Here is a 72089-nt window from a genome sequence, read left to right as displayed (position 1 = left end):
ACCTGCCTGAGGCTGTCATCACCACCTGCCTGAGGTTGTCATCACCAGTCATCACCACCTGTCTGAGGTTGTCATCACCACCTGCCTGAGGTTGTCATCACCACCTGCCTGAGGTTGTCATCACAACCTGCCTGAGGTTGTCATCACCACCTGCCTGAGGTTGTCATCACCACCTGCCTGAGGTTGTCATCACCACCTGCCTGAGGTTGTCATCACCACCTGCCTGAGGTTGTCATCACCACCTGCCTGAGGTTGTCATCACCACCTGCCTGAGGTTGTCATCACCACCTGCCTGAGGTTGTCATCACCACCTGCCTGAGGTTGTCATCACCACCTGCCTGAGGTTGTCATCACCAGTCATCACCACCTGCCTGAGGCTGTCATCACCACCTGCCTGAGGTTGTCATCACCAGTCATCACCACCTGTCTGAGGTTGTCATCACCACCTGCCTGAGGTTGTCATCACCACCTGCCTGAGGTTGTCATCACCACCTGCCTGAGGTTGTCATCACCACCTGCCTGAGGTTGTCATCACCACCTGCCTGAGGTTGTCATCACCACCTGCCTGAGGTTGTCATCACCAGTCATCACCACCTGCCTGAGGCTGTCATCACCACCTGCCTGAGGTTGTCATCACCACCTGCCTGAGGTTGTCATCACCACCTGCCTGAGGTTGTCATCATCAGTCATCACCACCTGCCTGAGGTTGTCATCACCACCTGCCTGAGGTTGTCATCACCAGTCATCACCACCTGCCTGAGGCTGTCATCACCACCTGCCTGAGGTTGTCATCACCACCTTCCTGAGGTTGTCATCGCCAGTCATCACCACCTGCCTGAGGTTGTCATCACCAGTCATCACTACCTGCCTGAGGTTGTCATCACCAGTCATCACCACCTGTCTGAGGTTGTCATCATCAGTCATTACTACCTGCCTGAGGTTGTCATCGCCAGTCATCACCACCTGCCTGAGGTTGTCATCACCACCTGCCTGAGGTTGTCATCACCAGTCATCACCACCTGCCTGAGGTTGTCATCACCAGTCATCACCACCTGCCTGAGGTTGTCATCACCAGTCATCACCACCTGCCTGAGGTTGTCATCACCAGTCATCATCACCTGCCTGAGGTTGTCATCACCAGTCATCACCACCTGCCTGAGGTTGTCATCACCAGTCATCACCACCTGCCTGAGGTTGTCATCACCAGTCATCACCACCTGCCTGAGGTTGTCATCACCAGTCTTCACCACCTGCCTGAGGTTGTCATCACCAGTCATCACCACCTGCCTGAGGTTGTCATCACCAGTCATCATCACCTGCCTGAGGTTGTCATCACCAGTCATCACCACCTGCCTGAGGTTGTCATCGTCAGTCATCACCACCTGCTTGAGGTTGTCATCACCACCTGCCTGAGGTTGTCATCATCAGTCATCACCACCTGCCTGAGGTTGTCATCACCACCTGCCTGAGGTTGTCATCACCAGTCATCACCACCTGCCTGAGGCTGTCATCACCACCTGCCTGAGGTTGTCATCACCAGTCATCACCACCTGTCTGAGGTTGTCATCACCACCTGCCTGAGGTTGTCATCACCACCTGCCTGAGGTTGTCATCACCACCTGCCTGAGGTTGTCATCACCACCTGCCTGAGGTTGTCATCACCACCTGCCTGAGGTTGTCATCACCACCTGCCTGAGGTTGTCATCACCAGTCATCACCACCTGCCTGAGGCTGTCATCACCACCTGCCTGAGGTTGTCATCACCACCTGCCTGAGGTTGTCATCACCACCTGCCTGAGGTTGTCATCATCAGTCATCACCACCTGCCTGAGGTTGTCATCACCACCTGCCTGAGGTTGTCATCACCAGTCATCACCACCTGCCTGAGGCTGTCATCACCACCTGCCTGAGGTTGTCATCACCACCTTCCTGAGGTTGTCATCGCCAGTCATCACCACCTGCCTGAGGTTGTCATCACCAGTCATCACTACCTGCCTGAGGTTGTCATCACCAGTCATCACCACCTGTCTGAGGTTGTCATCATCAGTCATTACTACCTGCCTGAGGTTGTCATCGCCAGTCATCACCACCTGCCTGAGGTTGTCATCACCACCTGCCTGAGGTTGTCATCACCAGTCATCACCACCTGCCTGAGGTTGTCATCACCAGTCATCACCACCTGCCTGAGGTTGTCATCACCAGTCATCACCACCTGCCTGAGGTTGTCATCACCAGTCATCACCACCTGCCTGAGGTTGTCATCACCAGTCATCACCACCTGCCTGAGGTTGTCATCACCAGTCATCACCACCTGCCTGAGGTTGTCATCACCAGTCATCACCACCTGCCTGAGGTTGTCATCACCAGTCTTCACCACCTGCCTGAGGTTGTCATCACCAGTCATCACCACATGCCTGAGGTTGTCATCACCAGTCATCATCACCTGCCTGAGGTTGTCATCACCAGTCATCACCACCTGCCTGAGGTTGTCATCGTCAGTCATCACCACCTGCTTGAGGTTGTCATCACCACCTGCCTGAGGTTGTCATCATCAGTCATCACCACCTGCCTGAGGTTGTCATCACCAACTGCCTGAGGTTGTCATCACCAGTCATCACCACCTGCCTGAGGTTGTCATCACCACCTGCCTGAGGTTGTCATCACCACTCATCACAACCTGCCTGAGGTTGTCATCGCCAGTCATCACCACCTGCCTGAGGTTGTCATCACCAGTCATCACCACCTGCCTGAGGTTGTCATCACCACCTGCCTGAGGTTGTCATCGCCAGTCATCACCACCTGCCTGAGGTTGTCATCACCAGCCATCACCACCTGCCTGAGGCTGTCATCGCCAGTCATCACCACCTGCCTGAGGCTGTCATCGCCAGTCATCACCACCTGCCTGAGGCTGTCATCGCCAGTCATCACCACCTGCCTGAGGCTGTCATCGCCAGTCATCACCACCTGCCTGAGGTTGTCATCACCAGTCATCACTACCTGCCTGAGGTTGTCATCACCAGTCATCACTACCTGCCTGAGGTTGTCATCACCAGTCATCACTACCTGCCTGAGGTTGTCATCACCAGTCATCACTACCTGCCTGAGGTTGTCATCACCAGTCATCACCACCTGCCTGAGGTTGTCATCACCAGTCATCACTACCTGCCTGAGGCTGTCATCACCAGTCATCACTACCTGCCTGAGGTTGTCATCACCAGTCATCACTACCTGCCTGAGGTTGTCATCACCAGTCATCACTACCTGCCTGAGGTTGTCATCACCAGTCATCACCACCTGCCTGAGGTTGCCATCACCAGTCATCACCACCTGCCTGTGGTTGTCGTCACCAGTCATCACTATCTGCCTGAGGTTGTCATCACCAGTCATCACCACCTGCCTGAGGTTGCCATCACCAGTCATCACCACCTGCCTGAGGTTGTCATCACCAGTCATCACCACCTGCCTGAGGTTGTCGTCACCAGTAATCACTATCTGCCTGAGGTTGTCATCACCAGTCATCACTACCTGCCTGAGGTTGTCATCACCAGTCATCACTACCTGCCTGAGGTTGTCATCACCAGTCATCACTACCTGCCTGAGGTTGCCATCACCAGTCATCACTACCTGCCTGAGGTTGTCATCACCAGCCATCACCACCTGCCTGAGGTTGTCATCACCAGTCATCACCACCTGCCTGAGGGTGTCATCACCACCTGCCTGAGGTTGTCATCACCAGTCATCACCACCTGCCTGAGGTTATCATCACCACCTGCCTGAGGTTGTCATCACCAATCATCATCACCTGCCTGAGGTTGTCATCATCAATCATCATCACCTGCCTGAGGTTGTCATCACCAGTCATCACCACCCGCCTGAGGTTGTCATCACCAGTCATCACCACCTGCCTGAGGTTGTCATCACCATTCATCACCACCTGCCTGAGGGTGTCATCACCACCTGCCTGAGGTTGTCATCACCAGTCATCACCACCTGCCTGAGGTTATCATCACCACCTGCCTGAGGTTGTCATCACCAATCATCATCACCTGCCTGAGGTTGTCATCACTAGTCATCACCGCCTGCCTGAGGTTGTCATTACCAGTCATCACCACCTGCCTGAGGTTGTCATCACCACCTGCCTGAGGTTGTCATCACCAGTCATCAGCCCCTGCCTGAGGTTGTCATCACTAGTCATCACCACCTGCCTGAGGTTGTCATCACCAGTCATTACCACCTGCCTGAGGTTGTCATCACCAGTCATCACCACCTGCCTGAGGTTGTCATCACCAGTCATCACCACCTGCCTGAGGTTGTTATCACCTGCCTGAGGTTGTCATCACCAGTCATCACCACCTGCCTGAGGTTGTTATCACCTGCCTGAGGTTGTCATCACTAATCGTCATCACCTGCCTGAGGCTGTCATGACCAGTCATCACCACCTGCCTGAGGTTGTTATCACCTGCCTGAGGTTGTCATTACCAGTCCAGCCATCAGCACCTGCCTGAGGTTGTCATCACCAGTCATCACCACCTGCCTGAGGTTGTCATCACTGGTCATCACCACCTGCCTGAGGTTATCATCACCACCTTCCTGAGGTTATCATCACCAGTCATCACCACCTGCCTGAGGTTGTCATCACCAGTCATCACCACCTGCCTTAGGTTGTCGTCACCAATCATCATCACCTGCCTGAGGTTGTCATCACCAGTCATCACCGCCTGCTTGAGGTTGTCATCACCTGCCTGAGGTTGTCATCACCGTTCATCACCGCCTTCCTGAGGTTGTCATTACCAGTACAGTCATCACTACCTGCCTGAGGTTGTCATCACCAGTCATCACACGTGCCTGAGGTTGTCATCACCAGTCATTTTCACCTGCCTGAGGTTCTCATCACCAGTCATCACCATCTGTCTGAGGTTGTCATCACCAGTCATCACCACCTGCCTGAGGTTGTCATCACCAGCCATCACCACCTGCCTGAGGTTGTCATCACCAGTCATCACCACTTGCCTGAGGTTGTCATCACCAGTCATCACCACCTGCCTGAGGTTGTCATCACCAGTCATCACCACCTGCCTGAGGTTGTCATCACCAGTCATCACCACCTGCCACACAAGGTGGGGTTGTCTGCACAGGTAAAAATAGGTGACCCACGATATATACTCTCACTACACCAGGTGAACCACGATATATACTCTCACTACACCAGGTGACCCACGATATATACTCTCACTACACCAGGTGATCCACGATATATACTCTCACTACACCAGGTGACCCACGATATATACTCTCACTACACCAGGTGATCCACGATATATACTCTCACTACACCAGGTGACCCACGATATATACTCTCACTACACCAGGTGACCCACGATATATACTCTCACTACACCAGGTGACCCACGATATATACTCTCACTACACCAGGTGACCCACGATATATACTCTCACTACACCAGGTGACCCACGATATATACTCTCACTACACCAGGTGACCCACGATACTGTATTGGTAGCATGCAGTGGGGAAACTACACTCTAGCTCTTGGTCCTAACATATTATAACAGCGCTACCCGAGGACAGCGGCAGAGGCGAGATGACGCAGCCCTAACGATGGTGACGCAATGCAAGCCAGAGGATGACGCAACACAAGCCAGCGTGTATCACTTGAGTCAACCATTGCGTCAGAAGCACACGTCCTCTAGATAAATTGGATTTCCAGTTTGTTACACTACGTCGGTTTCCGCACGATTAAAGCCGCTGCCAAAACTAAATATTAATTAACCTAGGTTAATCTAGATTAATCTAGGTTAATCTAGGTTAGGTATGATTATTTAAACTGTATTTAATCCATGTTTACGTCTAGTTTTTAGGCACCAACGAGATTTCGGAAAATAGGGGAGAAATGAGAACATAAGAACGAGTGCTGCAGCAGGTCTACTGGTCCATGTTAGTCATGTCCAAGTTACACCCACTCAAGAAGGAAGCAACACTGCAGCAGGGCTACTGGCCCGACGCTTCAGACGTTGGAAACCATACATTCTTAATGACGCTGGTTGGTCCCGGTTGTTTTCCTAGCCCCGAGACGAGTCTGACCAGATTAACCTCTAAATCTCAATCGTTGCATAACAGCATAATGGCTCGCTTCCGGGCGCTGTTGGACCTGACTTTGGCAGCAACAACTAACACCTGTTAGTGTTGCTGACCAACAACGTATGAGATTTGCTAAATACGTCTGGTATTTATACCATTATTGGTGTTCGAAAGGATAGTGAACGCATGGCGCCCCGAGATGTTAGGTCGTGGCTGGAGTAACAGCAAGTGCTGCGTCAGTAACAACAAGTGCTACCTCAGTAACAGCAAGTGCTACCTCAGTAACAGCAAGTGCTACCTCAGTAACAGCAGGTGCTACCTCAGTAACAGAAGGTGCTACCTCAGTAACAGAAGGTGCTACCTCAGTAACAGCAGGTGCTACCTCAGTAACAGAAGGTGCTACCTCAGTAACAGCAAGTGCTACCTCAGTAACAGCAAGTGCTACCTCAGTAACAGAAGGTGCTACCTCAGTAACAGCAAGTGCTACCTCAGTAACAGCAAGTGCTACCTCAGTAACAGCAAGTGCTACCTCAGTAACAGCAGGTGCTACCTCAGTAACAGCAAGTGCTACCTCAGTAACAGCAAGTGCTACCTCAGTAACAGGAGGTGCTACCTCAGTAACAGAAGGTGCTACCTCAGTAACAGCAAGTGCTGCGTCAGTAACAGCAGGCGCTGCCTCAGTAACAGCAAGTGCTACCTCAGTAACAGCAAGTGCTACCTCAGTAACAGCAGGTGCTACCTCAGTAACAGCAAGTGCTGCCTCAGTAACAACAAGTGCTACCTCAGTAACAGCAGGTGCTACCTCAGTAACAGCAAGTGCTACCTCAGTAACAGAAGGTGCTACCTCAGTAACAGCAAGTGCTACCTCAGAAACAGCAGGCGCTGCCTCAGTAACAGCAAGTGCTACCTCAGTAACAGCAAGTGCTACCTCAGTAACAGCAAGTGCTACCTCATTAACAGCAAGTGCTACCTCAGTAACAACAAGTGCTGCCTCAGTAACAGCAGGTGCTACCTCAGTAACAGCAAGTGCTACCTCAGTAACAGCAGGCGCTACCTCAGTAAGAGCAGGTGCTACCTCAGTAACAAGTGCTACCTCAGTAACAACAAGTGCTGCATCAGTAACAGCAAGTGCTACTTCATTAACAGCAAGTGCTACCTCAGTAACAACAAGTGCTGCCTCAGTAACAGCAGGTGCTACCTCAGTAACAGCAAGTGCTACCTCATTAACAGCAAGTGCTACCTCAGTAACAACAAGTGCTACCTCAGTAACAGCAAGTGCTACCTCAGTAACAGCAGGCGCTACCTCAGTAAGAGCAGGTGCTACCTCAGTAACAAGTGCTACCTCAGTAACAACAAGTGCTGCATCAGTAACAACAAGTGCTGCGTCAGTAACAACAAGTGCTGCGTCAGTAACAACAAGTGCTACCTCAGTAACAGCAAGTGCTACCTCAGTAACAGCAGGTGCTACCTCAGTAAGAGCAGGTGCTACCTCAGTAACAAGTGCTACCTCAGTAACAACAAGTGCTGCATCAGTAACAACAAGTGCTGCGTCAGTAACAACAAGTGCTGCGTCAGTAACAACAAGTGCTGCGTCAGTAACAACAAGTGCTGCATCAGTAACAACAAGTGATGCGTCAGTAACAACAAGTGCTCCGTCAGTAATAGCAAGTGCTACCTCAGTAACAGCAAGTGCTGCATCAGTAACAACAAGTGCTGCGTCAGTAACAACAAATGCTACCTCAGTAACAGCAAGTGCTACCTCAGTAACAGCAAGTGCTACCTCAGTAATAGCAGGTGCTACCTCAGAAACAACAAGTGCTACCTCAGTAACAACAAGTGCTGCGTCAGTAACAACAAGTGCTGCGTCAGTAACAACAAGTGCTGCGTCAGTAATAGCAAGTGCTGCGTCAGTAACAACAAGTGCTGCGTCAGTAACAACAAGTGCTGCGTCAGTAACAACAAGTGCTGCGTCAGTAACAGAAAGTGCTGCGTCAGTAACAACAAGTGCTGCGTCAGTAACAACAAGTGCTGCGTCAGTAACAACAAGTGCTGCGTCAGTAACAACAAGTGCTACCCCAGTAACAGCAAGTGCTACCTCAGTAAGAGCAGGTGCTACCTCAGAAACAACAAGTGCTGCGTCAGTAACAACAAGTGCTGCGTCAGTAACAACAAGTGTTGCGTCAGTAACAACAAGTGTTGCGTCAGTAACAGCAAGTGCTGCGTCATTAACAACAAGTGCTGCGTCAGTAACAAGTCCTACCTCAGTAAGAGCAAGTGCTACCTCAGAAACAACAAGTGCTGCGTCAGTAACAACAAGTGCTGCGTCAGAAACAACAAGTGCTGCGTCAGTAACAACAAGTGCTGCGTCAGAAACAACAAGTGCTGCGTCAGAAACAACAAGTGCTGCGTCAGAAACAACAAGTGCTGCGTCAGTAACACATGAGAATGACGATGGAAAATGTGGCTGAATTTTATACTCATCAAGACACACCACATTACAAACACCACATTACAAACACCACATTACAAACACCACATTACAAACACCACATTACAAACACCACATAACAAACACCACATTACAAACACCACATAACAAACACCACATAACAAACACCACATTACAAACACCACATAACTAACACCACATTACAAACACCACATAACAAACACCACATAACAAACACCATATAAAAACACCACATAAACACCACATAACAAACACCACATAGCAAACACCATATAGCAAACACCACATAACAAACATTACATAAACGCCACATAACAAACACCATATAAAAACACCAAATAACAAACACCACATAACAAACATAACATAACAAACACCACATAACAAACACCACATAAACACCACATAAAACACCACATAATAAACACCACATAACAAACACCACATAACAAACACCACATAACAAACACTACATAACAAACACCACATAACAAACACCACATAGCAACCATCACATAACAAATACCACATAACAAACACCACATAACAAACACCACATAACAAACACAATATAATAAACTCCTCATAACAAACACCACATAACAAACACCACTTAGCAAACTCCACATAACAGGCACCACTTAACACCACATAACAGGCACCACATAACAAACACCACATAACAAACAACACATAACAAACACCGCATACTAAACATCCCATAACAAATACCACATAAACACCACATAGCAAACACCACATAACAAATACCGCATAATAAACACCACTTAACAAATACCACATAACAAACACCACATAACAAACACCACATAACAAACACACATAATAAACACCACATAACAAACTCCACATAACAAACACCACATAACAAACACCACATAATAAACACCACATAAACACCACATAACAAACATCACATAACAAATACCACATAAGAAACACCACATAACACACACCACATAAGCACTACATAAACACCACATAACAAACACCACATAAACACCACATAACAAACACCACATAACAAACACCACTTAACAAAAACCACATAACAAACACCACATAACAAACACCACATAACAAACACCACTTAACAAACACCACATAACAAACACCACATAACAAACACTGTATAACAAACACTACATAACAAACACCACATAACAAACACTACATAACAAACAACACATAACAAAAACCACATAACAAACACCACATAACAAACACCACATAACAAGCTCCACATAACAAACACCACATAACAAACACCACATAACAAACACCATATAACAAACACCATATAACAAACATCACTTAACAAACACCACATAACAAACACCACATAAGAAACACTACATAACAAACACTACATAACAAACACCACATAACAAACACTACATAACAAACACCACATAACAAAAACCACATAACAAATACCACATAACAAACACCACATAACAAGCACCACATAAGAAGCACCACATAACAAACACCACATAATAAACACCACATAATAAACACCACAAAACAAACACCACATAACAAACACCATATAACAAACACCACATAAACTCCTCACAACAAACACCACATAACAAACACCACTTAAACACCAGATAACAGGCACCACTTAACACCACATAACAGGCACCACATAACAAACACCACATAAAAAACAAAACATAACAAACACCACATAACAAACACCAAAGAACAAGCACCACATAACAAACATCACATAACAAATACCACATAACAAACACCACATAACAAATACCGAAGAACAAGCACCACATAACAAACACCACATAACAAACACCACATAAACACCACATAACAAACACCACATAAGCACTACAAAAACACCACATAACAAACACCACTTAAACACCACATAACAAACACCACTTAACAAAAACCACATAACAAACACCACATAACAAACACCACACAAACACCACATAACAAACACCACACGAACACCACATAACAAACGCCACATAACAAACACCACAAAACAAACACCATATAACAAACACCACTTAACAAACACCACATAACAAACACCACATAATAAACATCACATAACAAACTCCACATAACAAACATCACATAACAAACACCACATAATAAACACAACATAAACACCACATCAAACACCACATAAAAACACCACATAAACACCACATAACAAACACAACATAACAAACACCACATAAGCAATACATAAACACCACATAACAAACACCACATAACAAACACCAGATAAACACCACATAACAAACACCATATAACAAACACCACATAACAAACACCACTTAATAAAAACCACATAACAAACACCACATAACAAACACCACACGAACACCACATAAACACCACATAACAAACATCATATAACAAACACCACTTAACAAACACCACATAAAAACACCACATAACAAACACTACATAACAAACACCACATAACAAACACCACATAAACACCACATAACAAACACCACATAACAAACACCACTTAACAAACACCACATAACAAACACCACATAATAAACACCACATAACAGGCACCACATAACAAACACCACATAACAAACATCACATAACAAACACCGCATAACAAACACCACATAACAAATACCATATAACAAACACCACATAACAAACACCAAATAACAAACACCACGAAACAAGTACCACATAACAAACACCATATAACAAATACCACATAACAAACACCACATAATAAACACCACATAAGAAACTCCACATACTAAACACCACATAACAAGCTCCACATAACAAACACCACATAACAAACACCACATAACAAACACCATATAAGCACTATATAAACACCTCATAAACACCACATAACAAACACCACATAACAAGCACCACATAACAAACACCACATAAACACATAATAAACACCACATAATAAACACGATATAACAAACACCACATAATAAACCCCACATAATAAACACGACATAACAAACATCACATAACAAACACCATATAACAAACACCACATAACAAATTCCACACAACAAACACCACATAACAAACACCACTTAACAAACACCACATAAGAAACACCACATAAGAAACACCAAATAACAAACACCACATAACAATTACCACATAACAAACACCACATAACAAATACCACATAACAAACGCCATACAACAAACACCACATAACAAACACCACATAAAAACACCACATAACAAACACCATATAAAAACACCACATAAACACCACATAACAAACACCATATAGCAAACACCATATAACAAACACCATATAGCGAACACCACATAACAAACACCTCACAAACACCACATAACAAACACCATATAAAGAACACCAAATAACAAACACCACATAACAAACACAACATAACAAACACCACATAACAAACACCACATAAACACCACATAATAAACACCACATAATAAACACCACATAACAAACACCACATAACAAACACCACATAACAAACACCACATAACAAACACCACATAGCAAACATCACATAACAAACACCCCATAACAAACACCACATAACAAACACCACATAACAAACACAGTATAATAAACTCCTCATATCAAACACCACGTAACAAACACCACTTAACAAACACCACATAACAGGCACCACTTACCACCACATAACAGGCACCACATAACAAACACCACATAACAAACAACACATAACAAACACCGCATACTAAACATCCCATAACAAATACCACATAAACACCACATAGCAAACACCACATAACAAACACCACATAATGAACACCACATAACAAACTCCACATAACAAACACCACATAACAAACACCGCATAATGAACACCTCTTAACAAATACCACATAACAAACACCACATAACAAACACCACATAACAAGCACCACATAATAAACACCACATAACAAACTCCACATAACAAACACCACATAACAAACAGCACATAATAAACACCACATAACCAACACCACATAACAAACATCACATAACAAACACCACATAACAAACACCACATAACACACACCACATAAGCTCTACATAAACACCACATAACATACACCACATAACAAACACCACATAACAAACACCACTTAACAAAAACCAAATAACAAACACCACATAACAAACACCATATAACAAACACCACTTAACAAACACCACATAACAAACACCACATAACAAACACTACATAACAAACACTACATAACAAACACCACATAACAAACACTACATAACAAACAACACATAACAAAAACCACATAACAAACACCACATAACAAACACCACATAACAAGCTCCACATAACAAACACCACATAACAAACACCACATAACAAACACCACATAACAAACACCATATAACAAACACCACTTAACAAACACCACATAACAAACACCACATAAGAAACACTACATAACAAACACTACATAACAAACACCACATAACAAACACTACATAACAAACACCACATAACAAAAACCACATAACAAACACCACATAACAAACACCACATAACAAGCACCAAATAAGAAGCACCACATAACAAACACCACATAATAAACACCACATAATAAACACCACAAAACAAACACCACATAACAAACACCATATAACAAACACCACATAACAAACTCCTCACAACAAACACCACATAACAAACACCACTTAAACACCATATAACAGGCACCACTTAACACCACATAACAGGCACCACATAACAAACACCACATAACAAGTACAACATAACAAACACCACATAGCAAACACCACTTACGAAACACCACATAAACACCACATAACAAACTTCACATAACAAACACCACATAACAAACACCACATATTAAACACCACATAACAGGCTGCACATAACAAACACCACATAACAAACACCACATAAATACCACATAACAAACACCACATAACAAACACCACATAACAAACACCACATAACAAACACCTCTTAAGCACTACATAAACACCCCATAAACACCACATAACAAGCACCACATAACAAACATCACATAAGCACTACATAAGCACCACATAACAAACACCACATAAACACCACATAACAAACACCACATAAACACCACTTAACAAAAATCACATAACGAACACCACATAACAACACCACATGAACACCACATAAACGCCACATAGCAAACACCACATAACAAACACCACATAAACACCACATAAGAAACACCACATAAGAAACACCACTTAATAGAAACAACATAACAAACACCACATAAACACCACACGAGCACCACATAACACACACCACATAAACACCAAATAACAAACACCACATAATAAGTACCACATAACAAGCACCACATAACAAACACCACATAACTAACACCACATAATAAACACCACATAACAAACTCCAAATAACAATCACCACATAACAAACACCACATAATAAACACCACATAACAAGCTCCACATAACAAACACCTCATAACAAACACCACATAACAAACACCACATAAGCACTACATACATACCACATAACAAATACCACATAACAAACAGCACATAACAAATGCCACATAACAAACACCACATAACAAACACCACATGAACACCACATAACAAACACCACATAACAAACACCACATAACAAACACCATATAACAAACACCACTTAAACACCACATAACAAACACCACATAAGAAACACCACATAACAAGCAGCACATAACAAACACCACATAAACACCACATAACAAACACCAAATAGCAAGCACCACTTTACAAAACACCACATAACAAACATCACTTAACAAACACCACATAACAGGCACCACATAGTAAACACCATATAACAAGCACCACATAAATACCACATAACAAACACCACATATCAAACTCCGCACAACAAACACCGCATAACAAACACTATACAACAAACACCACACAACAGATACTACACAACAAACATCATACAACACACAAAAAACTACACACATAACAAACATACATCACACAGCGAACCCCAGACAAACACCGCAGAACAAACACACTACACAAAATACACAGAGCTAAGGGGAATGTCCTATGAAGAAAGATTAAGGGAAATCGGCCTGACGACACTGGAGGACAGGAGGGTCAGGGGAGACATGATAACGACATATAAAATACTGCGTGGAATAGACAAGGTGGACAAAGACAGGATGTTCCAGGGAGGGGACACAGAAACAAGAGGCCACAATTGGAAGTTGAAGACACAAATGAGTCAGAGAGATATTAGGAAGTATTTCTTCAGTCATAGAGTTGTAAGGCAGTGGAATAGCCTAGAAAATGACGTAGTGGAGGCAGGAACCATACACAGTTTTAAGACGAGGTTTGATAAAGCTCATGGAGCGGGGAGAGAGAGGGCCCAGTAGCAACCGGTGAAGAGGCGGGGCCAGGAGCTAAGACTCGACCCTTGCAACCACAAATAGGTGAGTACACAACAAACCACACAAACACACAACACACACCTAACACCACAAAGCTAGCACCACACAACAAACAGTGCACAACAAACACCACACAACAAACACCACACATACATCACACAGCGAACCGCAGAACAAACACCGCAGAACAAACACACTACACAAAATTCACACACTACTACAAATCAGTCACTTGCAGCACACCAATCGACCTACAGAGACGTGTGGAGTATCTTAATCACCTGGGGGGTGGGGTGGGGTTCCAGATTTTCCCATTATTCTCCAGTTTACCCTTTAACCGTTGTGTTACCTTACCCTTCCTCTCCTCCCGCCCCCCGGTCCATCATTCTTCACTTCCTTGTCCTTCTCTCCTTCTACCATACATAAAATACCTCACATTCCTCCCTATCCTTGTGCCCTATTTTAGTTCGACTCCTCTCTCCCTTCCAACCTACTATTGAGACCACTAGGTCCTTGCTATCCCTACTTACATACTAGCACGCCCGTCCCTCCTTTCTCTTTCACCTAACCTTCCCGTGGTCACCCTTCCTGTCAAGTGCATGGTCAGTTTATAACGGCGCTGACACCTTTCTGCTGGTACAGTAGTACGATACCTCAGCTCAGCACAGATCAACCGGTTATCCATCCGCAGCTCTGGGTCGCTTGTGCAACACATCAACACAAAGCCACTGGTACTCTATCACTGGTAGTGAGTCAATACTACAGCACTACACCACAGAGTCACCAGTATGTTTCACATTGGCGTCGTGTCACCGGCTTGATATATCGATCCTCAATTAGTGGTACGTCATTATGAACTATGAAAGCTTCTTACGCTAGTAATTAAAAGTAATTAAGTTTTTAAACTCCCTAAAACAATAATATTCTACATATTGAATTTCACACACACACACACACACACACACACACACACACACACACACACACACACACACACACACACACACACACACACACACACGCTCACATGTGCATATTTATTTTTTATCAACACATCGGCCGTTTTCCACCAAGGCAGGGTGGCCCGAAAAAGAAAAACTTTCATCATCACTCATTCCATCACTGTTTTGCCCGAGGCATACCTACACTAAAGTTATAAAACTGCAACATTAACACCCCTCCTTCAGAGTGCAGGCACTGTACTTCCCATCTCCAGGACTCAAGTCCAGCCTACCGGTTTCCCTGAATCCCTTCATAAATGTTACCTTCCTGACTCCAACAGCACATTAAGTCCTAGAAAACAACTGTCTCCATTCGTTCCTAACACGCTCACACATGGATGCTGGAAGTCCAAGCCCCTCACACACCAAACCTCCTTTACTTCCTCCTTCCAACCTTTCCTAGGCCGACCCCTACCCTGCCTTCCATCCACTACAGATTTATGTACTCAATAACCCCTCCTCAGCCTTCTGGATAATAGTTTTGGTAATCCCACACCTCCTCCTAATCTCCAAACTATGGATTCTATGCATTATATTCACACCACACATTGCCCTCAGACGTGACATCTTCACTGCCTCCAGCCTTCTCCTTGTTGCAACATTCAAAACCCATGCCTCACACCCATACAAGAGCGTTGGTATAACTATACTCTCATACATTCCCCTCTTTGCTTTCATGGATGAAGTTCTTTGTCTCCATAGATTCCTCAGTGCACCACTCACCTTTTTCCCCTCGTCAGTTCTATGATTCACCTCATCCTTTATAGACCCATCTGCTGACACATCCACTCCCAAATATCTGAACACATTCACCTCCTCCATACTCTCTCCCTCCAATCTGATCTCCAATCTTCCGTTACCTATTTTTTTGTTATCCTCATCACCTTACTCTTTCCTATATTCACTTTTAATTTCCTTCTTTTACATTGCCCTACCAAACTCATCAATCAACCTCTGCAACTTTTCTTCAGAATCCCCCAAAAGCACAGTGTCATCAGTGGACTCCTTATCTTTTAATCCCACACCTCTTGTCAACACCCGAGAATTCACTTCTCTTACAGCTCCATCTATAAATATATTGAACAACCATTGTGACATCACACATCCCTGTCTAAGGCCTACTTTTACTGGGAAATAATCTCCCTCTCTCTTACATACACTAACCTGAGCCTCACTATTTTCACCGCTTTCAATAACCTACCTCCTATTCCATACATTGGCAACATCTGCCACATTGATTCCCTATCCGCCTTATCATATGCCTTTTCCAAATCCATAAATGCCACAAATACCTCTTTACCCTTATCTAAATGCTGTTCACCTATATGTTTCATTGCAAACACTTGGTCTACACACCCCCTACCTTCCCTAAAGCCTCCGTGTTCATCTGCTATCCTGCTCTCTGTCTTACTCTTAATTCTTTAAATAATAACTCTAACATACACTTTACCAGGTATACTAAACAGAATTATTCCCCTATAATTTTTAGACTTTCTTTGGTCCCCTTTGCCTTTATACAAAGGAACTATGCATGCTCTTTGCCAATCCCTAGGTACCTTACCTTCTTCCATACATTTATTAAATTAAAACACTAACCACTCCAAAACTATATCCCACCTGCCTTTTAAGATTTCTATCTTTATCCCATCAATCCCAGCTGCTTTACCTCCTTTCATTCTACTCACTGCCTCACGCACCTCCCCCACACTGACAACTGGTTCTTTCTCAGTCCTATAAGATGTTATTCCTCCTTGTCCTTTACACGAAATCACAGCTTCCCTATCTTCATCATCATTTAACAATTTCTCAAAATATTCCCTCCATCTTCCCGATACCTCTAACACTCCATTCAGTAACTCCTCTCATTCTTCCCCCAGGCTTTCTCAACTTATTAATCTCACTACAGAACTTTTTCTTATTTTCTACAAAATTTGTTGATAACATCTCACCAGCTCTCTCATTTGCTCTCTTTTTACATTGCTTCACCACTCTCTTAACCTCTCTTTTTCTCTCCATATACTCCTCCCTCCTTGCATCGCTTCTACTTTGTAAAAACCTCTCATATGCTAACTTTTTCTCTCTTACTACTCTCTTTACATCATCATTCCACCAATCGCTCTTCTTCCCTCCCACACCCACTTTCCCGAAACCACAAACTTCTGCTGAACACTCTAACACTATACATGTATTCTTAAACTTACTCCATGCATCTTCTGTCCCATTGCCTATACTCTCACTAGCCCATAACAGTTGTTTATATCTTACCCTAACTACCTCCCTATTTAGTTTATAAAGCTTTACCTCTCTCTTACTTGCTGCTTCCATTTTCCTTGTATCCCACCTACCTTTTACTCTCACTCTAGCTACAACTAAAAAGTGATCTGATATATCTGTGGCCCCTCTACAAACATGTACATCCTGAAGTCTACCCAACAGTCTTCTATCTACCAATACGTAGTCCAACAAACTGCTGTCATATCGCCCTACATCATGTCTTGTATACTTATTTATCCTTGTTTTCTTATTATTTGTGTTACCTATAACCAAACCCCTTTCTATACAAAGTTCAATCAAATGCTCCCCATTATTATTTACACCTGGCACCACAAACTTACCTACCACACCCTCTCTAAATCCTTCTCCTACTTTAGCATTTAGGTCCCCTACTACAATTACTCTCTCACTCGGCTCAAAAGTTCCTACACACTCGCTTAATATCTCCCAAAATATCTCTCTCTCCTCTACACTTCTCTCTTCTCCAGGTGCATACACACTTATTATGACCCACTTTTCACATCCGACCCTTATTTCAATCCAAATAATCATTGAATTAATACATTTATATTCCCTCTTCTCTCTCCATAATTGATCCTTCAACATTATTGCTACCTCTTCCTTAGCTCTAACTCTCTCATTTACTCCTGACTTAATCCCATTTATTTCTCCCCACTGAAACTCCCCTACCCCCATTCAACTTTATTTCGCTTAGGGCCAGGTCATCCAACTTCTTTTCATTCATAACATCAGCAATCATCTTTTTCCTATCATCCGCACTACATCAGCCCACATACAAACATCCCAATTTTATGAAGTTTTTCTTTTACTTGTTTTTGATAATTTATACAGGAGAATGGGTTACTAGCCTATTGCTTCCGGCATTTAGTCGCCTCTTACGACACACATAGCTTACGGAGGAAGAATTCTGTTCCACTTCCCCATGGAGATAAGCAGAAATAAATAAGAACAAGAACCAGGAAGAAAATAGAAGAAAACCCAGAGAGGTTAGTATATACATATATATGCTTGTATATGCATGTATAGTGTGACCTAAGTTTAAGTAGGAGTAGCATAACATACCTGAACCTTGCATCATTATGAGACAGAAAAAGAGATCAGCAATTCTACCATCATGCAAAACAATTATACTCATTTGGTAGGACGGTAGTACCTCCCTGGGTGGTTGCTCTCACTCTCTCTCACTTACATATATATATATATATATATATATATATATATATATATATATATATATATATATATATATATATATATATATATATATATACATACATATATATATATATATATATATATATATATATATATATATATATATATATATATATATATATATATATATATAAGAGAGAGAGAGAGAGAGAGAGAGAGAGAGAGAGAGAGAGAGAGAGAGAGAGAGAGAGAGAGAGAGAGAGAGAGAGAGAGAGAGAGAGAGGTACGTAGTAGGGTGGTAGGCAACCACCACCCAGGGAGGTACTACCGTCTTACCAAATGATAAATTAACAGACGCTGGAAGAGTGAACAAACACGTCAATAATATATCGTAGCCAAGTGAGCTACGATATATTATTGACGTGTTTGTTCACTCTTCCAGCGTCTGTTAATTTATCATGGTTTTAGATCATTTTAATTCATCTAAGCTGCATGTGAAGGAAAAAGCCGACTGTAGAAGTGTTAGAAATACTCCTGATTGTCGAGTACACAGAAACCAAAACATTCTGATAGCCGTGCTCCCTTTCTTCTCGCACTCCACAATGAGAGACATTATTCCGGGTTTATCAACAATGTGATTTACAATTCTTCGAGCAGGAGACTGAGCATATTTGCAACACATTTTCTTAGATTATATTAAGTATTTTATATGCTCTGCTCATTTCTCGGTCAAAGATAATTTTGTTTTGGTCGATCTGAAGGAAGGTTAAATTATGAAGATGGAAATTCATTGTTCTTCCTTGTTGGCACGAATTTAAATTTGGAAATAAAAGTCTCTCCTATAATGATGTAAACATTGCCATCAGCTGTTTGAAAACCAGAGACACATTTGTAAAAAGAAAGTTATCGGAAGACACCCAGAACAACACTTACAGGCCGCCATACACCGATAATGATAAGTGTTACACTAGGGAAATAACTGAGTTTAAAAGTTGACTTGATCAACATAGATACTCTGCACTCACTGGGGACAATAATTATGCTATGCTTCATCACATAACTACGAAAATCATAAAGTTAATTTCAGTAGTATTAAAGTAGTGGCCACGTATAACAACACAGCAGAAGATTATGAAAGTGGTGATAATAAACACTGTTCCTTATGGAAAAATTAACACAAATGCAGTATAATGCGATCCTTTATTGACTACGTTTCGCCCACACAGTGGGCTAATGGTGGTCAATAAAGGATCACAATATACTGCATTTGTATTTATCTTTCCATCGTTTTCTTTTTAAACTTGGCAAGGATAAGTGAGTAACAAAAAGTAGATCTGAGGCCATCGTAAATGTTATGTTAAATCGCCTGTCCTCGTAATATGATTTACTTGTTTAAATAAGCTGGACAATTATGTGAGAGAGATGGGGTGATATCATTACTTAATTATATACAGTACTGCCAAGATAATGAATAAAATATATGAGCTACACTTGTATATCTGGTTTACTGAGGAGTTTCCATTACGTAAGAAGCTTCTACAGTCGAATATAGAAGCGACTTTCATACTGGAGACAATGAAACAAGTAGGAAAGTAATTTTAAGGTGTTTAGTACTTTAGCAATGACTGAAGGCTAAAAGATTAAATTTATTAACAATATATATGTATATATGTATATATAACAACATATATGTATATATGAAAAGGTGCTTGCCAACATGCTCAGGGCTGTAACATCAGACAGGGAGACCGCCCGTCTCCAGGCTGTGAGCGCACATTACTCTGGGGACTTCCTCCATACAGTTCCCATGTCGGCAATGGGAATGCGCCTCGACCCTAAGACCCTCCATATTGCAGTGGCTCTACGCCTTGCTGCCCCAATTTACACGGAATATACGTGTATTTGCGGCGAAGCGCAACCCAACCAATATGATCTACATGGTCTTAACTGTTCCAAAACCAAGGGCTGGCATGCAAGACACAATGAGGTCAACGACATCATAAAGAGAACCCTTGCTACAGCTGGATGCCCAGACGAGAGGGAGCCCCGATCACTAAGCAGCCAACAATACCCACAACCCAGCAAACCGCCCCGACGGGATCACCATCTATACTTGGAAGAATGGCAAGCTCTTAGCATGGGACTATACCTGTGTGTCCACACTGGCTGACACCTATATCCATCACAGTGTGGGGCGACAGGGAGGAGCTGCTGACCACAGGGAGGAGTACAAGATCAGCAAGTACAGGGACATAAGCCAACAGTATCAATTTGTCCCAGTGGGATCAGAGACCTTGGGATCATGGGGAAAACATGCCACACGTTTCCTTAAAGAATTGGGTTCCAGACTCATCGACACCACCAGGGACTCAAGGGCAGCCACTTTCATGTTCCAGCGCCTCAGCGTGGCCATCCAAAGGGGAAATGCTTGTTGCATACTTTTCTCGCGTCCGGCTTCGGAGAAGCTGGAGGAAATTCATAATCTTTAACATATTGAACCAATGTATTCATGTTTGTGTTTTCTGTAAATGTATTCTGTCTATTAATAATTTTTTCCCTAGAATATAAAATATAGGGGGTGGTAGGAAAAGAAAATACTCAAATAGGTCCGGGGAGAACCTTGAGTTTTTCCTGAGGTACTTTTATTGTCTTCTCTAAGGATGAGGGTCCCCAGTAAAGTTCTAGAGGTGGTACCTTTGAATATATATATATATATATATATATATATATATATATATATATATATATATATATATATATATATATATATATATATATATATATATATATATATATATATATATATATATATATATATATATATATATATATATATATATATATATATATATATATATATATATATATATATATATATATATATATATATATATATATATATATATATATATATATATATATATATATATATATATATATATATATATGTTGCTTTACTTTCTATTGTATTTTTGTGAATGTTTTGTCAATGTATTTTGTCTTTAAATAAAATATATATTAAATATAAGGGGTGGTAGGAGAAAATACTCAAACAGCTTCAGACCTCTCTCTCTATATATATATATATATATATATATATATATATATATATATATATATATATATATATATATATATATATATATATATATATATATATATATATATATATATAAATTCATCAATTTCCACATTTTTTCCATTTGTTGTTTGTGACGCTTTTCTGTCTTCAGAGATAGCAGTAAATATGAAAATCTTGTTAGAGTTAAGATAGTGGTTGAGAGTGAAGATAGTGGTTGAGAGTGAAGATAGTGGTTGAGAGTGAAGATAGTGGTTGAGAGTGAAGATAGTGGTTGAAGAGGGTGTTAACAGTGGTAGAGGGTGGTGAGAGTGGCAGAAGGTGAAGATGATGGTACAGGGAAGAGATGAGTGTGAAGAATGGTAGCGGCAAATTAGACGAAAACAAGAGCAGTGCTTTGTTTTAAGAAGCATGTGACTAGTCACATGCTTCTTAAAAAAACCCGTCTCCAGCCTCGGCTATCTCAGGAGACTAGAGAAAAACCAGAAATCTAGAAAAAATTAATGGTGGGGTAGGAGGAGCCAGCAAAAGTTGGCCTTGTAGCTAGTGTGTGTACGTGTGTATGTACGTTTATCGTGTGTGTACGAGCGTATGTACGTTCGTGTGAGAGAGGTGAGGGCGAAAGAAGCCAACTCAGGTATCGTCAGTTCAACACCAGCCGTCAGTACAACAAGACGTGCTGGGCCCCGCTCCCCGTGGCCACCTCGCCTAGCGACTCCAGTCCCTAGACTCAGCCTCCAGACTGAAGCTTCAACATAGCCGATATCTGCCGTTTGAAAGAACGTCTTTTGCTGTTATTTCCCTGCTGTAAGGAAGACTTTATCGTCTACCGACAGCTCTGCAGGAGAAGCGAGAGATCTCTCGTGTTCCTACACCAGGAGAAGCTACAGATCTGTGCGAGTCATCTCAGCTCTTAAGGAGTGACATTGTCAAGTCCGAGGAGAGACATCAGGGAAGAGATGGAGTCTTTTGGAGAGTTGTTCAGCACTACTGAGGAGCGGGTAGACCCTGTTCCTGCCAAGCTAAAAGGTGAGTCTACCCCCTCTACTTTCCCCTCTCTCATCTACTTCGCCTTCCCCTCATATCTAGCCCCCTCGCTCTAGTATCTGTCCCGACTTTCCTTCTCCCTTTCATCCCTCTCTCGCATTTCCGTCTCATGTATATCTTCTCTGTCTTCTCTCATCTTCACCTTTTCCTTACTTCACGTTTTGTTTTAAACCTTCCATGCTCCTGAAATCATTATAAATGTCTTTATAAATTAAGCTTGTGTAGCGAAGTGCTTATTTGTATGCATATCAAAAGCAAATATAAATTATATACATAATATATATATATGTTGTGTGTATGTATGTTGTAGAATCAGACTTGGGAGTAGAGAGGAAACAAGAGATAACATCAGTAGGGTGAAGGCTAAATGGGGTTGACTCGTTAACGGTGCTCTTCTGGGAGGTTTCCTGGAACCTTCGCCTTTTATAATATACAAAAAAAAAAAAAAAAGAAAAATGACATTAGACAACGCGGCAACATAAATGCACACAGACAATAATAAGACGCAATGCAAATTTAAGGTAGAACAAGTGAGATACAGGAAGAGAGTAATAAGTTCCAAGTTTGACAATAGAGTAATGCGGTGCGCTGCAGACACTTGATATGAAAGCTGTGAAGAATTTATGGGTTAAGGTAACAGAGGAGAGTAGCGTGGCTGTCTAGTGATAAGCGGACGAAGGATCGAGCCTCCATTAGTTCTCTTGAAGAAGCCTGGTCACGGACCGGCCCGCGGGGGCGTTGACCCCCGCAACACCCTTCAGGTATACCCGATTACCTTTCGTTCCCAAATTCCCAAGAGCTGTATGATCCCTAATGTGTTTAGCGCTTCTTCATTGATATAACAATTATAATACATCATTTCTCGCGCTGAATAACTCGTCATACATAAGTATACCTCCGTATATTAACATAGACACCAAAAGTAAAGGTAATTTGCTCTGATACATAACAGGGTTAGAAATCTAAAAACGTTACTAATTTGGATTCCTTAGTAACAATAATAATTCGATTTGTACTGAGCAGTTCAGCCTATCAAACTGCAGCAGGATCCTGTTAAAAACATATCCTGCATGAGAAATATTTCGTACGGAGATATATGAAGAACATTGAAATTATATTCTCCTAAGAGGCGTGAAAGAAAGTCTGATAAGATGATTGTATAAAAAAATAAGAGACTTGAAAAACAATGGACATAATAAGGTGTTGAAAAAATAACTCGAGTTTAAATGTGATGCAGTTGACAGATTTGTATTCAAACAGAGTGTTAAGAGTGTTGTTGTTGTTGTATGTGTCAGTAAGGTTTATCGACGGCACCAGACACATGTTTAAGACATGTTCACCTTGACCAACTAAAATGGCGTGTATCGTACACTGAAGATGTGTACCTCCTGGTGCTCATTGTTTACCTTACAGAACCTACAGTCTCGTTCATGCATTTAAATACTGTGTACACACACACACACACACACACACACACACACACACACACACACACACACACACACACACACAGGTAGTGATAACGAGGAGACGGGTGGCGGGATGAGGAAGGAAATAGGAAAAATGTGGCTTGTAAGAGTCGGAACACGTATGTAGTGGCTCCCGTGAGCCTAAAATTAGATAGGTAGAAGTACGAAGGACAAGTGACGTCAGTGGAGGTAGGAGTTTAGACCGGTTTTTCTGAGGTGATTATTGAGGCTCTATATGACGACCACTATAAGTGGTGATTATGCTCACCACTGTCTCTGTGTGTCCTTGTCTGTCTCTGTATCCCTGTCTATCTGTCTGTCCTTGTCTGTCTGTTTCTTCACAGGGTTTTACAAGGTTAGGTTAACGTTCCTAGGAGCTGTTACCTACTTCAACTCATTTGAAAGTCAACGTGTCTCTCTCCCTCTGTCTGTCTCTCTGCCTCTGTCTGTCTGTCTCCCTCTGTCTGTCTGCCTCTGTCTGTCTGTCTCTCTGACAACAATATTACTATTATGTTTCATTGCATCGTGATATAAAAAGATACAATCACACTAAGGAAGAAAGATGGTTGCTGAATTGAGTCAGGCATAACTAGACGAAATCTATCAAAGATTGCATGACAAGTGCACACAGAGTTGACCAACAGCAATTTAAAGCAGGCAGGTCATTCATGAGTTTCCACCACCAATGTATAATAACGCTCAACTATGCTCCTCACTTACTGTCGGTGTTTATTCATTCCATTGATGACTACACTCACCTTACTCAGAGTTGTGCTGTACAATGTTAATCAAGAGTGAGAGTAATATAGTTTACCCTGAGAGACACAGTGTTGCCTTTATATATGTGTCATGTGTGCAGTAGTGCCAAGCTTATACATGCGATGTAGTGCCAAGTTTATACATGTAGTGCAATGCCAGAGTTATACATGTGCAGCAGTGCCAGGCTTATGCATGTGATGCAGTGCCACGTTTATATATGTGATGCAGTATCAAGCTCGTACATGTGATACAGTGCCAGGCTTATACATGTGCAGCAGTGCCAGGCTTATACATGTGATGCAGTGCCACGTTTATATATGTGATTCAGTGCCAAGCTCATACATGTGATGCACTGTCAGGATAATACACATGCAGCAGTGCTAAGCCCATACATGTGATGCAGTGCCAGGCTTATACATGTGCAGCAGTGCCAAGCTCATACACGTGCAGCAGTGACAAGCTTGTACAATAAGTAACGTCAGTTGTATTCACACGTAAAGAATATCCACAGAGAGGAATTTATCTCAGTGTATATACTGTGAAAGATGTGTATCTCTCAGAGTATATACACCGAGAGGTGTATGTCTGTGTATATATACACACACTGAAAGTTTATTGAAGCCCTCTTTACAGAGATTATACAGTGGACCCCCGGTTAACGATATTTTTTCACTCCAGAAGTATGTTCAGGTGCCAGTACTGACCGAATTTGTTCCCATAAGAAATATTGTGAAGTAGATTAGTCCATTTCAGACCCCCAAACATACACGTACAAACGCACTTACATAAATACACTTACATAACTGGTCGCATTCGGAGGTGATCGTTATGCGGGGGTCCACTGTACTATTGTTTACTTAATTGTTGAGTGAGACTGAAGCTTTCAGGATCATCGTAAACTAACACCAACACTAAGGTAGTTCTCACTTGAACGTATCGTTCCATAACTCGTTGAACGCGCCGTTCTGAAAATATGGACTCGTTGAACGTACCTGAACCTCTTAAATCCGTTGAATGATGAAAGCATTGTCATAAAACTCTCAACTCGCTCAACGTACCCTTCTGAAACGCATGACTGATTGAATCTTTTTGTTCTCTTGAGGTTTTGACTCGTTGGAGGTACCGTTCTCAAACTTGCAACTCGTTGAAGGTACCGTTCTCAAACTTGCAACTCTTGATGGTTAAGCTGTTATTTCAGTAAAGTTTATATTATAGGAAATTAAATTATCAGGGGTAATAGAGGAAGTATTACTGGACTCTAGATCAGTCAGTATATCTCGTGTTCACTTGCGTTCATCTAATTGTGCTCACTTCATCGTGTTCATTTTCATTAAAATGCGTTCAACTTGCTGCATTCGCCTCATTTCCTTCATTTAATTGTCTGCGTTGCTCTAGCTCTTGAGCCCAACCTTTTGTATTTCACTTATTAAAGTGACCTACTCCTTGCTTTTTCGGGCTTTCTTCTATCTTCTTCTGAACGTAAGTGTTCACTTGGCCTTCACCACAGCATTGCCTGATGAATTAAATTTGTTCACTTCCTTCATATTGAAGGACTACTGATTCTGAGCTCTACGTGTCAGCCAGTCAGCATATCTAGTGTACAGTGCTGCCCTTCTATTTTTATTATGTTTTTACTGAGCTAAATGTGTCAGCTAGTCAGCATATCCAGTGTACAGTGCTGCCCTTCTATCTTTGTTTTTTACTGAGCTAAATATGTCAGCTAGTCAGCATGCCTTGCATACAGTGTTGCTCTTCTGTGTCCATTTCTTGGCTCGATGTTTATGTTTGAGTCATTGTGTTTATTGCATCGTTTTTCTTTTTGTTTTCATCCTTAGCTATGTTTTTTTTAATTAAGCCATTGTACCGGATTTGTTGCATAAATGCAGTTTAATTTATATAAAGTTTTTATCTAACTCTAAAGCAAGTTTTTTTCCTCACCTTGCAGACCGTGTAACGAATATTGTTTTAATAACACAACTGTTGAGTTGTTCCTGAAAAACCCGTTATTGTCTCTTCAAGTCTTTGTTTTTCAACTTATTTTTGTCATTCTTTTGCCTCCACTTCATCTTCTTGCATTTTCCTTGTATTTGTTTTGCTCTCTACTGAGCACAACTTAGTCTAACTTATATATTAGGTCGAAGGGTTAATGACTAATGACAATATTTTTGTTTGTCGTCACACTTGTTCTAAAATTAAACTAGCAAGGGTTTATTTTCCCCTGATAGCTATTTTTTTGTTTGTTTGTCGTCACACTTGTTCTAAAATTAAACTAGCAAGGGTTTATTTTCCCCTGATAGCTATTTTCCCCTGATTTTTTTTTATAAACTAGCAAGGATTTATTTTCCCCTGATAGCTATTTTTTTTTTATAATGATTTCTATTTATTAAGCTTTAGTTATTTACTTTGTTCAAGAAGTGAGAAAAAGAGGACGTCTTAGCGTCAAGTGGTAACTTGAGATTTCTTTTGAGTATAAAGAATGATTCTACATATGTTAATTTACGAGATTTATTATATTAAAAAACCTGTGTGTTGATGTCGTGCAATATCTAAGCAGCAGACGGTAGAGGCAGGGCACAAGACAGGCTGACCCTTGACAGCCTCTCGTCAGACTGGAGAAAGTCCAGGCATAGGTGGTACATGTGGTGCTCCAGCTGATCTCTGAAGCTGTTGTGACCCACTGGCTACTGGACAATGTCACTCTGTGACTGAATATTAATTTATTTTTCTTAACGTGCGTGCGTGTGCACCTGGTGGAAGTCCACACCCTTGTACCACAGTGAACGCACATACACATACACTGGAGATTTCAATGCCACTGAAGTACCAATCTAAGGTGCTCTGGAGGCTTCAACGTCGTTGAGAGAACTAAATAGCTTGACTGCTCAGAGACCAAACTGAGAAAAGTGAGTGGAGGGTCGAGTCTCCATCAGTCCTTCCACTGAAAAACTTACACAGTTTTAGCGCTTCATGAAATGCAACACAAAGTCACTGGAGGACCAACCTTTCCCTAACCTTCGTGGCGGCGGCTGTACTGCAGCGCTGAGTATATTCACTAGGCTTATCGTTGTCCTGCTTGTGTTGTTTAACTATGATTGAGTTAGATAACGTGGGTCGTGTGTCAAATAACACCGAGGCAGAGTTTTTTTTGTTTTTGCTGATATCACTAACATTACTCAGATAACGTATGTTTGCTAAGCAGTGATAACATGTTGAGTAAACTTTGGTGAACAACGTATGAATCAGAAAATTTTTCAAAATGATTATATTGATGTTTCTTATATCATCAATTTCACGAAATTAGTCATTTTATTTTTCAATGATTAGTTCGAAATAATATTTGCTAAAACTCTCATGTTCAAGTCTCTGACATAATAGGTTATTTAACACAGGGCTGGTGATATATGATGACTGACTTGTTAAGTTAATATTGGTGTAAATACAGCAATTTAACATGAACACTTCAGGAAACCTGCCAGGATGTGGTCTGAACTCCAGCTCGTACCTGAGTAAGGTCTCGGGTTCAGGGCAACATGACCTCGTGAGCTTCCTGAACATTTGAAACAAAGGTGCTGTAGTTATTGCATATGTTAGGAAAAATCACCTGATATGAGTCTTTGTCATTTGATCAACCGTCCAGTGAAGACCAAATTAGAAAGGTGGTGCAAGAGGTTATAATATAGATCCCTTCATTAAGAATACGCACGCGGGGGTCTGAGTGAAGGGCGGTCTCCTAGGTAGGAACTCTCAACTGGTCAGTTCAAGATATTCAAATACTGAGAAAAACCCAAACATTGTTTAAAGTGTGTTTAGCTATTTTTGTATCATCAGCAAATTTGCTCATGTCACTGGAAATTCCTTCATCAAGGTCAGTAATGTAAATTATGAACAACAATGGGCCTAAAACTGATCCTTGTGGAACGCCACTAGTGACCGGTCCCTCTTCAGATTTGACCTCATTGACGGAAACTGATTTCTATTAGTAAGTCATGCCTCGATCCATGTTAGAACTTTACCTCCTATACCATGAGCTACCACTTTTCCTAAGTTTTTTTTTTTTTTTGTGAGGTACTCTATTGAAAGCCTTACTGAAATCCAGATAAATAACATCATACGCTTTATCATTGTCTACTGCCTCATATGCTTTATCGAAGATTGTCAGTAAATTTGTTAGGTAAGAACGACCTCTCGTGAATCCTTGCTGAGACTCATTAATCAAATTATGCTCGTCAAGGTGACGAGGTATAACTGATTCTAATAATTTGCTTACGATAGATGTAAGGCTTATTGGACGGTAATTTGATGGAATGAACATATGCCCTGATTTAAATATGGGTATTACATTAGCTCTCTTCCACATCCATGGAACAACAGTTTGAACAGAAGCACTAAACACGCTAGTTAGCGGCTGACTGAGTTCGAACTTGCACTCTTTACCTTGGAAAACAATTCGTCGGGTCCCTGGGACTTATTTTGTTTGTTTATCTACTTGTTTTATAACCATTTCCCTCGTGACAGTAATATCACTTAATTTATTTTCTTGGATATCATTTATGCTTCTTGGGTAAATACTGACATGAAATAACAATTAAACAGACAACACATTTCGTGTTCGTTATCCGTCAGTTGTCCAATCCCAATTTTCGGAGGTCCTACTTTTTCCTTCACCTTCGTCTTATACACTTGAAAGAACCCTTTCGGATTAGTCTTCGATTCATTAGCAACCTTAATTTCATGGTCACGTTTAGTCTTTCTAATCCCTTTTTTTACTTTTCTTTTAAACTGAACATATTGGTGAATAACCTCTTCTCTTTCGATGAGTCTATGAATTCCCTTTTCCCTCCTAATAGATGCTTTAGTCTCTTATTCATTCATTCGGGATTACTATTATTTGACCCAGTTTTTCTCTTGGGAATATATATACTCTGTGCATGTTGTTCCTTTTAAGAAAATGGTCGTAAATGCAGATATCTTCATTATTGGAAGTGTGATCATGGTGAATAAAGTCGAGATTAGACAGGTGTTCCCTAAGTTCATTATAATCGGCAGAACGAAAATCGGGAACTTTTACTGTATTATACATATTTTTGTACTCCCAGGCAATATTAAAGGTAATAGATTTGAGTTCACTTGAACCAAGCTCTTCAGAGATCTCCAGATTATTTACGAGGGTTTCTTTGTTTAATAAGACCAGGTACAGCACATTGTTACCTCTGGTTGGCTCTGTTACACACTGTTTCAGAAAGCAGTCCTGAACCATTTCCAGGAAGTCATTGGACTCCAGATTACTGGTCAAAGAAATCTAGTCAATTTGACTGAAGTTAAATTATTTCACTAATTCTACATTATCATGTCTAGAAACCCTTACAATTTCGTTCCAAAGAAGTCTCCCACGACCGCTTTCTAAGCCTGGAGGTCGGTATATTTCACCTAAAATTATTTTTTCTTAACTTTCTAGAAATTCTACCCAAACAGATTCTGTTACTAATCCATGTATTTTTATACCTGTTTTATCCAACAATTTATACTTTCTCTTCTGTTATATCTATCTACATGGAACAACTTAAACCCTTGATTATGGCACTCGGCAATCAAGTCTCGATTCTTTAAATTATACCATATTTCAGTTATTGCAATGACATCAAAGTTCCCAGCACATGCTACCAAACATATCTCATTAATATTATTTCTAGCACTTCGACGATTAGTATAAAATACATTAGGATGTTTTTTCTCCTGTACTTTTTTGCTATTCAGCTTTGCTTTTACACAATTTTTAATATTATCAATATCTAATGTTTCTGGATGACTATTATTCTTAAGATTCATGATATCAAGGCCTAAATCAATATTTCCACACTCAATACTTTCCCTTCCCAAACCCTTACCTCTAACTACTCCTAATTTAAAGCTCTAACAACACCCTCAATTGAATTAGCCAAAAAACCTGCACCTGCACTGGATAAGTGAACCCTGTCCCTGGCATACATGTCATTTCTGCCGCAGAAGTGGTCCCAGCAGTTGATGAATGGTACTGCAATATCCTTAGTGTTTATCCAGCCAACAATTAATACCAATTGCTCTGGACAGGAATTCATTTCCATCACCCCTTCTTGGCAAAATGCCATATATAACAGGGCTCCATCACTTCTTCCTAATTATGTCTACTGCTGTCCTATACCTTTTAAATCCTCACTTCTACGCTTGCCTACATCAGTGCTTCCAGCACTGAGGCAGATAATAGGATTGATCCCATTACCATTCATGATGCTGTCAAGCCGGCTAAAGACATCCTCCATCCTAGCCCTAGGAAAGCAAACCTTCTGTCTCCTACTCCTATCCTTCAAGCAGAAGGGCCTATTAATCTAATACATAATCTCACTGTCCCCCAACCAGCACAATGTCCTTACCTTCCTTGGTGTTCTTTGTCGTGACGTTCCCAGAAATCAACTCACATTCATCGGGTAGCACGGAGAATTGGTTAAAAGTTTCCACAGCAGTCTCCTGGTTCTTCGTCGTTTCTACCTCTCCATCCGTCCTCTTGATCCTCAGCTTCGTTCCATACTGCCTGGCCACTGTCCAGGTTCCTTTCTTGACCTGAGGATTCACAACAGGAGGATTACTACGAATCCTCTTTTTTTCCTCAGTCAGTCGCCGTATCTCGAGCTTAGCCACCCTCAGCTGCTGGTGTAATTGCTCAGTACCCACTTGATCTTATATGTTAGACAGTTTGCCACGAATTTCGTATAACAAGGATAACCTTCGATGGATCAGCCCCAGAAAAACCACCACCAGATATCCAAATATTTGAAACGATGACCGGTGAATTTTAGATATTTTTTTTTAGTTAAAACCGGCAAATTTCTTTGAGGTCACCTTGAGTGAACTTGAACCTGATCAAGATGCGCAGTTTCCTGATAAGGAGATGATCATGTAATAGCGTGACAGGCTGACGGCAGCCTAGTTTGACGTTGATGACTACCTGGAGTTGTGGCTAAGTTTCTTGAAAAGATTTATGACGAAAGGGAAAAGGTTATGCAACATAAGTGGCTTTCCATGACGTTTCTGTCACACATGAAGTATATAGAATTCGTAGAAGTGGAAAAAACTGTCAGTGTTACTGTATAAAATACTTAGTTTGGTAAACTTACGAGTGGGTGTGAGCAGGACCTAGTATGGGCTACAAAAACATTGCAGTGTTACTCTGTTCTTGTCGCTTTATGCTTCTGGGTATAAGAAAAAAATGTAATTAAAAAGTTGTCTGGGGAAAAAAGAGGTTAGCTAGAAACAAAAGCCAAAGCAGTGAACAACATCCTCTTAGAGAGATCTTGGGCCCAGATAGTCAGTACCTAGGATAATGCCCAGGACACGCCTCCACCTTTTGCCCGTGTAAGCCCAGCCTGGTTCCCTGAGGCAATTATATTCTTCTAAACAGCACAATCTTCAGAGTTATTACACAGGAATATTTCACAATGACTCAACTCACTACTATTGAAGCACTGCGCTACCCACAGATATATCAGTCCTCCACTGCATATATACCAATGAATCACAGGGAACCTTAGTCACCCAACACATTGGAAATGAGTCACATTGTTTGACTTTGTGTAGATTAAACGTAAGTCAGCTCATTAATATTTTGAATGTGTAACCGTGGCACCTGTGTGCACTCAAAACCATTGTAGGATTTCGTATGTTATTTTTGTAATGATCTTGAGAACTTAGCCTTTTCTCAAGACAATCGTCCGTGAGAATTATATAATGTGTAAGACTGTCAGACTGAAGAGTTACTGCAGACAAACATTAACTCGCGGCAATAAATATTATTGTTAATATATTCACATTATTATTATTCATAGGGAATCCTTGAATTTTTAGGGGTCATATATAGCCTGAGGATGGGATTAAACCTGAATTCAAAGAAGGGAAGGGTAGCTCTAATTCTTTGGATCAAAATCCCTTGATCAGCATCAAGGCACTCTCTTGAATGGTACGAAATTCTCAAAATGGGGCTAAACCAGACTAGAGAAGAAAGGAAACGGAAGTTGGCAGAAGATTGCATCAGGCGGAGGTGACTATGGTACCTGACTACTCTTAATCAGGTCAGGGTGAAGGTTGTTAAATACCAGCTTCTTTCAACTGTCTGGGCGCTCGCGCGCCACCTGTGCACTTGTATGGATGTTTCGCCCATGTAGTCATCAGAGGAGAGTGCAACGGACAAGCGAATTTTAGCAGCAACAACACACACAACAAGAGGCATTCTTGAGCTTCCCCAGCCCTCGGGCTTCGGTCCAAGGCTGGGGTGTTGCTTCAAAAGGATCCTGTAGTGCTTGCTGCCTTTGCACCTCCTGACATCGTCTGCTGCTATGCAGCTGCCACACCCTTCGAGCCCAGTGTGGGCGGGGTTTGTGGCAGCTCAAGGTGCCTAGCTTCTCCCTCCGAGCCCCGTGGGGGCGGGGAATGGGGCTATGCCTGGGGACAGCTGGTCCCAGAAGTCGAGGAGGTACTTGTACCTCCTCCTACGACAGGGAGCCAAGGTAGAGCCACCTCTTGGAAAAGGCCCGGGCCGGTCGATTATACCGGGGAATCTAGAGCAGAACAGCCCAGCAGTGTTCTTTATCAAGTCACAGTCAGCTCTGTTTGTAACTTATTAAAATCAACAGCGTGGGCGAAAACTCGCAAGTAAATCTATTTTTAATTTGACTCCACAATATGCAAAAAAGCTTTGCAATGATCATGAGGGGGGGGGGCAGATATTATGGAAACCTAAAATGTACAGTACTGTATGTAGATTTAACGGAGGATAACCCAATAAAGTAAAAAATGTGACTTATTGTCAGTCAGGCTTCCATATAACTTCATGTGTAGCAATAAGATCACAGTAAACAGGTGATATCACAATATGCAAAGCAACCACTGCGAAAAAAATAGTGAAATTCCAAGCGATTTCGTGATTTCTCACATTATCCAGATCCTTGATAATGCGAGAACTCAAGAAAGCGCTTGGAATTTCACCATTTTTTCACATGGTTGTTCTGCATAACTTATGTGTCTACCGTCGCGTTGGTACTTTACACATCATATAATCAGATGTAATAATTGTCAGTGAACAGAAAGAGGCTTGTTTCACATGGCTACTTAACTGTGTGTAAAGCCTGTTGACTATACACACAGGATCTATGAAAGCTGCACTTAACCTGTTTACCACCAATCAAGAATACTTTAATTCCGATAATAGGGATTAAAGTTTTAAATATTGAGAGATATACACCTCGGGGTGTATAACCTGGTTGTTTCACCTGGAGAGGAGGGTTCCAGGTGGTGCCTGGCGACGAGGACTCCAGGTGGTACCTGGCACCGGTGCCACACTCCCACCCACATTTCCATGGGAGGACGGAGGCAGTGGAGAGGTGTGGGAGTGATTGTGGCGGAAACAAGAGTGAAAGGAGTCATATTCTAGCTGTATTAATGGCTGCCTCCATTCCCACCTTCTATTTTGAAGAAAAATCACAATACTGTGTCCGCTGATTGGAAATGAAATCTAGACGACGTATCGCTCCGTTCTGGACAGTTTCTCAAGTTCTGAATGATAATGGTTTCGGAAGAACCGAAATGTCGTCTCATTTCATCTCAATCACATCCACCCATTCCCATTTATGAAGATTTAGGAATTGGCTGTAAATGTTGCAGGATTTAGCAGGACAACATTACACTGACGTCATCAGTCGGGATGGAAAAGCCTTTAGAAACTGAGACTATAAATGGTAGTCACTGCCGCGTAAGGCGACTCGTTAACGTGCCGTGGGGGAGGAAGACGAGGCAAGGAATGAGTAGTAAACATGTGGCACTGAGAAACCATGAAGTCTAAGATCAGCTAAGACTGAGATGTGAGGAGTCAAATTGAAAAGACGGTAAGTGAAGCTTCTTGTTAAGGAAACTCTACTTGACGCCCTTTTGTAATTAACTCTGAGTGGTGGAAGGCGACTGTAGCCATCGTTCAGGTGGAGGACACACACACACACACACACACACACACTGATGATGCAATCGAAATAATACAAGAGCATCACTCAACACTTAATGAAGGAGGAAGCACACTGGCCGACATATACGATCATTATCTCTCGTCTGACCTTCGCTACTACTTAATTAATATTCCTGACTCAACTCAGGCGCTATAACACCATAATCACTCCTGGTAAAGTAGCTTTTTGAAACTATCCTTCTCCTGTCACTGACAGGAAACTCGATCCTGTCTAGAATAAATATAACACCAGCTATCATGGGTCAAGAAGATTCTAAGGAAATCACTTTCTTATGACAAATTCAGTCTTGCGCACTTGTAACACGACCACAGGTAAGTCTTACTTCAGTCAACGGTTTGACACAATCACTGCTCTTTTTAATATATATTAACCCAGTAGGTTGGTCTTTCAGATTCACACCCTGTCTATTGCGTGAGTGTCATTAAGATGGAGTTTAACCTATACACTAAATTAAACTCTCAGTGACCACACACTGAGGTATTTATCCGTCCAGGTATATACACAGATTATGAGCCCAGTAGGGATACCTCACGGTTTTATTTTCACGAGAGTTTTGTCATTATTCTCATCGCCATTTTGTTTAAATGTGATATCACGGGAGAACGCATCGTCGGACTGAATTGAAACTTAGAAATTTTACCTATATTAAAATTAAAAACAAAGCTTTCTATTGGAATAAGAAAATGTAGTTTCTTGTTGGCAGTCTCAGTAAACAGTGTTTCCAACATCCGTAATGATCGTCCCTCTGAAGAAAGAAGATGCCAGTAAATATCTTGACTCTCACTGTACACACCTTCGCTGATACTAGATGATGTGACACTAGATGTGACACTAGATGATGTGACACTAGATGTGACACTAGATGATGTGACACTAGATGATGTGACACTAGATGTGACACTAGATGTGACACTAGATGATGTGACACTAGATGTGACACTAGATGTGACACTAGATGATGTGACACTAGATGTGACACTAGATGTGACACTAGATGATGTGACACTAGATGTGACACTAGATGATGTGACACTAGATGTGACACTAGATGATGTGACACTAGATGTAACACTAGATGATGTGACACTAGATGATGTGACACTAGATGATGTGACACTAGATGGTGTGACACTAGATGTGACACTAGATGATGTGACACTAGATGGTGTGGCACTAGATGTGACACTAGATGATGTGACACTAGATGTGACACTAGATGATGTGACACTAGATGTGACACTAGATGGTGTGACACTAGATGTGACACTAGATGATGTGACACTAGATGTGACACTAGATGATGTGAAACTAGATGATGTGACACTAGATGATGTGACACTAGATGGTGTGACACTAGATGATGTGAAACTAGATCATGTGACACTAAACGATGTGACACTAGATGTGACACTAGATGATGTGACACTAGACGAAGTGACACTAGATGGTGTGACACTAGATGATGTGGCACTAGATGATGTGACAATAGATGGTGTGACACTAGATGGTGTGACACTAGATGGTGTGAAACGATGTGACACTAGATGATGTGACACTAGATGGTGTGACACTAGTTGGTATGACACTAGATGGTGTGAAACGATGTGACACTAGATGATGTGACACAAGATAATGTGACACCAGGTATGACACCAGCTGACATGACACTAGATTATAACACAATGAAGGAACATAACAACCGCCTTGATTACCCTTAATATACTATTTCTACTAAAATATTCATGGGGAGAGCTAAACCCTAAGGTCACATAGCTCCTGGGGAATGGGAGATCGAGGAACGGGCGGTAGCACCAATTCCATGGATCAAGAGCCCTTCACCAGCGTCAAGGAATCGCCCTTGAGAGGAATAAAATATAATAATCGTAATGTTGAGAAAGAAATTTAGGATGATGTTTCGGTCCTTCCTGGACCGAAACGTACATTTGAACTCTGACTTCACATCTGAGTGAAAACAAAACTAATGGTTGTGTTGTGTTGTCCAGGAGAGTGGCCTGACTGGCTGAGTGGCAGCTTCCTGAGGGTGGGACCTGGCAAGTATGACCTGGGAGACTTCACTGTCAACCACTGGCTTGACGGCATGGCCATCCTTCACAAGTTCCAGATTGAAGATGGCAAGGTGAGTGTTAGTTATCATTTTGTACTAGGCACATGTCGATTAGACACTAGGCCTGTGTGTGTGTGTGTGTGTGTGTGTGTGTGTGTGTGTGTGTGTGTGTGTGTGTGTGTGTGTGTGTGTGTGTGTATGTGTATGTGTATGTGTATGTGTATGTGTATGTGTGTGTGTGTGTGTGTGTGTGTGTGTGTGTGTGTGTGTGTGTGTGTGTGTGTGTGTGTGTGTGTGTGTGTGTGTGTGTGTGTCTGTCTGTCTGTCTGTCTGTCTGTCTGTCTGTCTGTCTGTCTGTCTGTCTGTCTGTCTGTCTGTCTGTCTGTCTGTCTCTCTCTCTCTCTCTCTCTCTCTCTCTCTCTCTCTCTCTCTCTCTCTCTCTCTCTCTCTCTCTCATACTCCAAAAATTACAATTTTTATGTTTGTCTCTTTTGCAAATACACGACATGGCGTCTTGTCTGTCGAATCCATATTAGCGTTCAGAATGAGCACCTTGAATGCCTTGATTTCCAAGACGACAAAACTGAACAAGATAAGTTGTCTGATGCAGTTATAATAAACAGCCCTCACATTCCTAGTGACATAACCCAAGAACAGTGCTAAGAAACTGTTATCAGGATAATACAGGACCACGTAAAAGTTATCGTGCAAAACAATGAAATCAAAGAAACATGTTTGCTAGGAAAGCAAGGTAGAAAACACAGTATTATGATCAGACTTCATTCATATGATAAAAGAAAGGACTTAATTAAATCAGCAATTACAATGAAAAATGGAGTGTTCATCGAGTGTCTAATGAGAAAACGTCAAAACCTTCTGTTCAGGTTGAGAAAACTTAAACAGGAAAACAAAATACATCAGTGTTTCACTCGAGATGGGAAAATACTAGTAAGGAAAACATCAACAGGACAACAATATACCATCTCAAATGAACATGATTTCTCTACCTTCCTTAGAAAAGCTGACATTTCTGTAACAGACTAGATAAGTGTCCTTAACACATATATATGTGTGGTGCATATAATGTACGTTACTATTACATTATTGTGCATTATTATTATTTTTCTTTTACTAGCTAATACCAGCTACCTCAAATACTTTTTACTTTTTAATTGCTATTAATTGCTCATAATTTTGTGTTGCAAGTCAAATTTTACTCCAAATTAATATTATTCATGGTTGCTACCTATCCATTTAATTCTGTTTACCACTACTTCTTTTAGTCCCTTTTATTGTGTGTGCAATTAGTGTATATTCCAATTACATTATTGTGTGAGTCCCAAAACTATCTTTTGCTAGCTAGTACCAACTACCTCATATTATTTTACTTTTTATAGTGCAATTAATTGCTCAACTTATTATACATTACAAATCAGATCTTACTCCCAAATCAATATTATATCATAGTGACTATCTGTCCATTGAACTTTGTTTACCATTACTTAATTTAGTCCCTTATATATTTTCTCCTTTATTTTAGCTTTACATAACTACCTCAGTTCATATATTCACAAATGTTAAAATAATCAAGGTGCTATTCTCAGGTGCTAAAGTGTAATAAGTTCACTATTTTGCCATTATATTCCCAAGCTCATTTATTTGATTACCACTTTATTTGTTCACCACAACTTATATTAGACCCTTTTATATTGTCTCCATTATTTTAACTTTAAAGAACTACCAACTATTATATTCCCAAGCTCCTTTATTTGATCATCACTTTATTTGTTCACCACAAATTAGTTTAGTCCCTTTTATATAGTCTCCTTTATTTTAGCTTTAAAGAACTGCCTTAGCTCATATTTTTACATTTGTTAAAATAATTCAGGTGCTATTTTTTAGCTTTAGAATATTTACTTTGTCTTATACTTAATTCTGACTATAGATTCACTATAAATCTTATGATTACAAGCATTGATCCTGATACCAACCTCTTATTGAATGACTTAAATCAATCAAACAGTTACTGTAATTACTACACTGCAGAACAATCAAAGGCACTTCTCAGAGCCAACAACAATATAACTATCTTTAACTACAATATCAGATCTTTAAGCAAACATTACGATGACCTCATAGCATTACTAAATTCCTTGCATGCCAATATGTCCATCATTACACTAACTGAAACCTGGCTAAAGCCTGATACTACAGATGTCTATGCCATTTCTGGTTACACAGCCTCCCTTTCTGTAGCTACATTCATCAGACACCTTTTGGCACTCTTCATGAACTGGTTCATGCTTTGACTGGCTTTAACATGTGTGAGTAGTCTGTTCCATTCCTTTATTGCTGTGTGTGTGTGTGTGTGTGTGTGTGTGTGTGTGTGTGTGTGTGTGTGTGTGTGTGTGTGTGTGTGTGTGTGTGTGTGCGTGTGTGTGTGGTAGTGTGTGTGGTGGTGGTGGTATATTTGGTTGTGGGATGAGTATGCTTAATTTTGTGGTGCGGTCTTTGGTCTTTGTTCCAGGTCTTGAAGCTGTTTTCCTCTCAGGCGATACCTGTTTCCACACCCAGTCATCATGACTCAGCTTTTTATTTTCTCAGTGTGTGTGTGTGTGTGTGTGTGTGTGTGTGTGTGTGTGTGTGTGTGTGTGTGTGTGTGTGTGCGCACGCGCGTGCATGCCTGTGATCATTTACATGTACGCTCCAGAACGTATATGTCTGGTGCATTCAGAAAAGGTTCGCACCATACGTATAGTCAGTCGCATGATTCAATGTACATTTGCATGTCTTAATCATGCAGTACGACGCGCATTATATACAAAAACAATGACCACTTCATTAAGTTCTGTAACAATTTAACAATATATAATAATTCTCTATAGTAAGTTCCTAAAATTCCTTTGGTAGTAAATCTTTCAGAATTCATAAATTCCTATCCGTCTCATCCGTCTCACGATTAACAGAAAGAGGATCGAGCCTCCACAGGTCCTGGCACTGAATAACCCACTCGGATATGACATTTCCCATAAAATAAACAAATGCAAATGAATATCTCTTCATAACCCACTTCCCGCTCCAGCAGCTATGACTACAGTAGTAACAGCAGTAACAGCCTAGTTGATCAGGCCCTGATCCATCGGGAGGCCTGATCATGGACCGGGCCGCGGGGGCGTTGATCCCCGGAATAACCTCCAGGTAACAGTAGTGCACACATCGACTTCCAGTTGATTCCAAGCATGAATCGTTATCGTCTCCATCCAGAGTGGCTATCCTGGCTATCCCTGGATGTGATGGTATTTTATTCGCAAAGACAAAATAGTTCCTGACGGGGGTGTTAAGGTGATGCTTCGTTCAAGTCAATAGCAATAGGATCGCAGTGCCCTGCTTCAGTTCATCTTTCCGTGGCGTATTAATTACTTTGTGTTTTTCAGGTGTCGTTCCAGTCCAAGTACTTGAAGTCAGACGCCTACAAGAAAGCTTGCCTCACTCAGCGCCCTGTCTTCACGGAGTTTGGAACACAAAGCTACCCTGACCCCTGCAAGAACATCTTCTCCAGGATGTTCTCCCAATTCGTAAGAAATTGAAAAATTCCTGCATTATGTATATTAAACACTGGAACACGTGCAGTGTGCTGCTGTTTCCTTCTATATGATAGTTAAGTTTTTCTACTATACTCCATAGCACAAGATGGGTTACATGTGTGAAGTAATGAAATATTTTAGGTAAAAGTACACATGTGCAACTAATGTGACATTTAAATGTCACATTAGCTGCACATATGTCCTTTTACTTGACATATTGTCGGTAATTCTACCATTATTAGTAGCGAAATATGTCAGCATGAGACGGGAAATTTCAGATAATAAGCTAACAAGGATATCCTCAAGCTCTCCACTCTTGAGTTCAGTAGTGACGAGAGCTTCAGAAGTTTCACTCTAGGAGCGCTGGAGATGACTTGCGTAAACTGACCATCTCTCTGGATATTCCATCCCAACTGAAACTAAAAGAGTGAAGGGAGGCGGGAGGATTATAGGGTGTTAATAATGTTGAAGACACGTCGTCGTAAGCTCCTCTCTTCCATGTGCGGGTTATTTGTGTATTGTGTAAGTTCATGGGTCTTGTAATTGCTATAATGACATAAATATCATTGATTATTTGCAAGTGTTACAGGGTCCTTCTTGTTTTTTGATTAAAATTGTTCTGCGACTTTTTTTTACAATTTTCTTTTTGTTCTCCGGATATCCATGTTATCATATTTTTTGGCATCGTATCCTCCAACGTGGTGGTAAACGGCGTTGACCGGATCGATACGTCCACACTGAAATACGTAAAGTGGTTAAGTCGCGGTTAAGTTCTCACTCGTCAGCGTTTAGGGAACTCCATGTACGTTGCTGGACAGGAAAATGTAACAAATATTTGAATAATAATGGAAAACGCTTGTGTAGTAGTCTGCCGCGACGTCTGTGTTTCCCACACCACTTACAGCGCACTGCAAGCCACGGAAACACGGACCATCAGAGCCTTGACCATGACGACATGCACGAGGAAGTGCTGAGCTTTTAAAAGTCATCCACAACGCCTTGGGAATAGGAGATTATTAGGTCTGATCTGAAGGAGTGAAGGGCGGTTCTGGCTCCCTGCATCTAGAGAGAGTTTGGTATTCTGGAGCTTCTGGGAAAAATAGCTTAATGACACCGGGGATCCCAAAATGTAAGAATGCAGTGGTGCAAAATTTAGATTATGTTTTGTGAACTGAATTAAAATTAGAATCCTAATTTAAGTTTACTGTAAATTAAAAGAATTATGCGCATTGAAGGTACAAAGAAATTTTTAAGGTACTTACATATATTATCAAGGTAGTGACATATATTATCAAGGTAGTGACATATATTATCAAGGTAGTGACATATATTATCAAGGTAGTGACATGTATTATCAGGGTACTGACATATATTATCAAGGTACTGAAATCTATTATCAACGTACTGACATATATTAATTCAATTTATAATATGCCTGGAAGCATTAACTGAAGCTCAACTGCTGCTGAAAGAACCTGAGTACAGCACAGAGTGAACAATTTAAAAGATAGCTCACATATTTTGGAGGATCAGAGCTGAGACTGAAGTGTACTGGAAGGTCTGGACTAATTATGAAGTACTGAAAGAGGAAGACTAAGTGTCACTGAATGGAAGACCTAGATAATGAATCCCTTCAAGGGAGGGCCTTGAGTCTGGAGCCACTATCCCCCTTCAAGGGAGGGCCTTGAGTCTGGAGCCACTATCCCCTTCAAGGGAGGGCCTTGAGTCAGGAGCCACTATCCCCTTCAAGGGAGGGCCTTGAGTCAGGAGCCACTATCCCCCTTCAAGGGAGGGCCTTGAGTCTGGAGCCACTATCCCCTTCAAGGGAGGGCCTTGAGTCAGGAGCCACTATCCCCTTCAAGGGAGGGCCTTGAGTCAGGAGCCACTATCCCCCTTCAAGGGAGGGCCTTGAGTCAGGAGCCACTATCCCCCTTCAAGGGAGGGCCTTGAGTCAGGAACCACTATCCCCCTTCAAGGGAGGGCCTTGAGTCTGGAACCTCTATCCCCTTCCATGGATCATGCTCGTCTCCTATACTCCAGGTGCTCTGTGACACATCTGCCACGAACATAATGGTAGACAAAGCCTCGCCTGCTGGAAAATTCGAAGGCTTGAGATTTTCAACAATTACTTGGAGATCAGGAATAGCTCTCACATTTCTAAAAATGCCACCATTACAACCAATCCTGGACTGAAAAAATTATAGTATTATATAACATGACTTACCATGCCCCCGGCCGGGATTGAACCCGCGGTCATAGTCTCAAAACTCCAGCCCGTCGCGTTAGCCACTAGACCAGCTAGCCACAATAAGATTCATCCAACTAGGTATATTTCTACACTATAGTTGACGGCAGTGAAGGGACTTGAGCTAGAGTTCGTCACGGCCACGCTAGCTGGAGATTCGTCTGTAAAAACTTGCATTTGTGGTCACAGTGGTGCCTGCGCTAACCTTCCTATGGTGTAGAAATATACCTAGTTGGATGAATCTTATTGTGGCTAGCTGGTCTAGTGGCTAACGTGACGGGCTGGAGTTTTGAGACTCTATGACCGCGGGTTCAATCCCGGCCGGGGGTATGGTTTGTTTGCAATCGCGTCATTACGATTTCTTGAGTCATAACATGACTTGTGAGCCGGCTTCGTTGCATGATCCTTCGCAATCTTGTTGGCCTGCACTTAGCCAAGGGGGAAAAAATCCGCAACTCACCGTATCCTGGTGGAGAGCATTTTGCAATTAAACGATAAAAATGAGGCAAAAGATTCCAGGTGACCGCTATAGGTGACACAAGCAACACAACTAGTGATGGAAGTCGTGTAGACGGTGATGGAGGTGACACAAGTAACACAGGTAATGATAGAAGTCGTGTAGACGGGTGACACAAGCGACACAAGTAGATATAGAAGTACTGTAGAAGTGATAAATATGCCCTGGATAAGGCTGATTGCCAGGCAGGTACAGGAACGGGGGAGGGGGGAGGTGTATACAGCACAGTGGCGCGCCTGGTGCATTGTGGCCTCGGGGCCGCGAAAGAGATTTTTTTTGTGTTATGGCGGGGAAAAACTCGCTCATGAAACTACGCAGAAACTGAGTTTTTCCCCTAAAGAACACAAAGAAATACACAGTCATTTGTGTGCACCAGAGAAACAGTCTCTGGTGTATCTCATTCTGAATATGTATGTTTCTGAGTGTCGCTGACCGAGTGTGTCTGCTCGACTGTTTCTCTGGTGCACACAAATGACTGTGTATTTCTTTGTGTTCTTTAGGGGAAAAATTCAGTTTCTGCGTAGTTTCATGAGCGAGTTTTTCTCCGCCATAACACAAAAAAACCTCTTTTGCGGCCCCGAGGCCACATTGCACCAGCCGCGCGCGCGCACACACACACACACACACACACACACACACACACACACACACACACACACACACACACACACACACACACACACACACACACACATAACCTATGATTCTCTACGTTACATGTAGGTTACTTCCTATATTATAAGTATTGTACTTATAATTCTGGCTCTTTCATGTTGCGTTGCTTCTGTTAGACCCTCTTAGTCCCTAAAATTAACTCGGAGGAACTGCTCCACACAACAGAATTATTAAACCTCTGCAATAAATTCACCTTAAGTCAGTAGCTTACTGACTCGACCAGACTGGGACACACCCTGGACCTAATAATTACGAACAGTGAAGACCTGATACTGCATGCAGTAATCAGACAACATAGTCGAGGTACAGAACTGCGTGTACAGTGGCCCTGGGACACAGACACACGATCAGTCTTGAGGGTGTTTTAACAGATTCAGCTTCAATAAGATCAATATCAACTGAGATCAAATAAATCTTGAACTTAGCGAGATACGCTGCGATGATGACCTGACCACGCAAGATCTACAATCATGTCCTTGGAAGTATGAGCTGTTTGGTGCTCGTACCTGTCTGGCGAAGGAGATGCAAACTAGAGAGAGAGACGGAGAGAGACGGAGAGAGAGAGAGAGAGAGAGAGAGAGAGAGAGAGAGAGAGAGAGAGAGAGAGAGAGAGAGAGAGAGAGAGAGAGAGAGAGAGAGAGAGAGAGAGAGAGAGAGAGAGAGAGAGAGAGAGAGGCGCGCTCCCATTACAGGTAAAGACGAATATAAATCTCAAAGGCAGCTAAATCTCTAAAACCTGAAGGGAAACTCTGGTTAAAGAATTTGTAGAACATTGAGCACGAACTGATTGCATCATATAGAAATGAAATTAGGAGAAATTCCAGATACTTCTTCTCCTTTGCAGAATTCAGAGCGAAAGCCACTGATGGTAATAGTAAAATGCGAAGTCGCAGTATGACTCTGTATTCAGTGAACCTGTCATCAGTCTGCACATCAAAGACCCCAAGAGAGTTTTTCAAGAATGAGACTCAGAACATTGCCAACATTTCTACAATTTCCTATGTAGCTCTCTCCCCAGTGAGTTCGAAAGAGGCCATCGATATCATGTAGCTGCATTCTGCTCCATGGAATTTTTTACTTATCAAAAAGTTTAGGAAACCTCTATCTCTTGTCTTCAGTATTTTATGGAGAAGGAGCCTGGTCATAGATGTCATGCCACAGCCAGTGAAAACCGCTGATATTGCCCCACTTTAAAAGAAGGCAGTAAAGCAATTGCTTTAAAAAGGTATATGCAAGTAGCCCTCCTAACTTCACACATTATCAAAATTTTTGAACGAGTCCTAAGAAACAAGATTGCCAGTCACATGGTATCACAACAGTTGCACAATCCAGGGCAGCATGGGTGGAAGGCAGGCTGTTACTGTTTTTCACAACGGCTAGATCATTACGATGCTGTCCTGGATGTTCTTGAAGACAATTTAAATGCTGACTTAGTGTACAGTGATAAGTTTGTTGCTCAAGGCACGTACTCACCCCAATTCTGTTTCCCATTCTCATATCCGACATTGACATAAACCATAGCACTGATGACATCAGAATGTCTGTGAGGGTGACATCTATCGAAGACAGCAGATCTTCAGGCATATACAAATCAAATCTTCCAGTGAGCCTCATACAACTATGTGATGTTTATCCAGGACACGTTTCAATTGCTTCACGACGGAAGAATGGAAGAAATATAGACTAACGGAGTGCAGGGCGAACTTAAATCATTCAAAAGAGCAAAAGTCCCATGTGCGAGACTTAAGAGAAATGATGTCGGACCGCGTGCGGTCAACAGTAACAGCCTGGTTGATCAGGCCTTGATGTTCCAGGAGGCCTGGTCTGGTACCGGGCAGCCTGGAGCGTTAACCCAAGTGAATGTCCTTCAGGTAGCCTGTTTCCTCCCTCCCCCTTCTCCTCCTCTCCTTCCTCTTCCCCCTCCCTCCGTCCCTCCGTCCCTCCCTCCTCCATGCCCCCCTCACACCCTCTCCAAGGAAAAACCGACACCTCCGGGTACTACCAGTTCTGACAGTCACTCTCTCTCTCTCTCTCTCTCTCTCTCATTCTCTTTTTTTAAACAGGATTTGACAAGGTTAGGTTAAGGATCCCTAGCTTTATTGACAAGCTATTTACAGGTTAAGGATTCCTAACTTTATTCGCAAGCTAAGAGCTGTTACCTACATCAGCTCATTTGAAAGCATTTTTATTGTTATGAGACATACAAGTTGGGAACAGGATGAAGTTGGAGCCATCTGTGGGCCAGCATTTTCATCTCTCTCTCTCTCTCTCTCTCTCTCTCTCTCTCTCTCTCTCTCTCTCTCTCTCTCTCTCTCTCTCGCAATTACAGTTACAATTTAGTTGTTGATTATGATATAATCAGGTTGATAGTTATTTAGATGAATTATTAATAACTGTGATGCCACCATTGATGATGATGATAATGATGGATGATGATGATGGCTGGCGAATAGTAAAGAGAATATTGATGTGGATAGTAATGATGATAGTTATTATGGTGATAATGACTGTGGGAGATGATACTGACGATGATAGTTATAACTATTATAACCATACTGCGAATTATTATGATACTGATAATGATGATACGCAGAGAAAGAAGGTGCTGAAATGTCGTGAAAAGTGACTTAAATAACGAAGATGGCCGTAGGAACATAGCTAATAGCCAAAGTAGCTCCGTAACTCACTATAACATTAAATAGGAACGCAGGTAGGAGCCAAAGTAGCTCCGTAACTCACTATAACATTAAATAGAAACGCAGGTAGGAGCCAAAGTAGCTCCGTAACTCACTATAACATTAAATAGGAACGCAGGTAGGAGCCAAAGTAGCTCCGTAACTCACTATAACATTAAATAGGAACGCAGGTAGGAGCCAAAGTAGCTCCGTAACTCACTATAACATTAAATAGAAACGCAGGTAGGAGCCAAAGTAGCTCCGTAACTCACTATAACATTAAATAGGAACGCAGGTAGGAGCCAAAGTAGCTCCGTAGCTCACTATAACATTAAATAGGAACGCAGGTAGGAGCCAAAGTAGCTCCGTAACTCACTATAACATTAAATAGGAACGCAGGTAGGAGCCAAAGTAGCTCCGTAACTCACTATAACATTAAATAGGAACGCAGCTAGGAGCCAAAGTAGCTCCGTAACTCACTATAACATTAAATAGGAACGCAGCTAGGAGTCAGAGCAGCTCCCTGACTCACTTTGATAACATGAGTCCTGATAAGCACAACATCCGTCAGAAAACAGACTGACGGATGTTGTTACAGCCAAGCTTACGCTGCCTTGCAGGTCTGAGCAGGATGAAGAAAACACGTGTTGCTAAACTAGCTTTTATTGGGAAACATTTCGCTCTAATAACGCTCTACATATGAGCTGTGAATCGACCCCCTGCAACCACAAAGAAGTGAGTACAGAGTAAAATGTAGTAAAGACCCTTAAAAAAGCTGCTTCTGCAGTGTGTTTACAGTCTTGTGTTTCGGGGACAAAAGTGTACATACGAAGACCAAACTGAAGTTTTGCGAAAGGTGTCGCTAAGACAAGGCTCTTGATTGCTATTTATTATTATGTATGTAAAATAGTCTGTCTTAAAGTCACTTTCTTGATAGTATACTATCTCATATGGTATAACTGGATATACTCTTAGTGAGAAATCACACATTAAAACTTTCTTCAAGAATTTTGAATTTGCTCATAGCAGATGATATTGTATCTATAATTACATTGTCTAATTCATACGTACTTGTGTTTTTTTTATATTCTTTTAATTATTTCCTAGATCAGTGTGTATGCACATGCTCTTGCGCTACAGTACGAGATGCACAGTACAATACCTATTGTCGTCCGCATTATGCGTACGGGATGTACAGTAAACTACGTACTGTCGTCCCCAATATGCGTACGGGGAGCATTATAAATTATCTAGCAACTTCGTAGGTAAACATGCAGCAAATTCAAAGTTTTGTTAGTGATGATAAACGGAATTGTGTATCTTCCTGCAGGAAATGACGGACAACACTTCTAACAACATCTTCCGTATTGAGGATCAGATGTTTGTTGCTTCTGAGACCTGCTACCTGAGGAAGATTGACCCCGATAACCTCGAAACCAAGGACAAGGTACGTGATACACAGACAGCGTACGTAATCTCAGTCAGGGTACGTGATGACACAGCCAGGGTACGTGATGAAACAAGCATGGTAGGTGGCGCTCTAGACAGGTTAGGGACAGTGAAACCCTTACAACAAGGCTGGGTAGGCTATATATTTATAGTTGTAGATCAGCGAACACAGCAATAGTTAGACACTTGTAGTTACAGATTAGTGGTCGCAATATAAACTTCCTGGCTTCATTATCCAGGCAGAATGAGATGTATATGTAAGCCTATTTAAACATTCTTTCCTACACACCTTGGAGGAAATATGTATCTGTAGGCTAGTAGGCTAGTAGTTGGTGACATCCTAGGGGTGGGTGTAAATATATATATCGTGCCGAATAGGTAGAACTTACGATTTTGGCTTAAATAGCAACGCTCTTCTTGCCGAATAAAGCAAACAAAGACTTGTGTATGCAATAATTTCGCAAAAATCATTCTGAAAATCACGAAAAAATATATTGCATTGTGTTTGTTTATTATTAAATTATTGTAAACTTATCTAAAATATATTTAATTGGATTAGGATAAATTAAATTGCGCTTGTTATAATAAGGCTACGTAAGTTTTCTAATTTTTTTTTGGTACAAAATCATTACATTAAAATAACTGAAAAATATATCTTTAAACGTATAAAAATTTTTTTTAGAAAGAACTAAATTTTAAACGAGATCTTGCTAAGTGACCAATTTTACCTATATATATATATATATATATATATATATATATATATATATATATATATATATATATATATATATATATATATATATATATATATATATATATATATATATATATGTGACAGACTTTAAAGTGGGATACGGCATAATAACAGATGTAAGACGCAAAACATTGATGGAGAAATAAAACGTAGAGTTTGTTATAGCAACCAGCTGACTAGTGAACACTCAAGTAATCACAAATATTATTAAAACGCTCTTGAAGCCTCTCAACGAATTCAACTTGTCGAAATTACTAAATTTGAACCTACTTTTTACAAAGGATTTTTTTTTTAGTGAACATTGCAAATTACTGTTGCTTCTTACCATGTACCACTTTGATAAATATTCACTTAAACATTTGTCACATTCATTTCATTATTATTATTATTATTATTATTATTATTATTATTATTATTATTATTATTATTATTATTATTATTATTGTTGTTTTTATTATTATTATTATTATTATTGTTGTTTTTATTATTATTATTATTATTATTATTATTATTATTATTATTATTATTATTATTATTATTATTATTATTATTGTTATTATTATTATTATTATTATTATTATTATTATTATTATTATTGTTATTATTATTATTATTATTATTATTATTATTATTATTATTATTGTTGTTATTGTTATTATTATTGTTAATTATTATTGTTGTGATGGGCAGGTTGATCTTAGTAAGATAATGAGTGTGAACCTGTGTTCTTCACATCCACTGACGGACAACACAGGTGTCACGTACAACCTGGGTTGTTCCTTCATCGGCGGTCCTAAGTACAACATTGTGAAGATACATCCCTCCAAGGACAAAAATGGTACGTGTATGTTTGTGTGTGTGTATGTGTGTGTGTGTGTGTGTGTGTGTGTGTGTGGTACTGAAGACTATTATTCTTGTCAGTCTCCTTTTACGCCACCGAAAACGTTACCATAATAAAAAGGAAAAATACAGTAGTTGGAATAATTCACATCTCACAATACCGTAGTTGGAATAATTCACATCTCACAATACCGTAGTTGGAATAATTCACATCCCACTATTCCATAGTTGGAATAATTCACATCTCACAATACCGTAGTTGGAATAATTCACATCCCACAATACCGTAGTTGGAATAATTTACATCCCACAATACCGTAGCTGGAATAATTCACATCCCACAATACCGTAGATAGAATAATTCACATCCCACAATACCGTAGATAGAATAATTCACATCCCACAATACCGTAGCTAGAATAATTCACATCCCACAATACCGTAGCTGGAATAATTCACATCCCACAATACCGTAGCTGGAATAATTCACATCCCACAATACCGTAGATAGAATAATTCACATCCCACAATACCGTAGATAGAATAATTCACATCCCACAATACCGTAGCTAGAATAATTCACATCCCACAATACCGTAGTTGGAATAATTCACATCCCACAATACGTAGCTGGAATAATTCACATCCCACAATACCGTAGTTGGAATAATTCACATCCCACAATACGTAGCTGGAATAATTCACATCCCACAATACCGTAGCTGGAATAATTCACATCCCACAATACCGTAGTTGGAATAATTCACATCCCATAATACCGTAGCTGGAATAATTCACATCCCACAATACCGTAGCTGGAATAATTCACATCCCACAATACCGTAGCTGGAATAATTCACATCCCACAATACCGTAGCTGGAATAATTCACATCCCACAATACCGTAGTTGGAATAATTCACATCCCGCAATACCGTAGCTGGAATAATTCACATCCCACAATACCGTAGTTGGAATAATTCACATCCCACAATACCGTAGTTGGAATAATTCACATCCCACAATACCGTAGCTGGAATAATTCACATCCCACAATACCGTAGTTGGAATAATTTACATCCCACAATACCGTAGCTGGAATAATTCACATCCCACAATACCGTAGATAGAATAATTCACATCCCACAATACCGTAGATAGAATAATTCACATCCCACAATACCGTAGCTAGAATAATTCACATCCCACAATACCGTAGCTGGAATAATTCACATCCCACAATACCGTAGCTGGAATAATTCACATCCCACAATACCGTAGATAGAATAATTCACATCCCACAATACCGTAGATAGAATAATTCACATCCCACAATACCGTAGCTAGAATAATTCACATCCCACAATACCGTAGTTGGAATAATTCACATCCCACAATACGTAGCTGGAATAATTCACATCCCACAATACCGTAGTTGGAATAATTCACATCCCACAATACGTAGCTGGAATAATTCACATCCCACAATACCGTAGCTGGAATAATTCACATCCCACAATACCGTAGTTGGAATAATTCACATCCCATAATACCGTAGCTGGAATAATTCACATCCCACAATACCGTAGCTGGAATAATTCACATCCCACAATACCGTAGCTGGAATAATTCACATCCCACAATACCGTAGCTGGAATAATTCACATCCCACAATACCGTAGTTGGAATAATTCACATCCCGCAATACCGTAGCTGGAATAATTCACATCCCGCAATACCGTAGCTGGAATAATTCACATCCCACAATACCGTAGTTGGAATAATTCACATCCCACAATACCGTAGCTGGAATAATTCACATCCCACAATACCGTAGCTGGAATAATTCACATCCCACAATACCGTAGTTGGAATAATTCACATCCCGCAATACCGTAGCTGGAATAATTCACATCCCACAATACCGTAGACAGAATAATTTACATACTACAATACCGTAGTTGGAATAATTCACATCCCACAATACCGTAGACAGAATAATTTACATACCACAATACCGTAGTTGGAATAATTCACATCTCACAATACCGTAGCTGGAATAATTCACATCCCACAATACCGTAGCTAGAATAATTCACATCCCACAATACCGTAGCTGGAATAATTCACATCCCACAATACCGTAGCTGGAATAATTCACATCCCACAATACGTAGCTGGAATAATTCACATCCCACAATACGTAGCTGGAATAATTCACATCCCATAATACCGTAGCTAGAATAATTCACATCCCACAATACCGTAGCTAGAATAATTCACATCCCATAATACCGTAGTTAAAAGAGCCATAATTCGCAGAGGAATCACTGAACGTCGTCGTGTCTGTCTGTCCACGACAAACATTATTGCCGTTTTCTTGTCAGTATATAAGACTATTATAATTTTTTGTCTTCCTCTCGCGCTGGATGGAGGGAGGACCAAGCTTCCACCACTCCTTCTGTGACCCACACGGGTTTAGTGCTTCATGAAATACAGTCAACAATCGAGTCTACCCAAGGATGTATATACAACGAGAGGCATGTAGCTCTCAGTGTATATACTCGTCTGCTGAGAGTTTATTTCAGTCCCTATTATGGGAATTAGAGTCTTCTTGACGGTACTTATCATTTCCAGGCTACAGTGACAGTCCTACATGACTGGTATACAATACCGACAAGTTGAAGAATTAGACGTATGTGTAATATCTTGGTATCTTTATTTGTAGACGTTTCGCCAACCAGTGGCTTTATCAATACAAATTCAAGGACATGATGGAAAGAATGTAGAACTATATACAAAAGACGAGGTAATTATTCCCTCAGACTTGGAGTTGGTGAAGAGCACCGTAGTCTTGAAGACTACGGTGCTCTTCACAACGACTACGGTGCTCTTCACTAACTCCAAGTGTGAGGGAATAATTACGTCGTCTTTTGTGTATAGTTCTACATTCTTCCCATCATATCTTTGAAGTTTTACTAATAAAGTCACTGGATGGCGGAGCGTCTACAATAGATACCCAGATGTTGCACATGTGTCTAATTCTTATAAGGATAGTGTAGCCGAAAGGTTTTAAACACCTCCTCTCTTCCCATTAACCAACTAAAGCTTCCCTTCCCGTCCCTCTCACTCTCAGACTCCAACCCCTGGGCCAACACTCGCACGCTGGCTGCGATCAGTTCAAGCTGGAAGGCGTCGTACTCCTACTACCACAGCTTTGGTATGACGGAGAACTACCTGGTGTTCCTAGAGCAGCCGCTGTTGGTCAACACGCTCAAGCTAGCTACCTCTCAGCTCAAAGGCCGTGCCTTCACTGACTGCTTAGACTGGCACCCGCAGGAAAAGGTGAGTGCCAAGGAGTGAATGTGTCACAGGTCTTAGATGAAATCAGAGTAGGGTTATTTTTTTTTTTAAACAAGTCGGCCGTCTCCCACCGAGGCAGGATGACCCAAAAAGTAAGAAAATCCCCGAAAAGAAAAATACTTTCATCATCATTCAACACTTTCATCTCACTCACACATAATCACTGTTTTTGCAGAGGTGCTCAGAATACAACAGTTTAGAATCATATACGTATAAAGATACACAACATATCCCTCCAAACTGCCAATATCCCAAACCCCTCCTTTAAAGTGTAGGCATTGTACTTCCCATTTCCAGGACTCACGTCCGGCTATATAAAAATAACCACTTTCCCTGAATCCCTTCACTAAATATTACCCTGCTCACACTCCAACAGATCGTCAGGTCCCAAATACCATTCGTCTCCATTCACTCCCATCGAACACGCTCATGCACGCCTGCTGGAAGTCCAAGCCCCTCGCCCACAAAACCTCCCTTACCCCTTCCTTCCAACCTTTTCGAGGACGACCCCTACCCCTCCTTCCTTCCCCTACAGATTTATACGCTCTCCATGTCATTCTACTTCGATTCATTCTCTCTAAATGACCAAACCACCTCAGCATACCCACTTCAGCCCTCTGACTAATATTTTTATTAACTCCACACCTCCTAATTTCCACACTCCGAATTTTCTGCATAATATTTACACCACACATAGCCCTTAGACAGGACATCTCCACTGCTTCCAACCGTCTCCTCGCTGCTGCATTTACCACCCAAGCTTCACATCCATATAAGAGTGTTGGTACTACTATACTTTCATACATTCCCTTCTTTGCCTCAATAGATAACGTTTTTTGCCTCCACATATACCTCAATGCACCACTCACCTATTTTCCCTCATCAATTCTATGATTAACCTCATCCGGGTTATTATTATTATTAATTATTAAAAAATAACAATTACACATTAATAATAATAATCACTTGGTGCGTAGGATGGGTAGGGGTAATCATCCTAGATACGAAGGGGAAAAATTTCAAATTCCTTAGATCAAAAAGACATTCCTAGCATCAACAACGACCTCCAGCAAAGGATTAAAACAAAAAATATAGGCGGGAAAAAAGGCTGTTTTAACATCTGTTTATTTGAGTGACCAAAGGAGGTTGAAACTAATGCATTTTTTCTTGCAATCTTCGGAGGGGTGAATATAATGGGCAGTGCCAACATACCACCATAGAAACAGAACTGGGCAGTGCCACTTGTCATCTGAGCGAATGTCACTATAAAGATAGTATTGGGCAGTGCCTTTAATCCAGTGAGTAAATACAACGTTACAAAGACAGTGGTGGGCTGTGCCACTCAGCCTGTAAATGAACTTGCCTATGTCAAGTCAGTACTGGGCGCTGTTAGACCTACACTCATACAGTAAGTGAACACCAGTAATAAAGACAGTATCAGGTGTGTATCTCTGTATATATACCCAAGAGTTGTCTGTCTCTTTGTATATACACCAAGAATTGTTTATCTCTGTATATACACGTGAGGCGTGTATATCTCGGTGGATATCCACGGAAAGGTTTGTGGATATTTGTATATACATACACAAAGAGGTGTATATAACACCTGCTGTATATATACCACGAGTTTACTTTATTCACTACAATAAAGATCAAAGTATTCCAAATTTTTAATCCCTTCCATTTTAAATGCACAGGTGCACTGCAACCTTAGCAATCGAAAGCCTTCAGACCAAGGTAACCAACCCGTCACTTCCCTCAGGTTAAGTTCATTGTGATTCGCAAGTCAACCGGAGAAGTACTGAAGGCGAAGTACATGAGCGAAGAGCCCTTCTTCACTTTCCACCACGTCAACGCTTACGAAGTTGACGGTCAACTGGTGGTGGATGTGGTGGCATACTCCAGCCCCGAGATCATCAACAAACTATACTTGAAGAAGGTCAGAATGAACGAGTACAGCACCGAAGACCCTCCCCAGCTTAAGAGGATCATTCTTCCCATCGTTACCGACCTACAGGTGGGTGTGTCCTATGTGTCAAGGTATCTACAGGTATCTTGTCAAGTGACCTGCAGTGGGTGTTATAGTGTCTTGCGATTTACAGTGAGTAGTTTGTCCGTGTCTTTCTTGTTGAATGATATAAGTGGGTGCTGTCTTGTCTAGTGATCTACAGTGAGTAGTTTCTCCGTATCTAGCGATGTAAAGTTTTTTACACTTGATCAACACTAAATAGTGTTGATCAATGACATTTACAGCCGACATTTGTCTCCGTATACAGAGGATAGTTACCACTGATAGTGTTCAATGGATAATTAGCTGTTATATATAATACAAAAAGGTCACTCGCTAGATTAGAACATCGCCCTCGGCAGATACCAGACCATGAAGTGTGTGAGGGAGAACTCGAGACCAGTTACTCAGAGTTGTCGCACTCCACCGTACACTGACACATTACTATAATATTCCTAATTTTCAAGTCACTAATGACTTAAGAAAGGTTTATAAATGGGTCTGTTAAAGAGTTAACTGTCCAGCTGCTTCTCAGAATATTTAACAGATGAATTTGAAAGTAAGTTTAATTCAATTTCAGAGTCTGGAATGGAGGGGACGCAGTGGGTGGGAGAGTTTAAGTTCACCAGGGTGTATATAATCGGTTTAAGAGTGAAATTGTAACTAACACCGAATTTCTCTCAACTTCGAGTTTTTCCTTCAAGTTGCAGGAACCAGAAAGATCCATGTAATAGAGAATCACGAACTTTGTACTCTATTGAGAATCACGAACTTTGTACTCTCATACTACTACCACAATAAACGACCATAATAGCCTGACCATAATATAGTCTCACTGCAACACCAGCACACCCACAACAGCTTGCTCACTACTACACTTCCACCACTATACCTGTAGCTTCGCCAGAGTTCATGCCCCTATCTTTTCTTCACAGAGCGTGCGGGAGGGCGAGGAACTGGTTCACTTGCAAGGCTGCGCAGCATCGGCCGTCAAGGTGAAGAACCAAGACGGTATTTACATCAGAGTGACGGGAGTCGACGTGGGTGAACCCGGCTTTGAGATGCCTACCATCAACGAGAAACACACCGGCAAGCCTTACCGCTTCGTCTACGGCACCGGTGCCTACGAACAAGGATACTTCAAGAACTCGGTACGTGGCACCCAGAGGCCTGCTTTGACAATATAGAATCAAAGTTATAAAAATTTTATCGATTTCCCAGTTAACCCAAACAATGGAGTCATTAAGTGAAAGAGGTGGCGGAGGCTCGATTCTCTACGTGAAGCATCGTCTAGTTTCCATTTCCACTTTGTGGATTATTTGTGAATTTGGCAGCGTGAAATTGCCACCTCACGTGAGTGGCTATTGATGAAGTCTTCTCACTCCCGGCAACAACCTCAGCTTGTTATTTGTGTATTGTTCCAGTCACGTTATTGTGCCGGTTTGCTTTTTACCCTCAATGTTAAGTGTCAGGGGATCCAGTGGAAGCTATGATTTGTACCATTGTGACTTTCCTCCTGGAAACGGGTTGTAAAACCCACAAGCTCATAAGACACTATGACAGAATGGAAAGATTTATTGATACAAAGTTACAATTTTTCAAGTCTAGTTTTTTTTTTTAGGACCATAGTCTATATAGACCAACAGATTTGACAAAACTTGGTCTCTAAGAGTAGCGTTATGTCAATAAAGGTTTCTACATTGCCATACCGTAGTGTCTTTTGTATCAACTTTAATCTTGTAACTCGTTACACTGCGCACGTCATGTTGTAATCTGTGTAACTTATGTATAGTGACATGTATACATTATGTACTATGACTTGTATCACATGTAAACTGACATTTACTTCTTTGTTATAGTGTCGTGTGTGTTGACTCATAAACAGTGATATGATCCTGTATTGTGTACCTTGATATAAACAAGTGTAAACTTACGCATAATGTAACTTGACATGTGAAGATGAATTCTGGCTAGTTTCGTCTATAACTGACTCTTGACGAGTGTACCATCACAAACGACGACTATAATTAGTGACGAATGTGCCTTTACAAATGACTAAAGAATCTGCATCAATGACAAGTGTACTCTGATCAGTAATGAGTGTACCTTGACAAGCGACGTATGTAACTTGTCAGATGACGAGTGTGCCTCGAGCAGTGACGAGTGTACCATAAGTGATGAGTGTTCCGTTATCACTAACGAGTGTGCGTTATTTGCAGGTGTGCAAGATGGATGTGGAGACTGGGCGCAGCTGGGCCTGGCGGGGAAATGAACACCAGTACTTGTCAGAGCCATCCTTCATTCCCTTGCCCGATGCCATCGAAGAGGACGACGGTGTAATCTTGTGCTCCGTAGCTGACATTCGCAAAGACTTTCCAGACTTCTTGCTACTGGTGGACGCTCGAACTATGGAGGAGATTGGCCGCGCAGAGGTGGATGCCAGAGTCCCTTCCAGCTTACACGGCATTTTCCTGATGGAGAAGAACTGATGAAGGCGGGAAGGTAGAACGTTGTGTGGTACTAAGGGTAAAGCTGCAATTGTGATGCAGTAGTTCTGCGAGGCGAGCTATTAGCGCCTCCATGGAACCCTGACGCCAAAGTATTCCTTTATGTTTGTGTCTTGAGGTCACAGTGCCTCGTCATACTACTTGGAGGTCATTGTACCTTGAGGTCAGAGTACCTGGAAGTCATAGTGCCTTGGGGTCATCATTATAAGATGACAGTGATATGCTGTGATCCTTAGTGTAATCAGGGTTGAGTTCTTGTTATTTGTTATAGTGTCAGAGGGCACCAGCTTGCCTAGGCTCATACCTCACGTTACACTCACTTACACATATATACTTTTCATGTTCTTATATTTGTACACTGCCATACCTCACATGTGTGCACTCATAACTCACATATTAATTCTTCTTCACACTATTCATCAAACATATTTATTCTAAACTTGACTATTCTTCATTGGTTAACGCCTGGTGCCTTACGACGAGGAAGTTACACTAAGCAACCTATATATTTCGTTACAATATTATTGTATTGTTATTGTACAATTATGTTACAGTCATGATGGGCATTGTTATACGTGGATACTGAAAAATTATTTGGATCAGCTTACCTAACGATATAATGAATATCACCATTTAGATTGGTGATATTCATTATAAAACTTCTTTAAATATGTATCATAAAATGGTCATTGAGAGAGTGATTCATTTATTTACGTTGTTATAAAAAAAAGTCAGTTGAAAGCATCTTTTAAATTACGTCCCAGAAGATGACCAATAAAAGGGAAGTTCTGTAATAAGGTTCGGTTGATGCAGATGTTTGTAAACATAAACATCTGTTGTACTGCTCTTATATTCACGTTTCAGTCATGATTTAAAACAACTGTTGTACAAGACCTGAAGTATTATTTGTTATAGATTTAATATATTAAAGGTTAGCTGGTCGCTAAAAATATGTGGTCCTCTCCACACCTGCTTGACACTACTATTTGTAGCTCAGGTCTGGAGGTTTCTGCCCCTCCCCCACACGTGCTCTTTAACTCAGGTGTGGGTGTCTTTACGTTAGCACCCCTGTTTTATAGCACATGTGTGGCAGGTGTGGGGAAAGGGATCAAAGGTATGTCAGGTGAATCCTGCCTTGATATGCCCAGCGTCCACATGTGGTATGGGGGCACGTTGAGGCAGGTATGGGCATTAAAATATTGACTTTACTAATGGTATTTTTCTGTGCCTTGTGATATCATAGAAGGTTTATGCTTACGTTAGAGAACTCAAATTCTTGAAACGTGGCTTTCCAAACGTGTTGATCATATATTGTTTCAACGCACCGGCCGTATCCCACCGAGGCAGGATGACCCAAAAAGAAAAACGAAAATTTCTCTCTATATATTTAGTAATGTATACAGGAGAAGGGGTTACTAGCCCTTTGCTCCCGGCATTTTAGTCGCTTCTTACGACAGCATGACTGACGGAAGAAGAAATTCTGTTCCACTTCCCCATGGAGATAAAACGAAATAAACAAGAACAAGAACTAGTAAGAAAATAGAAGAAAACCCAGAGGGGTGTGTATATATACATGCTTGTACATGCATGTCTAGTGTGACCTAAGTGTAAAACAATTACAGTCTTCCGTTTTACACTCACTTGGCAGGACGGTAGTACCTCCCTGGGTGGTTGCTGTCTACCAACTTACTACCTAGGAGATATATATATATATATATATATATATATATATATATATATATATATATATATATATATATATATATATATATATATATATATATATATATATATATATATATATATATATATATATATAAATATATATATAATACAAGGTATACCTGTATACTTGTTCAGTCAATCAAATAGCAGCACCTCTATGCCTAAAAACATACAGACATGGTCAGAAGGTTTACTTGTTGTTCGGACCAAACATCAGAATGAAGAAGAATTGTGATTAAAGTGACGTAGACCGTGGGGAATAATTATTGGTGCCAGACATACGGGGTGGTTTGAGTATCTCTGAAACTTATGTCTGATTTTCAGGCACAGCGGTCTCAAGAGCTTACAGAAAATGGTGTTAAAAAAACACAAAACATCCAGAGAGTGGCAATTCTGCTGGTGAAATCGTCTTGTTGATGAGAGATCAGAGGAGAATGGTCAGGCTGGTTCCAGCTGGCAGGAAGGCGACAGTAACTCAACCACGGGTTACTGCAGTGGTTTACACAAGAGCATTACTGAACACACAACATAGCAAACCTTAAAGTCATTGGGCTACAGCAGGAGAAGACCACACTGGGTTCTACTCCTGTCAGCTAAGAACACGAAACTCAGGCTACAGTGGGCACAGGTTAACTAAAAGTGGACAGTTGAAAAACGTTTCTTGGTCTGACAGATGGCGATTTCTAATTCGACATGCCGATGAAAGGGTCAAAATTTAACTTAAACATGAATGTGGGGTATGAATGTACATCCGACAAATTTGCAGCAAATGCGTGATGCTATCATGTCAACATGGACCAGGATCTCTAAGGAATGTTTCCAGCACCTTGTTGAATTTATGCCATGAAGAAGTTAGACTATTCTGAGGAAAAAAAAAAAAAAAAAAGGGGGGGACTCCCACAACAGGGTGTACCCAGTATAGTGGCCACTGAGAGTGTGTGTGTGTGTGTATATATGTATATGTATATATATATATATATATATATATATATATATATATATATATATATATATATATATATATATATATATATATTATTTTTTTTTATCACACTGGCCGATTCCCACCAAGGCAGGGTGGCCCGAAAAAGAAAAACTTTCACCATCATTCACTCCATCACTGTCTTGCCAGAAGGGTGCTTTACACTACAGTTTTTAAACTGCAAAATTAACACCCTTCCTTCAGAGTGCAGGCACTGTACTTCCCATCTCCAGGACTCAAGTCCGGCCTGCCGGTTTCCCTGAACCCCTTCATAAATGTTACTTTGCTCACACTCCAACAGCACGTCAAGTATTAAAAACCATTTGTCTCCATTCACTCCAATCAAACAAGCTCACGCATGCCTGCTGGAAGCCCAAGCCCCTCGCACACAAAACCTCCTTTAGCCCCTCCCTCCAACCTTTCCTAGGCCGACCCCTACCTCGCCTTCCTTCCACTACAGACTGATACACTCTTGAAGTCATTCTGTTTCGCTCCATTCTCTCTACATGTCCGAACCACCTCAACAACCCTTCCTCAGCCCTCTGGACAACAGTTTTGGTAATCCCGCACCTCCTCCTAACTTCCAAACTACGAATTCTCTGCATTATATTCACACCACACATTGCCCTCAGATATGACATCTCCACTGCCTCCAGCCTTCTCCTCGCTGCAACATTCATCACCCATGCTTCACACCCATATAAGAGCGTTGGTAAAACTATACTCTCATACATTCCCCTCTTTGCCTCCAAGGACAAAGTTCTTTGTCTCCACAGACTCCTAAGTGCACCACTCACTCTTTTCCTCTCATCAATTCTATGATTCACCTCATCTTTCATAGACCCATCCGCTGACACGTCCACTCCCAAATATCTGAATACATTCACCTCCTCCATACTCTCTCCTTCCAATCTGATATCCAATCTTTCATCACCTAATCTTTTTGTTATCCTCATAACCTTATTCTTTCCTGTATTCACTTTTAATTTTCTTCTTTTGCATACCCTACCAAATTCATCCACCAATCTCTGCAACTTCTCTTCAGAATCTCCCAAGAGCACAGTGTCATCAGCAAAGAGCAACTGTGACAACTCCCACTTTATGTGTGATTCTGTATCTTTTAACCCCACGCCTCTTGCCAAGACCCTCGCATTTACTTCTCTTACAACCCCATCTATAAATATATTAAACAACCACGGTGACATCACACATCCTTGTCTAAGGCCTACTTTTACTGGGAAATAATTTCCCTCTTTCCTACATACTCTAACTTGAGCCTCACTATCCTCGTAAAAACTCTTCACTGCTTTCAGTAACCTACCTCCTATACCATACACCTGCAACATCTGCCACATTGCCCCCCCTATCCACTCTGTCATACGCCTTTTCCAAATCCATAAATGCCACAAAGACCTCTTTAGCCTTATCTAAATACTGTTCACTTATATGTTTCACTGTAAACACCTGGTCCACACACCCCCTACCTTTCCTAAAGCCTCTTTGTTCATCTGCTATCCTATTCTCCGTCTTACTCTTAATTCTTTCAATAATAACTCTACCATACACTTTACCAGGTATACTCAACAGACTTATCCCCCTATAATTTTTGCACTCTCTTTTGTCCCCTTTGCCTTTATACAAAGGAACTATGCATGCTCTCTGCCAATCCCTAGGTACCTTACCCTCTTCCATACATTTATTAAATAATTGCACCAACCACTCCAAAACTATATCCCCACCTGCTTTCAACATTTCTGTCTTTATCCCATCAATCCCGGCTGCCTTACCCCCTTTCATTTTACCTACTGCCCCACGAACTTCCCCCACACTCACAACTGACTCTTCCCCAGTCTTACAAGATGTTATTCCTCCTTGCCCTATACATGAAATCACAGCTTCCTTATCTTCATCAACATTTAACAATTCCTCAAAATATTCCCTCCATCTTCCCAATACCTCTAACTCTCCATTTAATAACTCTCCTCTCCTATTTTTAACTGACAACTCCATTTGTTCTCTAGGCTTCCTTAACTTGTTAATCTCACTCCAAAACTTTTTCTTATTTCCAACAAAATTTGTTGATAACATCTCACCCACTCTCTCATTTGCTCTCTTTTTACATTGCTTCACCACTCTCTTAACCTCTCTCTTTTTCTCCATATACTCTTCCCTCCTTGCATCACTTCTACTTTGTAAAAACTTCTCATATGCTAACTTCTTCTCCCTTACTTCTCTCTTTACATCATCATTCCACCAATCGCTCCTCTTCCCTCCCGCACCCACTTTCCTGTAACCACAAACTTCTGCTGAACACCCCATACCTCTTCGACCCCATTGCCCATCTATCCTCCAATAGCTATTTATATCTTAGCCTAACTGCCTCCTCTTTTAGTTTATAAACCTTCACCTCTCTCTTCCCTGTTGCTTCTATTCTCCTTGTATCCCATCTACCTTTTACTCTCAGTGTAGCTACAACTAGAAAGTGATCTGATATATCTGTGGCCCCTCTATAAACATGTACATCCTGAAGTCTACTCAACAGTCTTTTATCTACCAATACATAATCCAACAAACTACTGTCATTTCGCCCTACATCATATCTTGTATACTTATTTATTCACTTATTCTTAAAATATGTATTACCTATAACTAAACCCCTTTCTATACAAAGTTCAATCAAAGGGTTCCCATTATCATTTACACCTGGCACCCCAAACTTACCTACCACACCCTCTCTAAAAGTTTCTCCTACTTTAGCATTCAGATCCCCTACCACAATTACTCTCTCACTTGGTTCAAAGGCTCCTATATATTCACTTAACATCTCCCAAAATATCTCTCTCTCCTCTACATTCCTCTCTTCTCCAGGTGCATACACGCTTATTATGACCCAACTTTTCGCATCCAACCTTTACTTTAATCCACATAATTCTTGAATTTACACATTCATATTCTCTTTTCTCCTTCCATAATTGATCCTTCAACACTACTGCTACCCCTTCTTTAGCTCTAACTCTCTCAGATACTCCAGATTTAATCCCATTTATTTCCCCCCACCGAAACTCCCCTACCCCCTTCAGCTTTGTTTCGCTTAGGGCCAGGACATCCAACTTCTTTTCACTCATAACATCAGCAATCATCTGTTTCCTGTCATCCGCACTACATCCACGCACATTCAAGCATCCCAGTTTTATAAAGTTTTTCTTCTTCTCTTCTTTAGTAAATGTCTACAGGAGAAGGGGTTACTAGCCCATTGCTCCCGGCATTTTAGTTGCCTCATACGACACGCATGGCTTACGGAGGAAAGATTCTTTTCCACTTCCCCATGGACAATAGAAGAAATAAAGAACATGAGCTATTTAGAAAAAGGAGAAAAACCTAGATGTGTATATATATATATATATATATATATATATATATATATATATATATATATATATATATATATATATATATATATATATATATATATATATATATATATATATATATATATATATATATATATATATATATATATATATATATATATATATATATATATATATATATATATAGTATTGAAACCACGAAACAAGTAGTATTGAAACATTTACCAAGCTACAACCAGCCGAGATTAAATCCTGCGACAATTTCTCCCTCCTAAAGAGACAGAACAACTTTTACATTGCCTTCACATTTATTAAGGTTCCTTGAAGTCCCTTAAAGAATTGGACCTGACCTCTTCCTTCTTAGATCGAACCTGATTCCCTAGCATTTCCCCAGATGCCGTGTGATTGCTATGAGTTTAACGCTCCCTCCCATGAATGTAATAATAATAATAATTAAAAAAAGGACACACCGTAGAGTTTTCCAGACGTTAATGTTAATACCCAATCAACATTCTTTACATTCAGAAACTCACTGTTGAAAAAACCTCTTTCACTTCCTTTCCTCCGTCTTTTTTATAAACCACGACCCATAACTGCTCTTCTGAGGGAATTTCCTCGTGTCGTAGAAGAAACAACATTTTGTGTTTATGCGGGAATGGTAGCACGCATGCTCCTCCCGCAGGTCTGGCCGAGAAGACAGAAAACGAGGGCAGCAGCGGGATGAAGGCTCAGCCAGTGGCACTCAGGGCGTGTGAGTGAGTGGGTGTGTGCGTGTGCAGGGGTTCACCAGCACCCACTGGACCTCCCTTGTTCCAGTTCCGCTGGAATAACCTCCCTCGGTACACCCGGAACAGGGTTTAATTGGAACACTGGTCGCTCAGAGCAGGCCCCTTGCCTGACTTAATTGCAAAACAAGTTGCGATTCTTACAGTAATTTGCACAGGAGGCGAACACCCTCTACCTATTGGTGTAATATTGATCATTAACATATAACGGCAGTTAATGTGCAAACCACAGTTATATTACACTAAAAGCCTTCCATCTGGTGATTTACCATGTATATAAATTGTTATAATCCATATAATTATATACATATATATTTTTTAGAATTTTGGTTAACAGAATACTGTTGTGTACGAAAAGGAAATTAGATATAATAAAAGTGAATAAAATTCCAAAGAGTTCTTTGTAGTGACAGTGTCTTAAGAGGCTGCGAGTATATCACAGAAACTTCTCATGGAAAGTGTCAAATAAAATATTTACCTAACTAATATTTCGCTTAAAATATCTGATAATTAAAAATGAAAATATAGGTAAATTTGTAAATAAGGAAAACAGGTAAATTTAATCAAGATTGAGCAAGATAATTAAGCATATTCGCAGAGCAGTAATTGTTGATTAACGAAATAGGTCAATAGTAAAGTATGTTATCAATATTGGGAAAATAAAGTGAGTCTTGGGGCAAAAAAAAAAATCGAGATAAACTCTTTGGCCTCAGGAAGCTTTAAACATAATTTTTTTCTTAAAGGGGGAAACACAATTTGGCCTTTAGCAATCGAAAAAAAAAATCTTTGGTAATTTCAGTGTTATCAACAAAGCCTCTTTAAATTATCGGTGATATGAAGTGGAACACGGAAAATTGTGTACTGCGAATTTGTAAAATTTGTTACCTTGAGGCTTGCTCGTCCTAGGAGACTTGACCTGCAGGAAGGACGCAGGTTTGGGACGCTGTGGGCGTGGACGGCGACCACAACTCAGGTAAATCACTAATTATTTTATTCTCTATCGAGCCGCCACCAAAATAATTCTGACCTGCGTCAAGCCTTGATCCAGTGAAGGCAAGAGCTGATCTATCTACTGTAAGATCTTTAAGTGGGAAGTGTTGGTGCTAGACGGTTCTTTCTTTCAGGAATTGAAGCCACTTTCCTTTTAGAGCAAATCTGATTATCCCTTCTCTCTTCCCTAGGGGCTTCATAACCCTAACAGATTTAGCGCTTCCCCATGAACATAATAATATATTTTCTAAAAATAGGAAACGCCTTGTCCCAAATTGATCGCGTCAGTGTTCTGTTTGGGTCACAAACGTGAAAAATTTGACGTCTTGTTCCATTGACCCTTAAAATTCAACTTTCCATAAATATTATCCCTTGTGCGTTTAGCGCTTAATATTGATTAAAACAATAATCATGAATAACAGACAAAATATCTCCACGTCCATAACACCAGATATTCGTACCATCAGACACTGGCATCACTATCAACAAAAGTACTGTATCATATAAAAAAAGAGAGTTTCAGGCCGCGTTTTCTTACTAATACTTCCAGAAAGACTCAGCCTGTGGAATCTCAGCAGGTTTCTGACTTCAGTGTGAAAAATTCACTTTCAACATCTGAACAGGTATAAATATTTTTCTCTTGCAGATTATGAGAAACATTTTTGACATTGTTACAGCATCATATGTTGGACAGATTCTCAAATATTTGTAATTATACATAGTAGCACAACGTAGCACAATGTAGTATCAGGTAGTACATGGGGAATATATGAGAATACAAGGTTGCACATGGATGGGAATAGATCACAGTACAAGCCTGGGAGTACAAGATAGTACAATGTAGTATAAAGTAGTACTTGGAAATACATAGTAAAGACAAGGATTTTATCAATCCATTGGACTGATAAAATCCTTGATTGTTGAAACATTGGACTGATAAAATCCTTGATTGTTGAAACATTGGACTGATAAAGCCCCTTCTGGAGGAAACTTCTCATTAATAAAATTATGCTAACACTTCATGAGAATCTCATTTACATATGTGCTATTATATAGCGTTTTAAATTCACTCTCTAACTAGATGTTCGAAATTAGGACAGTACAGCATCTAACTGAACTTTCTGGTTTAATCTAGGCTGGTTCTTTCTGGAGACTTTAATTAAATAGGCACCTTTAAATAGGCACCTTAAGTACTGTCAACAGAAACTTAAAATACGGTAGGTACTTAAACCAAGTGCCAAAACACTTCGTTTACCAACCTATTTAAAGTCAATCTACAATGCCTTATACACTTGAACGGGTTATTCGTCAGTAAAAATCTACACTCTTCCAGTAATAGGGAATAAGGCTGTCCCAAATGCGTCAAGAATAAAAAAAAAATCATAGCATCATAGCTGCAGCAATTCACTACTAATCCACAATTTTGAGAGAAAGCTTTAGACGACACGTTACAAAGGTCCGCCCTTGACCTTCATCAAGTCATTAGTGAGAGGGATAAGAAAGAGTCACTGGACAGGTCAGCTAGGCTGAAATTTCTCAGAAATTATCCTAAATTATTGACGTTCAGCACTGAAACAGTGAATTGGTTGCATGAATACAATTATAAATAACAAAAAAGGCACAATACCGTGACTGGAACGATACACAAATAACCCGCATATAAAAGAGAGAAGCTTACGACGACGTTTCGGTCCGACTTGGACCATTGACAAAGTCACACTGTGTGACTTTGTCAATGGTCCAAATCGGACCGAAACGTCGTCGTAAGCTTCTCTCTTTTATGTGCGGGTTATTTGTGTAATACAATTATACCTGGAACTTATGACGACGTTTCGGTCCAAGTCGGACCGAAACGTCGTCATAAGTTTGTCTTCCATGTGTAGGTTATTTGTGTATCGTGATTTTTTTATTGTATAGGTTTTGCTTGCTAATGGTCGAAGGTGATGTCAAATACCGACAAGTATGTACATACTGGGAACTTTGTGAAGCCAAAACAGAGGTTGAGAAAAGCAGAATATGAGGGATAAGGTCACGTGCAAAGTAAATGGAAGGTCTACAGAGAGACGTTAGCAAGTGAGGTCATTTAATTGCCGTGTTTTGATGGGATAATATTAATCCAAATATGTCCTCGGACAAGCTAAAAGTTCCGGTGTTCTGGGTATCTGTATATGTCTACTTTTTGCTGTTGATTGGGTGAGACTGACGGTATTCTGCTTAACTGGGTCTTTAACTGTAGTGGAAGTCATTGTGTCTGCGTTAGTGGAGGATGAACAGGATGAGCAGCATCCCTTCCTAAACATCCTACTCCTCAGGAACGTAGCTCAGCCAGCCTTCAAGGTTTTGTAGAAAACCTGCTGACAAAGGCGATTTGTTGCTGTATTTTTGACACCTTGGCTCGAAAACCAAGAGAGAGGTGTCATCGGTTTCAACTTCAAAGAATACAGAATTTCCAGCGCTGCTTCCCTCAAGAGGAGCGCTCTTGCTCTTGCATTCATCAGATTTGTACCCTGCTGCATTTTGTTTCCCACTTTATCAGTGACTGCAAATGGATACCAACACGGGGCTGACAACGTCACTAACTCTTTAGCTATGAACAATGTTAATGTAGCCACCAAGACGTCCACCACAAGACTTATTCACAAAGAAACTCTCCTGAATCTACGGCAGGAGGATATGTAAGCCTGTGTGGAAGTATATGAAAATATATGTGAGAGGAACCTAGAGCAAGGTGTGAGAGAGTAGCAGTACTCATGCAGCAGTGATGACCACAACAATGCCTGAGTCACCCATCGCAACTCTGACAATCATTTTATGAAGTTTAATGAGTCCAGACTTATCATCATTGAAGAGGACGACTCAGGTAGTGGTGTCTGGAAGTGTAATGGCTGCAGACACCAACACTATCGCCCACTACACTGGCAGCTTCATAATTTCGGAACTTTTGGCTAAATTAATTCTACCCCACAAAGACACTGAGATTACTTGAGCAGTGACACTGCCACTCTGTACCAAACCTCTTCCTCTTATGATCACTTTACAGTATATGTCATACTTATTCTCATCTCTGTATTGGATCGAAACATCTCAATAAATATCCTAATACTACACATGTGTCTTACTTCACTCATGTTGGTATGATATCATCTCTCGGAAGAACCCTTCAAGGAAGGTGCCATGATACCAAGAACAACAATAACTATATTGAGGGTTCTTTACTAGTTTGGTATGAGGGACGGCCTCGTTGGTGACTCCCTGGTCATCCTTGCTATTGTTGCTCGCTTCCTGCAGAGTCTACGGAACTACCGCAGCTTCCTTGACCGTGAGTCATCTGGAGAAATCTGGAGTTGCAGCTGATGCTCTTTCTTTCAGCCCTTGTAATGTATCTCACATTCATTTAACAGGAATGAGAGATAAGCCGTCTGATGTATCGACAGTGTTTAGGCGACCTCTGATCTTTAGGCTGTGTTATTGGAAACTCTGTTGTTGAGGAAATTTTGAGCCTCTGATGTTTATGAAAAGATCTGAGAACTTTCGATGTTTAGATAGTCTTCTGGGGAGATAGGTGTCTATAATATTTAGGAAGAGGAGGACCTCTGATGTTCAGGAAGTGGAGTTCCTCTAATATTTATTCCATATTACAAGTCTGTTTTCCCTCTCCCAATCTCCAATGTTTATACCGTGTTCCGAACACCACTGATGTTGAAGCTGTGTTCCGGACACCTTTGATGTTTAGCTATTGAATGTTCCGGGCACCTCTGATGTTTAGGCAGTGAGTATTCCGGGCACTTCTGATGTTTAGACTGAGTGTTCCGGGCACTTGTGATGCTTAATCTGTATTGTGGGAACCTCTGATGACCAGGAGATCATACAAGGCAGCTGACCAGTCATATGGTATAGCTTTCACACTGTTGTATTAATCAGTTGTTCACTTATATCACTGAGAGTACCGATTATTCAAGAAATATTCATGGAAAATACACATACGTGAAAAATACAGATGCATGGAAAAATATTTACATACGAAAAAGAAAACGTGAGTAGGATATAACACATGCATGATGAAAATACACGTATGGGAAGAGTATACGCATAATAAAAATACATACATGTGAATAAATACGTACATATAAGTAAAATATATGTGAAAAATTTGCGTACATGTATAATAAAAATACGTACGTGTGAAAAAATACGTACATTTATAATAAAAATACATACATTTGAAAAAATACGTACATTGGCAAAAATTACGTCCATGGGAAAAAAATTCACGTACAGAGCAAAATTCCCTTGTACCGTTGGAATTGCGACCGACTGAGTAATGGACGTGATCTGTTATTGACTAACTTTTTATACCGAATAATTGGCGTTGTTCTAACACACACACACACACACATACACACACACACACATACACACACACACACACACACACACACACACACACACACACACACACATACACACACACACACACACACACACATACACACACACACACACACACACACACACACACACACACACACACACACACACACACACACACACACACACAAACACACACACAGACGCACACACAGGAACTCTGGTGGGACAGACCAGATGGGGACACCAGCAAGGAATACACCAACAAGTGTTGGACGACATACATACAGATGAGGAGGAGGTGAAGAAACTGCTAAGGGACATCGATACCTCAAAGGCAATGGGACCGGACATCTCCCCGTGGGTACTTAGAGAGGGAGCAGATATGTTGTGCGTGCCACTTACCACAATCTTCAACACGTCCCTGGAAACTGGGCAACTACCTGAGGTATGGAAGACGGCAAATGTAGTTCCCATTTTTAAAAAAAGGAGACAGAAAAGAGGCACTAAACTATAGACCTGTGTCATTGACGTGCATAGTATGCAAAGTTATGGAGAAGATTATCAGGAGGAGAGTGGTGGAGCACCTGGAACGGAACAAGAGTATAAATGCCAACCAGCACGGATTCATGGAAGGCAAATCCTGTGTCACAAACCTTCTGGAGTTTTATGATAAAATAACAGAAGTAAGACACGAGAGAGAGGGGTGGGTTGATTGCATCTTCTTGGACTGCAAGAAGGCCTTTGACACAGTTCCTCACAAGAGATTAGTGCAGAAGCTAGAGCATCAGGCGCATATAACAGGAAGGGCACTGCAATGGATCAGAGAATACCTGACAGGGAGGCAACAACGAGTCATGGTACGTAATGATGTATCACAGTGGGCACCTGTGACGAGCGGGGTCCCACAGGGGTCGGTCCTAGGACCAGTGCTATTTTTGGTATATGTGAACGACATGATGGAAGGGTTAGACTCAGAAGTGTCCCTGTTTGCAGACGATGTGAAGTTAATGAGGAGAATTAAATCAGATGAGGACCAGGCAGGACTTCAAAGAGACCTGGACAAACTGGACACCTGGTCCAGCAAATGGCTTCTCGAATTTAATCCTGCCAAATGCAAAGTCATGAAGATAGGGAAAGGGCACAGAAGACCACAGACAGAGTTTAAGCTAGGTGGCCAAAGACTGCAAACCTCACTCAAGGAGAAAGATCTTGGGGTGAGTATAACACCGAGCATGTCTCCGGAAGCACACATCAATCAGATAACTGCTGCAGCATATGGGCGCCTGGCAAAC

General features: G+C 41.0%; 1 protein-coding gene across 1 annotated transcript; it reads left to right on the top strand.

The window, feature by feature from the left end:
* Window positions 1-23230: 23230 nt before the first annotated feature.
* Window positions 23231-59781, top strand: LOC128691552 (carotenoid-cleaving dioxygenase, mitochondrial). Its single transcript, XM_070088830.1, has 9 exons — window positions 23231-23600; window positions 37893-38026; window positions 41389-41529; window positions 48981-49097; window positions 50547-50694; window positions 53832-54040; window positions 55821-56075; window positions 57002-57217; window positions 58286-59781. Exons 1-9 carry the CDS (start codon window positions 23531-23533, stop codon window positions 58553-58555), a joined length of 1560 nt encoding a protein of 519 aa, XP_069944931.1. The 5' UTR covers window positions 23231-23530; the 3' UTR covers window positions 58556-59781.
* The last annotated feature ends 12308 nt before the right edge of the window (window positions 59782-72089 follow it).

Source organism: Cherax quadricarinatus, chromosome 26 (assembly GCF_038502225.1).
Source record: "Cherax quadricarinatus isolate ZL_2023a chromosome 26, ASM3850222v1, whole genome shotgun sequence".
Lineage (NCBI taxonomy): Eukaryota > Metazoa > Arthropoda > Malacostraca > Decapoda > Parastacidae > Cherax > Cherax quadricarinatus.
Note: the sequence above shows the minus strand (reverse complement) of the source record. Positions and strands in the feature narration are given on the sequence as shown.

Excerpts from the sequence above, each read along its gene's own strand:
- LOC128691552 (XM_070088830.1), top strand. The coding sequence starts at position 23,531 with ATGGAGTCTTTTGGAGAGTTGTTCAGCACTACTGAGGAGCGGGTAGAC. Across the intron at positions 23,601-37,892 it reads TGTTCCTGCCAAGCTAAAAG|GAGAGTGGCCTGACTGGCTG; the intron begins GTGAGTCTACCC and ends TGTGTTGTCCAG. Across the intron at positions 56,076-57,001 it reads CCATCGTTACCGACCTACAG|AGCGTGCGGGAGGGCGAGGA; the intron begins GTGGGTGTGTCC and ends TTTTCTTCACAG.